The following is a 72,089-nucleotide window of genomic DNA, read 5'->3' as shown; positions in this document are numbered from 1 at the left end:
AACAGAACCTGGAGAGATTACCGAACACACAATAGAACCTGGAGAGATCACTGAACACACAACAGAACCTGAAGAGATCACTGAACATACATCATAACCTGGAGAGATTACTGAACACACAATAGAGCCTGAAGAGATCACTGGACACACAACAGAACCTGGAGAGATCACTGAACACACAATAGAACCTGAAGAGATCACTGGACACACAACAGAACCCGGAGAGATCACCAAATACACAATAAAAACAGGAATGTGCACCGAACACACAACAGAACCCGGAGAGTACACCCAACACACAACAGAACCTGGAAAGATCACTGGATACACAACAGAACCTGGAGAGATCACTGGATACACACTAGAACCTGAAGAGCTCACTGGACACACAATAGAACCTGAAGAGATCACTGGACACACAATATAACCTAGAGAGATCACTGAACACACGTTATAACCTGGAGAGATCACTGAACACACAGCAGAACCCGGAGAGTACACCCAACGCACAGCAGAAGCTGTAGGGTTTACTGTTCACTCAATATAACCTGGAGAGAATCCTGCATACTCAACAGGTGGACATGGTATAGTGTTCACTACTTCTGGATTTGATATTCAGTACACACCCTCATTGGAAATGTAAACCCTATATCCTTTGAATGAGCTTTACCTGAACCCGGTGTATCCCAAACCAATAAGCTGCTGAACATAGTTTCTTCATTAAAGGATACCAGTTTCAGTTTGCTTAACTATTCTAGTTTGTCTGTTGCATTAGCTGATAAACCAAGTATTCTTGAAACTAGTGAAGTGCACACTGAGGCAGCAGAACCAGAAACTATCTGCAAAAGGACTCCCATGGCGCACGGAAAAAACACTGCACACAACATGACATCAGCTTTTCTGATGACTCACCAGGAACGAATACTTGCCTAGAAAAAAAGGTTTTGTGTGGACAAGTCGTCTGATTCTCATGCACCATCATCAACCAACGAACATGGAGCACTACCACCACAGTGTTTCTGCCAGATAAAAAAAAATTTGGTATGGCTCTATGGAATTGAATGCAACCACAGTCAACAGAGATATGGGGAGGGGGGGGGGGGGGTCCTCCCTCGGAAAGAAAATGGGTTAAGTTTAGGGTTAGGATTAAGAAACTATGATAAGAGTAATTAATTTTATCAAAAAATAAAATAATTCCGCAAAAATATTTGCGTATGGGGGAAACCCTGGCAGAAACCCTGCACTCACACAAAAAATTTTCAGGGGTGGGTATTTAGAAAACAAGGATTTTCAAGAGTTAGTTTTTTTCACATTAATATTTTGTTCAATTGGTGATTTTATTATTGTATTATTATTAACAAAAGTAAAATAAAAAAATTTCACGTAATATTTTGTTTCAAAAAATTTATTAATACGTACTTACTTGTAAATGTTTGCTTAATATTTTCTGTTTACTAGCTTTCTCCTTTTTAAAAATAAATACGTGATTTGCAAAACTGAAATGTTTTAGAAGTGATGGTTCTTTCAGAATAAATATTTAAATTTACTTGATATACTGTTGGTCGTAAATGACGCATTTAATTTAATCATGAATAATTGTCGAAAATACAACTATTTAAGCAAATAACTGAAACACCTAATATGCTATAAATACTGCAAATATACAAAGAAATCGTAAATATGTTCAGCTTTCATTGTCATTAAAACAAATTCGACATCTTAACTACTGATCGAGAAAAACAGTTTTCCTTCATTATCTCGGGGTTTTAAAAATGAATTTTGATGCACTTACGTCCTTCTGGCTCTCACACGACGATATATATATATATATATATATATATACTCTTCAAAAAAAGAAACGCAAAAGGGTACAAATGGGTTGTAACTCCGATTTTATGTTTCCTACCGGTTCATGCTTTGTGAATATAAGGTCATTGCATGTCCCAAACACATTCCCACGGTTACATTCGATAAAACGCAGCTACTGTACAATAAAGTTCCAAAATGTGAATATTCGCAAAAACGCAGCCACGTGCAAACCATGTCACCACTGCACGTGCGTTGTCTGCACGTGCAACATGAACACCGACAGTATAAAAGTGCAGGGTGTTCGCTTGCCTGGCCTCTGTATCTGGCCGACAGTTGACAATCCAGGCATGCCACGTCTCAGTGAACCGCAGAGAAACAATGCCATTAGACGCAGGCGAATCCAGAACGGCCGTTGCCAGGGTTCCATGTGTCCCCAAGCACCATCTCCAGACTGTGGGACCGTTACCAGCAACATGGATCAACACGTGACCTCCCTAGATCCGGTCGACCATGGGTACTACCCCCGGGCAGGACCGCTACATCCGGGTACGCCACCTTCGGGAACGATTGACTACTGCCACCTCCACAGCCGCAGCAATACCAGGTTTGCGCAGGATATCCGACCAGACCGTACGGAACCGCCTACGTGAGGTAGGAATTCGTGCCAGATTCCAGTTCGAGGTGTCATCTTAACACCACAACACCGTCGACTCCGACTGCAGTGGTGCCAGATTCATCGACAATGGCCTCAACTGCGATGGAGACAGGTGTGGTTCAGTGACGAGTCCCGATTTCTGCTCCGACGTCATGATGGAAGATGTCGCGTGTATAGGCGTCGTGGTGAACGTTATGCGGCAAACTGCGTGCAGGAAGTGGACAGATTCGGCGGGGGTAGTGTCATGGTGTGGGCAGCCATCTCACACACTGGCAGAACTGACCTGGTCCACGTGCAGGGCAACCTGAATGCACAGGGCTACATTGACCAGATCCTCCGGCCACACATCGTTCCAGTTATGGCCAACGCCAACGCAGTGTTCCAACATGACAACGCCAGGCCTCACACAGCACGTCTAACAACGGCTTTCCTACAGAACAACAACATTAATGTCCTTTTGGCCATCGATATCACCGGATTTGAACCCAATTGAGCATCTATGGGGAGTTGGACCGACGCCTCCGACAGCGACAACCACAGCCCCAGACCCTGCCCGAGCTGGCAGCAGCCTTGCAGGCCGAGTGGGCCACCATCCCCCGGGACGTCATCCGTACTCTGGTTGCTTCAATGGGCAGGCGGTGCCAGGCAGTTGTCAACACACGCGGAGGCCACACCCGGTATTGACTCCAGATGACCTTGACCTTGGTGGTGTGTCCTATCACTTACTCACAATGGACTAGAGTGAATTGTGAACAATCCTGCAACATTTGGTAATTATCGGACTCACCATTCAATAATTAAATCAATTCTCCAAATGTTACGACAATGTGGTTTTGCGTTTCTTCTTTTGAAGAGTATATATATTATCGAATGCTGTTCTTTTAGACAACGTCATGGCTAGACCACTGTTTGGCCACTACAGCTGCACACAATGCAATAACTAACATGAATATACTACATGACATTGCGCCATGGGATCATCTGGCACTATAATTCACCATCAATATGGCCAAGAATCGCACACTGCCAAGAACGTCTGTAAATTGGTCAAAAGTTACTGATGATGACAAAAAAATGTATAGATCCGAGTCGGATATCTCTTGTCTCAAATCTATATTCCTAATGATGCAATTTCTTGTAAAACTCCAAACTGCAATATGTTACGCTTTATAATACCTTTCCAAAGAGCTATAAAACATAGGTTTAGCATCATTTAAAAAAAAAGAGTCATAGATGTGTTAACATCTAGTCATAAAATGTTTGTTATTACTTGAATGGTCGTAAGATCAAAAGCTTCACGGCAGACCTATTGGGTTCTTTTCCTGTCTAAGCCGAAGTCCCACGACCGGTATAAACAAAAGCCATGGTATGTGCAGTCCTGTCTGAACAAAATTGCATGTAAAAGATCCCTTACAACAATTCTGAAAATATAGAGACTTAAAATTACCAAACGTTTGATATCCAATAGTCGATGATTAATTAACTCATGTGTTCAAGTCGTGTCGATATTTTAACAAAGCAAACTTTTTTTCCATCTTGATGATATTGAATATAATGAATGTCTGTTGCTCAGTATGTTTTTTAAAGTATTCAAAAGTAGTGTAAAATCGAAATCACTTCTCCTTTCTAGCAAAGCTTTTTCAACAATATTAATTACCTTGTCTAGTTTGACGCGTTTCGTAGATAGTTTTAACACAAATCAGGTAACAAGTAATTTGTAATCACTGCAGACTTTATATACACATTCTCATTTTCCAGGGGCACGAGCGCGATCGTCCGTCAGTTGAGTTTGTGGAAGCCGTGCCCCTCGTTTGAATAAACCCAATTCTATTTGTTTTACAACAGTCGATGAATGATTTAACATGTTCAAGACTGACCAGAATTAGAACTGAAACATGATATACATGTTCTACAGCTACAAGGAACTACTTCTGCAAGTTGAACTAATTGAAACATGATATACACGTTCTACAGCTACAAGGAACTACTTCTGCAAGTTGAACTAATTGAAACATGATATACACGTTCTACAGCTACAAGGAACTACTTCTGCAAGTTGAACTAATTGAAACATGATATACACGTTCTACAGCTACAAGGAACTACTTCTGCAAGTTGAACTAATTGAAACATGATATACACGTTCTACAGCTACAAGGAACTACTTCTGCAAGTTGAACTAATTGAAACATGATATACACGTGATACAGCTACAAGGAACTACTTCTGCAAGTTGAACTAATTGAAACATGATATACACGTTCTACAGCTACAAGGAACTACTTCTGCAAGTTGAACTAATTGAAACATGATATACACGTGATACAGCTACAAGGAAAATTAGAATTGAAACATGATATACACGTGATACAGCTACAAGGAAAATTAGAATTGAAACATGATATACATGTGATACAGCTACAAGGAAAATTAGAATTGAAACATGATATACACGTTCTACAGCTACAAGGAACTACTTCTGCAAGTTGAACTAATTGAAACATGATATACATGTTCTACAGCTACAAGGAACTACTTCTGCAAGTTGAACTAATTGAAACATGATATACACGTTCTACAGCTACAAGGAACTACTTCTGCAAGTTGAACTAATTGAAACATGATATACACGTGATACAGCTACAAGGAACTACTTCTGCAAGTTGAACTAATTGAAACATGATATACACGTTCTACAGCTACAAGGAACTACTTCTGCAAGTTGAACTAATTGAAACATGATATACACGTTCTACAGCTACAAGGAACTACTTCTGCAAGTTGAACTAATTGAAACATGATATACACGTTCTACAGCTACAAGGAACTACTTCTGCAAGTTGAACTAATTGAAACATGATATACACGTGATACAGCTACAAGGAAAATTAGAATTGAAACATGATATACATGTGATACAGCTACAAGGAAAATTAGAATTGAAACATGATATACATGTGATACAGCTACAAGGAACTACTTCTGCAAGAGTAGTAAGGGGGCCTGTTTGGAGGCATGACCTACTTTCTCGTGACCTTGGCCTTGGTATGAGTCATAGCATGACCTACTGACCTACTTTCTCGTGACGTAACTGGCCTACTTTCTCGTGACCTACTTTATCCTGACCTACTGACCTACTAAGACCAGACCACCGAGTGTATAAAAAGTTGCGCCATTCCGAGCTGAACCAAAAACATTGCAGCTGTTAGATAACTGTATCGGACTGTCATTATTTGATTGTGAGGAAGATTCACCGAGAAAAAAAAAGTAAGTATGTATTATAGTTTATAAATTTAACTACTATAGGGATGAGTATGAATTGGTGGTAGAAAAATAATTATACAATAAATGTGTATTTAACGATGTAAAGGTGATGCGTTTATTTTTAAGCTCAGAAATATACGAAACACATTTTAATATAAATAAAAGTTTTACCAACGTTATTTGAAGACTGAACGCCATTTTTCGCATATCACATGAATGCTTTGTCGCACTCGACACAGCTACAAAATAATTGCGGTATACTGGAGAGAATGAAACAGTTAACAGACTCTACGATTCCTAATCAGCCGACGGTCGATTTAGCTATACCCAGGTTATTATTGGCCAAACATCATAACACAGTTTAAAGTTATTTTTTTTATTTAAAGTATTGTTAGCAATGAATTTATAATCGTCATACTATGATGCGAGCATCATGTCCCGTTAACATTCCCATATGGTAACTTAATTACCGTGACGAAAAGAACACATTTTAAAAAGATAACACCAGATGTCCCGCTCCTCGTCGTGGGTACAGACTCGGCATCGGGTCCGGGCCTTTGATGGTGGACAGTATCCACGGAAGGGGTGACTAAACCTTCATTGGATAAAGGCACTTTAAGTCAATGCGACTGACTGCCTAACACTAGATTTATCGTAACGCTCCAGAGGAACCACAATGAACGCGGGAAAGCGCTCCTCCCCCTGGGTGGATAATGACATCATTGTCACCTATCGAGATGTTAACATACACACGCTAACGACAGTGGACAATACTTTTACAAATAAGTGGCGTTCTTTAGTATAGACCATGAAATAACAGGTGCCGGAATACAGGTACACAGCTTTAACTAATTAAATATGTTTTATTGTTAAAGGGACATTCCCGAGTTTATTGCATTGTATGATGTTCCCGACTAATAAAATATTTCTACGATTAAACTTACATATTAAATACATTTTCTTGTTTGGAACATCAGTGTCTGTATATTCAATGTGTTTCTGGTCGTCTTAATATTTGTAAGAAGCCCAAACTGGATTTTGTCTTCAAATAATTTCGTACGTACGAAAAAATATGTTTTAGGAAATAAAATGAAATTTAATCTTGTACAAATACTAGAGCGATCTAAAACACGTTTAATATACAGCCACTAATATTTTATGCAAAAAAATATATTTGATATGTACTTATAGTCATCAAAACGTCTCTGTTAGTGTTAGTCGATAACATCTTTAAAATTGCAGCAAACTGAGGAATGTCCCTTTAAAGACCACCGCTCACCATTTCTCGTGACGTAAACAATGGAGCCAGCCACAAGACAATTAATTTGCGTATAATCATTATGACAAGCGAAAACACTGTCCTATTCATCTACATAATATGAAGCTATTTACCTCCAAACAAGGAATTACACTACCGTATCGTTTCGTTATGTAAATTAAATTAGAATTATTTCTACATACGTCTTGTGGTTTAATGGATAGAGCGTAAGCCCACGGCAAGGGCGAATCGAGTTCGTCTCTCAGTAGTGCAGTTTTTGTTTTTTTGTTTTTCTTAAAATAGTTTTTTCCTTCTTATATAAATCTATAGTTGTTTATTCTCTATTTGTTAGGTATACAAAACAAAATTTCACGAATATAGTAAGTAGGCCTCGACTGAATGTGAATTAAAAAAAAAATTGCGGTATTGAATTTCAAACAGTCACGCGTATTAACGTGTGTGTGTGCGCGCATGTGCGTGCGTGTGTGTGTGTGTGTGTGTGTGTGTGTGTGTGTGTGTACGTGTGTGTGTGTGTGTGTGTGAAACACCCCAGCCCATTGCTTTGAAGAAAGAACGCGTGACTGCAACTCAACGCTCCAACCTAACCTATGATCTTTTAACTGCATTTTAAACACAAGTATTTCCCTAGAGTACAAACCTTTTTACAGGGCTTTTTAATTACCAAATGGGTAAATACAGTGGTCGATCTAGGATCGATCCCCGTCGGTGGCCCATTAAGCTATAGCCAACTAGTGTATTATGTCTGGTATATCAAATGTCGTGGTATGTTCTGTCTTGTACACACAGCTCTTGCTACTATAAAGTAGCGGTAGAAATATCCAATCACAAATCTAGTCATAGAGTAAAAAAACGCAATGGTTTGGTTTTTCATATTTTTTTATTTCTAAATTACAATCACTGGTCTCTCTAGAGACAACTACACATGAAATGGACACACATTGGGTTACATCGAGAGGCCTTAAGGGCGACATGTAAATAATATGAGTGTTCATTTCTCTTCATCATTGTCATCCTCCTCATCGTCGGTATCGTCGTCGTCTTGTTCATCCAAATATTCGCCGATCCAGGAACGATACTGATTTAATTTAGAACGAATCTGTGGTCTCACATCTCTGTATGGATTCACAGACTGTAGAATTTTCCTGGTGTTGGGACCTTTGTCAAAGTAATGCATATATGTCAGAAAGCGAGAGTACGTGTCTTTAAATAACTTCCATTGCAATGTCTTCATGTTTCTTTCGATGGCATCTTGGGACATGTTTTTTTCTTCGTAGCGTTTCCTCTTGCCTTGGATATAGTCATGATTGATGTCGAATTCACGTTCCACCATGAGACGAATGCCTTCGTTTTCCAGGTCGGGCGACGGCTCTCCATTTCCCTCTTTGCACGTTTTCACGTGTCGCTGCAAGTTGCTTCCGTCTTTAAAGACCCGACCACACGTATCGCAAGACTGCATCCTCTTGACTTTTTTTCAGATAGGGTTCTACCTCATCATCTTCTTCGTCTTCACTTTCGTAGGAGGGTATGCCTGGTAGTTTTCTCTTGAATGCGTCCCTTTGCATAATTTGCACGTAGAGCTCTTTCTTCGACGGTGGTTGCACGTCTTCTGGAACATTCGCCGTTACGCTCGTGCTTTTATACCATTCGGACGGCCCCGTCTCTAAACCATTAGGCCGAAGACGCCAATGTTCGGGCGTGGTCGGTTTCAAGTCCACCAAGAGATGTCCGTAGGGCCTGTGGGTAGCTGTCTCAAACTGATGCATGAAATGACGAGTGTTTTCCAGATACATCTGCCGTGCAAAAGTCAGAACTTGCTGCTTGTCGATAGGGTTGTTGAACAGAGCTAGATAATGGCAGTTTCTTCTCTGTGTCGGGTCCTTGCTGTGATACAGATTCTGGTTGATAGCGATGACGGATAAGTTTCTGTGATGACTTCCTTCCGTGAACAGGTCGGTGATCCTTGGGTCTCTATTAGCCATACACATCAGGTCGTCCAACACGATGAGATTTCTGACTCTGGGATCCAAATAACGATCCTTTTCCAAATTCTCGGGTATGCCTTGAACAAATTTCACTCGAACGTTTGCCCCAATGATGTCGTAGAGGGGTTGCCATCGTTTGTAGAGCCAGATGATGCGCTGGGGAGCAGCCTAGATTTTACCATCCCTCAACAATTTGTATACCAAAAATGTCTTTCCACACGACGTGGGTCCCGACACGATCATGGTGAAGGGATGTAGCAATCTTAGGGGATGCTTCTGCTGCTGCTGCTGCTGCTGCTGTGGTGGTGGTGGTGGTGGTGGCGGCTGATGTGGTGGTGGTGTGCTGCTGTGGTGGTGGTGGTGGCTGATGTGGTGGTGGTGGTGGTGGTGGCTGCAGCTGTGGTGGTGGTGGTGGCTGCTGTGGTGGTGGTGGTGGTGGTGGTGGCTGGTGTGGTGGTGGTGGTGGCTGCTGATGTGGTGGTGGTGGCGGTTGCTGCTGTGGTGGTGGTGGTAGACCTTTAGCATGTTTTTGTTGAAAATGTCTTAACATGGCGTCTCTCCTCGAGAATGTGAAACCACATTCTGAACATGTGCTCTGTATGACGACTAAATGAAATGACGATATCTGACCAACATAGTTCCTTTTATACTTTATTTAGAAATGCTTCTGCAGTTTCGGGGCTTTCCAACCCGTACCACTTTGTTGTTGTTGTTGTTGTTGTTTCCGTTTCAGATCGGCTTTGGCTTGCTCTACCACCTGTTGTGTTGGGGAGACCATGACGATTTTGGGTGTCGGGGGCTTGTTCTGTTCCTCTTTTTCTTTTTTCCACGTGGGATCGTAGAGTTCTAGACATCGATCCACACTGTACATGATCTGACTTTGCCCACCACGTTGAATTTCGAAGTGAGGTTGACGTTTGCCTTCTGCTTGCAGTTTATAGAAACGGGTCCACTTGTCCACGTCGGGAACATACAATTTGTACTGGTCTGACATGTTGCTCCTCTGAAGGTTCTACCTCAAATGACGAGTTTTCCTAAACTATTTTTACTTATATACCTTATTACGCATAAAGATATGGTACAGCCATTTCTTAATCTGCGTTAGAGGAATTTTAAATTTATCCTCTGCTTTAACGGCTTGGTACAGTTTAACAGGACCTGCATAACTACCAGGATGTTTCGCGTCGTAGTAAACAGATTCCAGGTACCGTTCCCATGGAGACATGGTTCTCGACTGACCGATAGATCATAAAGACACGCTATTTATAAACAACAGATTCGCAATATACAAAACAAAATTTATTACTAAAAACAGCAGAAATACACAAAATATATAACAAAACATAGCAAAAACATACAGGTGTTTCAAATGCGTCTGAACACATTGTTCACATAGGGACATCTTGGAGAGAGTCTGTAATGTTCCATCACTGGGTCGTCCATTCTCTGCCATCGGTAGGCGCGTAGCCCGCAACAGTAACAGACGACGGCATCGTGATCTCCCGTGTAATAAAAACCCGCCTTGGCGAGTTCCCTCGGTTTCTGGCGTAACTGTATTGGCCACCACCCAAATGTCTGCATCCGCGTGTAGACGTGGCGCATTTCGGGACGATGGCAGAACAGGTAACGTCTCGAACAGCAGTCTTCTTCATCCCAGGCAGCGTCTGTTTGATCTGTAGGTTCATCCATCAATTCACCATCTTCATTTTCATCCATATTGTCACAGGCAGCATCCGTTTGATCCGTGAGATTTTCATCTTGTTTGGTAGCCACTCTTTTGAACATTTGCAGACCAAGACGTCGTCATCGTCGCTACTGCTGCTGCTACTAACACTGTTCGAATATCCCGATGCCATTTTCTTCGTTCCAGATAGAGTGCAACAAGACACAAGAATGTTATAATCATAAAACACGTCTGCTCCCTAGGACAGTCGTAAAACAAATGACGTTTATACCACAAACCACTTTTTATAGCCACTGATGGCAGTCGTTCGGGTTACAGAAGTTACACTGTAGGAATCCCATCTGATTTTGATGGTTGTCTTGCATGGCGCAGGGCACGATCGAGTTCAACTCTGGTACAAAGTCACACATGACTGCGAAACAGTCTTTGAGTTTTTCCCATTGGTCCAGATGAAGAAACATTCCTTTCTTCGATGGCTTGATCGCGTCAACGCACCACCACCACTGTCGAATGTCTACACCGACAATGTTGCTGTCCACGCTCACGTACACGTTGGACCCAATATGACGAAACAACTTCTCCTCTTTCCTTTCCTTTAAGATTGCAATGGTGTCGTCTATATGGCTCTTACTCGTACACAGTTCGACCAGTGTTTAAGGGTTAGTGCAATACCTCGCTTCGTGGGTAAAGTGGCATTTTCGTCGTCAAATTTCCTGATGTGAATGGCAATGTCCCCTTTCCACAGTTTGGCCACAACGTATACGTTACTTCCAAGTTCTATCTTGCATCTCGTATCGGTATTGCTTCCACTTGTCGAACAGGCCATGTCAAATGAATTCAGTTCTCGTTCGTAGAAAGTGAATGAAGTTACTAACGAAATACCCTGTGTTTTATACTCTCGAGTCTGGTCTAAGTAGGTCAGTTACGTCACGAGAAAGTAGGTCAGTTACGTCACGAGAAAGTAGGTCAGTTACGTCACGAGAAAGTAGGTCAGTAGGTCATGCTATGACTCATACCAAGGCCAAGGTCACGAGAAAGTAGGTCATGCATCTAAACAGGCCCCCTTACTACTTGCAAGTTAACTAATTGAAACATGATATACATGTGATACAGCTACAAGGAACTACTTCTGCAAGTTGAACTGTCACGGGGATTCTATAATACCCGTAACTGGATGAAACACGATTATCCAAATATCTCTCCTAACTGTATATCTATTAGATCTCTCTGTAACAGGCAGTTATACCCGCTTTGGCTCGTCTCTAGGTATGATCAGAGATACGATCTTATATAAAGTATATATTATTATAGCACGTTTAGTTCACTAGAAAACACAACAAAACACAATACACTTTGGAATCTGTATTAACCTACGCTGACAAATGTACTGCCGCAGTAGTTAATTAATAACAACAATAATAACAACCCAGAACTGATCACTTAATTAGTTAATCTCTAGGTGTCTAGTTTACACAATATGCTAATCACTTCACCGTGACACATCACCCACACGTGTGATAATTGAGAAACGCTAACACACACACGTACAATAATGGAGAAACGCTTCATGGGGAACTTAATTAATAAAGGAATTACAACACTATTCCTAACTGGTTAATTTTTAATTAACCCTTACTACTCATTCAATAACCTTGTAACACAGAATTAATACTGGTACCTATCACAATAAAGACAATAACCTACAGTTTACCTAGGTCCTCTAGGATGACTGGCTAAGCTTTATATAATTATTTAGGACAGTGAGCCTACAGATTACTGCGTCAGATGACCGGCAGCACCGTCTAAATAATATTGGTATAATACAGTATTAACATGTTTAAAGTCACATCAATCACATCAAGGTTATACACAGAGCAGAAATATATATTTACCAAAGTCCCGTCTGAACTAATATAGATCTTTCAGTGGACGACGACCGTTCCCCTCGGATACCTCCAAATGTTTCTCCTCGATATCTCTAACACCCTAGCTATTTATTCAAAACTCTCAGAGACAGCGAATATCGCCTAGGGGCATAAGGCGGTACCTCACGTATCATCTGAATTTCCACAGCGACCAAGACGGCATATCTTTTTCTTAGATCGCCAGACTCAATGACGCCAAGTCGCCAAATCACGGTTGTAAAAACCGCACTCGCGGAGGTATTACGTAACTACTGGCCACATGGCACCGCACCTGGGCTGGGTGTGTATTAGAAGTACAGCTCGATGACCGTCGCGCAAAGGTATCACGTAACAAGTTGCCCACCTGGGCTAAGTGCATTTGGAACTGCACACGGCCTTCTAAAACAATTAATATCGCCACAGGCGAAAAGAAATTAAGAGCATGTACCGTCACACACCCCCACCTCAAAAGGGATATTTCCTCTACTCTAGGAATAGGGAAATATACTACAATAAAACAAAATGGTGCGTTAACCGACGCATACGGGCATTTATAACACATGTAATAATAAGGTGACTACCAGTAATCACACTGAGTCTCTGAGTCCCTGGTATACAAAATAAATATATATAAAAACAAAACAGAAATCAAGAATGTCAACACATTATTATAACGTTCAACTTCGGGACAGGGCATCAGCGATTACATTGGATGTGCCCTTGATATGTTCAATGGTAATTGGGTATTCTTGCAGAAGAAGACTCCATCTAAAAACTCTCTGGTTGGAGGCTTTCATTAGGATGGTCCAGTCCGTCTTCGTCTTCTTGGAACAGCACAGCTCCAGCACCCACATCACTGGCACCCACAGCTAGCTTGAAAAGCCTTCGGTACTCTCGTGCTGTCATCACGGGAGACGAGGAGAGCATCTGCTTGAGACGGTTGAATGACTTCTCGCATTCATCTGGCCAATGGAACTTCGTTTCTTTCTTTTTTCAGTGTCGCACGTTTTCCAGGTTTTCTCCGATAGGCATGCTGTCGAATCGGTGTAGCGTTGGGTTCCACGCGCACATCCTGGCTTAAGGTATTGGTAACCGTTGGAAGGTCCTGACAAATGGAAACATTGTCTTGTATCAGCGTAGTAAACTTTTCTCGCTGGGGTTTCAAGTCTGCTAGAATATGGCTGTTGGTTAATTTTCTCTCGGCAGTCTTGACGTCATCACAGGAAATTGAGTGACCCTCAATTTGGACCGGTATAACTGGAACTATCGGCAGTCTGTCAAAATAACCTTTTAGCAAATTGATGTGACAATACCTACTTTTCCTAACCCTATCAGGAGTGTTTATCACATACCCTGTCTCACTAACCCGTTTGTGCACAATATAGGGCCCGAAATATCTGTTCTGCACAGAACCCCGTTTAATGGGAAGGTACAGCAGCACCTTATCCCCTGGTTTAAATTCCCGACTCCTAGCCTTCCTATCAAACACTGATTTTATTTTGCTCTGAGCATGGCTCGGTTGCTTCCTAGCTAGTTCGGTCGCCGGCAACCTCCTATCTCTAACTCTCTTATTCATTATTCTTGTCCATATCATAACCTGACAGCTGATCCTCCTTCTCACCCTCTGTTAACAATGTAGTGCGAGCTGCCAACAATTTTGGATTAGCCCCCTGCTCTAGAATTAACTCTTGTCTATTACAAGGTAAATCCCCTCTATCAAACACAACTGGTTCAATTCCCCTCTGCGGGAGATCAACAGGTTCCACCACATTTAATTCCTCAGTTGACGTATCTACCATTTTACTGATAACCTCATCCACTCCAATTTCATGGCTCACACACGTATCAGACAAATCACAAATATCCTCTGGGTCTCGTGCTAACCTACTGGTCATAGCCCTAGTCATTACACACGCAAGATATCTAATCTCATCAACCTCACACTCTTCTATTGGTAAAGTGCTGTCTTTAATTAACAATTGGTCACATTTCGGCTGACAACACTGACTAGTCAAATCATTTCCCAACAAAACTCCTATGTTTTCAACAGGCAAGTCCTTCACAACACCCATAATGACTGGTCCCGTCACAAACTTCGAACACAAGAAAACGTTATGTAACCGGACAACCATTTTTCTCCAGTAACCGAGGTTAAAGCCAAACTACGTCCTGTATCTGAATTCTTAATACCAGCTAAACACTCCGACGTGATCAGCGACTGACTACAACCAGTGTCTCGATAGATTGATATTGCCTTAGGACTCAATTCTTGTTTACATCACAAACCATACCAGTGGACACATACGGGTTTACTTTTTCTGCCATGGGACTAACCATTAACTCTCTCGCTAACGGAGCTGACCTCACTAAACCGACCACTTGCGCATTATCGCGTTTCCTTTTAAAACAGTCCCCAACAAGATGGTTATCCTTTTTACAGTAACTGCAATGTGGACGAAAAGTTCGTGCATTGACTGATAATGCAGGCCTATGCTTACTTTGCCCACCAGGTGCATTCCTTGCCTGACTAGCTGACCAACTAGATGACTCTCCCCGATAGTTACTTTCCCGGGAAAAACCTGGCTTAAATTTCTTCTTATCACCCTGTTGTATAGAGCTACCTTGTACTGCCTGAGCCTTGTGTATTAACACGTAGTCATCTGCCACTATGCCTGCCTCCTCTATCTTTTTGACATCACGATCCTCTAAATGAATACGTAAGATAACTGGAAATCCATTTTTAATGTCCTGTAAGATCAACAACTCCCATAACTCGGTATATGACTCTACCTGATGAGACACCAAACCCATTTATCAAACATCCCTGCCTTCTTAGTCAGAAACTCACTATAAGACTGACCCTGCGTTTTTCTCAACTCGCTATACGTAAACGATAATCCTCAGGTCGTAATTCATACGCCCTCAACACTGCCGCCTTAACTAGGTCGTACTGACTTGCTCGCTCATCACTCATTGAATTATAAGCTACACTAGCCTTCCCCTTAAACTTAGACACGGCTAACAATGTCCACTTAGACTGCGGCCAATTTAGCTGCTTAGCGGCCCGTTCAAAAAGTTGGAAGAACATATCTACCTCCTGGTCATCAAATACAGGCACTGATCTATAAGCCTCCGACATGTTAAAACCATTTCCTGCCTCACGTCTAACTTCTTCAGTATTCAACTTTAACTCATGTTCCACTTTTAATTTTGCTAACTGGAATTCTCTATCCATATCTCTCTCTTCTCTCTCTCTCTCTCTCTCTCTCTCTCTCTCTCTCTCTCTCTCTCTCTCTCTCTCTCTCTCTCTATCCTTCTCTCTATCTTCCCTATCTCTATATTCTCTAGCTCTATCTTCTTTTTCTCTATCCCTCTCTTCTCTTTCTCTCTCTCTCTCTCCCTCTCTTCTCTTTCTCTATCTCTCTCTTCTTTTTCTCTCTCTCTCTCTTCTCTCTCTCTCTCTCTCTCTCTCTCTCTCTCTCTCTCTCTCTCTCTCTCTCTCTCTCTCTCTATCCCTCTCTCGATCTCTGTCTTCTCTCTCTCTATCTAATGCACGTTCTTCTCTTTCGTACTCAAGCTTTTTAAAAGCTAATTGTTGTTCCACACTTAACTCATTTATCTCTATCTCTGGAACAATCTCACTGTCTTCCATAACAGGACTATCACCAAAAACGTCCTGGATAATAATTGTCCTCACCCGCGATTTCAACTAACTCGGCCTTACGTGCTCGCTTAATCTCCACTACACTGAGCGTAGGCCTATCCGGCAAATTCTTATCCATGTTTCGATATGACGCACTTATTATTAATTAATTTTCTAGTGAACAACGTTGCTACTTCTAGTTATTTGCAAAAATAATTTATAAAGCCCCCATTTACAAACAATACTTTTTTAAAATATGCATGTCCCGTTTCAGATCCGGGACGAGCGCCCCAATTTTCTACTCCTGTCACGGGGATTCTATAATACCCGTAACTGGATGAAACACGATTATCCAAATATCTCTCCTAACTGTATATCAATTAGATCTCTCTGTAACAGGCAGTTATACCCGCTTTGGCTCGTCTCTAGGTATGATCAGAGATACGATCTTATATAAAGTATATATTATTATAGCACGTTTAGTTCACTAGAAAACACAACAAAACACAATACACTTTGGAATCTGTATTAACCTACGCTGACAAATGTACTGCCGCAGTAGTTAATTAATAACAACAATAATAACAACCCAGAACTGATCACTTAATTAGTTAATCTCTAGGTGTCTAGTTTACACAATATGCTAATCACTTCACCGTGACACAACACCCACACGTGTGATAATTCAGAAACGCTAACACACACACGTCCTATAATGGAGAAACGCTTCCAGGGGAACTTAATTAATAAAGGAATTACAACACTATTCCTAACTGGTTAATTTTTAATTAACCCTAACTACTCATTCAATAACTTTGTAACACAGAATTAATACTAGTACCTATCACAATAAAGACAATAACCTACAGTTTACCTAGGTCCTCTAGAATGACTGGCTAAGCTTTATATAATTATTTAGGACAGTGAGCCTACATATTACTGCGTCAGATGACCGGCAGCACCGTCTAAATAATATTGGTATAATACAGTATTAACATGTTTAAAGTCACATCAATCACATCAAGGTTATACACAGAGCAGAAATATATATTTACCAAAGTCCCGTCTGAACTAATATAGATCGTTCAGTGGACGACGACCGTTCCCCTCGGATACCTCCAAATGTTTCTCCTCGATATCTCTAAAACCCTAGCTATTTATTCAACACTCTCAGAGACAGCGAATATCGCCTAGGGGCACAAGGCGGTACCTCACGTATCATCTGAATTTCCACAGCGACCAAGACGGCATATCTTTCTCTTAGATCGCCAGACTCAATGACGCCAAGTCGCCAAATCACGGTTGTAAAAACTGCACTCGTGGAGGTATTACGTAACTACTGGCCACATGGCTCCGCAACTGGGCTGGGTGTGTATTAGAAGTACAGCTCGATGACCGTCGCGCAAAGGTATCACGTAACAAGTTGCCCACCTGGGCTAAGTGCAGTTGGAACTGCACACGGCCTTCTAAAACAATTAATATCGCCACAGGCGAAAAGAAATTAAGAGCATGTACCGTCACATGAACTAATGCGGCCCATTTCTTTATTTGCGAGAAAATTAATTTATTAGTTTTGGAAAAAAATTATTCCTTCTTGCCTTTCCTCTACAACACCATTTTTTTTTAATAAGGTGATGTTTTCACTCTACTGAATATTTCAAACACGAAAGTGTACATATTATACACACTAATCAGGGCCGAAAGCATTATAGAAACTTAAATAAAATTCTCTTCTTAACTGTTTAAGGAGTTTTAGACTATTAACTACTCAGTTGCCCCCCCCCCCCCCCCCCCCCCCCCCCCCCCCCCCCCCCCCCCCCCCCCCCAACCCCCCCCCCCCCCCCCCCCCCCCCCCCCCCCCAAACAAAAAATCCTAGCTACGGCCCTGCTAATGGACAAAGAAAATTTCCAAAATAGTTTCAAAATAATATACAGAAAGCAAAAAAATGTCCAACTTTCCTGCGACAAGTACTCCTGCATACATGACATGAAAACATGCAAGTGACATTCACTTGTTCCACCCATGTAACGTCTACATGTATTTCATTTTTAGTGTTTGAATCAGGCATGACTGGAAGAATCATCTAATGGAAATCAAAGAATTGCACATCACTGGAAGAAAACAAACATCAAAAATATTCTGGAGACTACAGCTTTAAGTCTAGCTACTAAACATTCGAAAATGCATTAAGTAACTTAAGAATAGATCATGCTTAAACTGTATTTGCTGGCCCATAGCCAGCGTGTTAAGTGGAGTGATCGACTTTGAATCAAATGGATGGGGCGGTGCTGGCTGAATAAAAAAAAATATTATTGGCATTTATCCGCATTTTTCTTAATGAATTATACTTGTAAAACACTGGAAATTGCATGTCAGGATATCTACTTTTCACAATGTCCCTTGTGGATAACGCCCCTACCCCCTAGAATTATCGAAAACTCGTTACCAAAGAAGTCAAACGAGTTCAGTTAAAATTTTAAATACAAACTGAAAGTCCTATACATAGTAACTTGAAAATAATACGTTGTAAAATTATAGATAGTCAGGATATTTGCGGTTATAACTGTAACGAATTATTTTATTGGATAATAGGTTGCCCATTCTTATTTCATTTGAGCAGTTTAGTGCATATCTATGGTGTTTATATATTCAGCGTACACACATGTATACAGAGATTTTGCATCGTGAAAAACTGTACAATGCAGGAAATTGGTTTTTAGGATCCCGTACACATCCTTCCTAAATTCTGGTGTTCGTATATTCAGTGTATATACGTCGTGAAAACAAATTCATTTAAAAACTGTTAAATTTATCTACATTTGTCATGATGAATTTTACCGGCAGAATGCATGAAATTACATTTCAGGACATTTATTTTTCAAAATGTTCAGGGTTAGCTTGCCCCAGGACCCCCTACCCCATCCAATGTTCACTTATTTCCGTCGTGCCTGTGCAAATGCATTAAAACGAATATATTACTGATAACCAATTTATTTCACTACAAACTGACAAAACCCCAGTGAATGGCATATAGTAGGTCTATATATTATGTTAGTAACTTACTTGGACATATCAGGATAAAATGGTATACTATAGCTTCGTCTTTACAATAGACTAATTTTTACATGCGTATTTCGCATTATTTTTTTCGCTTGGACCAAAACTCTCTCCCCTCCCCCATCCCGTACATATTTAACGTAAATCCTTTTAACAACTAAACAGAAATAGTTCCACATAAAAACTAGGAGTTAACTGGTGGGTCAAGTAGATCGTTTATCATTTACGTATCACTTTATCTCAACGATGACTAGGGTATCCACAAGTACTCGAGTACTCGGGCACGGGCTGAGTCTAGCAATACTCGAGTCCGTTCACAGGAAGAGCACTCTCATTTAATTAAAAACAAATTACGTCATTCTGCCATATGCTTTCCGCCGGTTACATTACATGGCTATGAGACACATTCCCAGTCTGGAGCTCCTCGCGGTAAGACGTGTTTGTTTCGCTTGTGCACACTGCACGTGTTTTCGCGGCTCGACTTGGGGATCCTTCACTTTGTTGTTTTTATCAGCGAAGTGAAGTTTTCTACTGGGATGTATGCGACCATTGGAACTGATTGAACGCTGGAACGCTTCTCGTTTCGACAGTCTGCACCACCAGGTTGGATTCTTTTTTAGCGAGATTCCTCGCCTCCACGTCATTTCTCCGTCTGACTATGTTGACTTGTTTTTTCGTGACTCGTATGACGGCCATTCTGCAGAAAGCCACGGTTGTTCGCGTTTAGTCTCTACATGTCCGAGCCTGTCCTAACAGCACTGGAAGATTGACCGCCCCACTCTAAGAAGAAATAGGAAGCGGAGTCAGCCCCTACTACTCTTTTCTAGACTTTACTTTGTTTTATTGTGATACCATCTCGTATCCTCCGGAGTCGGGCCAGTCCGCACCACTATACCAACCCATGACGACTGGACTATATCCTAGTCTGATTCTCTCTCTCGTTCAGACGGATCCGACTTCTCAAGATCTGTATTTCAGCACAGCACTACACCTTCAACGTCTATTGACTGTCAATCTAGGGGTTTTCTTGACGGGATGCAACCCATCTCGTCCCTACAAGCTGTGCACCCTAACGGCCTTAACGAGGCCACTGACGTGGACATATATACCGGACTTTAAACTTTTAGACCTTCGTTCAAAAGTTTATGTCGAAATTACTTCTTCTTTTTAAAAAAAAATATTATTAAATAGTCCGATCCTCTCTTCTTTCTCTCATTTATTTTTGGACTGTCCTTCTAAAATGCTCCAAATTATATAAATATTCGACCGAGCAGTCAATTCTTTTTATTTTTGGCTTGCAACTTTTTTTCTTTTTTTTTTAAATTCTATTAACTTTTTTACTAATTGCTATTTTCAAAATTCTGCCCATTTTCAACAATACCCCCCCCCCCCCCCCCCCCCCCCCCCCCCCCCGCCATCCCGAGTCAGGCCACCGATCTTATCTAATTTCTTTTTGACCACCCGATCTATTTAGCGACCAAATTTAATGAGTAGAATTTTCTTTATTTAATTATATTAATTAGAGCTGCGCATCAAAATTTTAAAGGCCCACTATTTAATTTTTGGATGTAAATTTCAAAATTGTCCGCTTAATTTTTTGTTCTGTCCCGGAACAAGCCCCTAGCTATCCAGAGACAGGCCCCGGGACGAGACATGCTCGAAACTCTAGTGGTATATGAGCATGTAAAAATTATTCGCACTCGCTATGAGACATGGAGGGAAAACAAAAGTCGAATTTGTGGAATGCAATACAATGGCATTATTTGGCATCCATGTTCAGCGCTGGAATTAAGATGGCATAATGCTATTTTACTTTATTTCTTAGTCTCATTATCATCTATTGTACGTGTCGGGTACATTAATTTATTACATAGGCTCAAAACAAAACATTTTATGAAACAAAATATGATGTTTGTGACGTACATGTATTTGCTGAACATGATTTGCTATTTTGACCTCTGAAAGTATTTTGGTGGTTGGGAGGGGTCAAACTAAAGCTATCATGAAATGTAACACCTCATTGGAAAGGTATTTTCAATCTGAATACAGTGCCAGTTGTCTCAGTTTAATATTTCAATATTAATTTTTTATTTTATTTATCTATTGTGGGATAAAACAAACATTCGGAGTCTGATTAAAAATATACATTTTTGCAATAATGATTGGGATATTATATTTTGAGTTTACAAGTTTTCGTCGAATCTATATGATTTTAAAGTTATATACAGTATTTGTCGTTCGTCTCAAGTTCGCTGTACATTCACTTATTAGTTTGGTTGTAGTAATACATGCAATCTTTCATTTTCATTGGCTGGTGGATTGCACACAGGACGCCAGCTGAAGGCGGGAAAAGATTCCCTGAAAATGGTCGAGTTTCTCCAATAGTTTCAATCCTCCCGCCACCCCTGTTCGGCAGTAATACTGCATTACTATAATGTGCCTTGTTTCTAAAGGGGTATATCTGCCACTCCTTCAGAGAAAACAATTAGTATTGAATGTTTGTGATAATATCAAATGCGTAATATCCTCGGAAGTGAGTTTATACTTCCGTCCTCAAGCATTACAAGTATCTACAATTTGAAATTCTGTCACATAAATAAAATTGACTACCTTACAAAAGTTATCCATTGTCTGTGTTATTTGATTTGAGCAAACTGAGTTGCCTGCATGCTTACTATTAAACATTATTTACTATTAACAATATTGGAAGCAAAAATGTAAAATTATAATTGATTAAAATCTGCGAGTAAACATAATATCTAGTTCTCAAAACATGTTACTATAATTAGAAGTTCAACTGTTTTAATACACTATTATGTAGTTCGGTAAACAGTTTATCGAAATGGACCAACAATGTTCACAAGATATTAATAATTTGGATACACACATTTAAAAAGAATTTAAACTGAATAATTTAAAATAAGTAAAATGATTTTTATTATATGCGTTTCTTTTGTTGTTGATGATATTGTGCTATAACTGACGAACATAAGGACTGGGCTGAGATATTATACTATATCTAATACGTCCTCTGTATTCAAGGTGAAATACGTACTTATTTTGTAGAAGTGAAATATACACTGTGTGATGCATATTGGGTTTCCACATAAACCTGTCTGCTATACTTTGCACACGTGTCGGCCTACAACTCGTATATAGGTCATTATCAAACACTGACGCAACAACATTGAGAAAGACGTTAATATCAGAATTCATTTCAACTTTTGAGATATTTCTATTTTGTTATGTAATAAAGAAAATAATCTGCAGATTATAATAATATTGTTAATACTCAAATCGATAAAAAAAAAATAAGAAAAGAAAACAAAGAAGTAAAAGTAATTAAGCATCAAAGGATGGTGTGCACCAAAACATTTATCATCAATAAAGTATGGTGCGCATTCCAAAAGTATTTGCAATCAGTTTGCAATGGATGGTCCGCTTCCAAAGCATTATAGAACACAACTGTTCGACAATGAATCGGCCTTTTAAAACATTTTCAATATAATTACAATCTACTCATGAATAAATTAAAATTAAATGTTTTTATTTATTTAAATTTATTGAAGATATATTGTTGTAGGGATAGTGAAAGTCAGGTTTTTTTTAGAGTATGCCTTTCTTTCTAGGTAGGGTCGGGTTCCCTGTAACACACCATGTTTTGTTTAGGCATTGGGCACAATACTTTGTATGTTTGATTTAAATATGACCTTACTCAGGCAAGTGGGTAAGATGTGCGAAGGAGGTGAGGGTACACACTATAGTGGAGCACAGCACATTTTATTTTGGGTTATATAATATATTAGGAGAATTTTTTTTTGGACAGCCCACGTCCCCGACCCCCGGCTCCCATCCACCCCCATCCGTCCGGTTCCTACGGGACTGCTACTTCTGTCGATCGTTACAAATGAAACAACAAACAAAAAATGGCTGTTGTGAAATCAGTAAACACAACCGGTCAAATGCAAAAAGAAGTGGCTTGAATTAGAGACAATGTCATATATTCAGTTTGACAGATTCAGGAAACAGCACAAGCATTGCAGGCGACCATTTTGATATATTATTTTTAATGTTTTCCATTTCTGTTGAAAACTATTAATGATTACACACATTATTAAAATATGCAACATTGCACACCGGTGTTCACATTTTACAGATTACACCCCAGAAGCAGACTATATAAATTATATAGTTATAGCATGACAAACAACGTGATTGTTCATTAGTAGTAAACTATATGGAGAAATTGCTTGAAAATTAATATTATTAAAGTGCTCAGCTTACCGTCAGAGCAAGGGGGTGCAAGGTAGGACGAGGTGGAGATCGTTTTATGTGATTTCATTAGCACTGATTAATTCGGTGTGTATTTAGCATATCAAACCGACAGATTTGAATGTTTCCATTCTGTAGATGAACCTCTGTAGGCTTTGAGAAGAGACGAGTAAGTAATGAATTCTCAAACATTATAATGTTTGACATGTTTTTGTTTATTCATGTTTCGTATTCTTGCCATTCACTATTATATCATTGTGCATATCACATACATGTATCATCATTGTTAACAATCATGGAAAGGTCTGTTCGCGGACTCGTCATCGCAAATTGTAACTTGATAATTAAAGTCATTAATCGATGCCAATGTAGTGAGGAATTTAAAACAGAACTTTACTATTTTTAAGCAATGAAAATAATATCTTGAGGCAAATATTTTCTTATGTATTAACATAATAAATGTATCATTGCTGTCAGCTCACGTAAATATTTTGTCACGACATTGACCCAGATGTGTTCAACATACGTCAGGTTAAAAATAGAGTGACATACTACCGTGTGAGAAACCATTTCTCTCGTTTCTTTGTCACATTGTTTTCACATCGCCGTTTACCTGCTTAGTTTGCTTCTGTTTTATGTAACCCACAAAAGCGAGCTTGAGTAGTGGTAGTTGATATACAACATAATATATAGAATAACTGGATACTGTCTTAAGATAACGACTTTATCCTGCGAAGGTTAGAATATCGAATTCTGCCAGCAGGATAAAGCTGATATCTTAAGACAGTAACCAGTTATTTTATTTACCCTGCACTCCTAGGTAATACGAAACAAAATGAAATGAATGGCTTTATTTCACAACTTTTACCGTTGTTTTCGTGATATATTTTTAGAGTTGTACAGTTTCAGACGAAGATCTGATCTCTGCATAAACAACAGTTACAGTTACTGTCTCTGGTTACCATATTATAACAGCATGTACAAATATTAAATACAAGCTCAAATGCACTTTTAAAAAACTCGTGTGTGTTCGCTATGAACAGAGATCGTCAAAAGCATACGCTCGATTCGTCGCATGTGCCGCCATTGATCGGCAAAGCACAAACGACAGCCTGTTGTCAGTTTCAGGACACGTTTGTTTGCGGATTTGAAATTGTAGGTTTCGTCTCAAAAAATTAAATGAAAAATCTTGCGCTGTACGAAGAACGTTCGGTTGAGGATACGGTACTAGAGTCTTTCGTTAAAACCTGTTTGATCTTGACAACGTATTATCGACAATCGTACCTTCCTATTTCAGAATTAATATTTTATAAAGTGTTAGTAGAACTTTCAAAGTTTGGTTTGTATACTAGTAACACATTGTATAATATTTTAAAATAAAATATACTAAAGTAGACAATGAACGTTTTCACTTCTTAATTTTACGTGTGTTAAAATCGACAAATTCAAATAAATATTCTTTCGTTTGGAAAGGGCAAAGTTAGTTTATTTTGTTTAACGACATCATTGTTAGAGCATATTGATTTAAGAGTAAACGGGTGTATGTGCAGGGGGAGGGTATCTGGGGTCAAAACCCGTACCTGCCCAAGCTAAAACAAACTGAAATATATTTTCTGGGGGAGCATGGCCCCATGTAAACTTCGCTCAACACAGTCTATAACCCCCAACCCCGCTGAAATCCTTGTACACGCGCCTTGGAAACCCGCTACATTTTTTTTTTAGCAAGGGATCGTTTATATGTACCATCCCACAGACAGGATATCACATACCATGGCCTTTTATATACTAGTCATGGCACACTGGCTGGAACGAGCCCGCCGATGGAGATCGATCCTAGACCGACTGCACATTAAAACCCCCCACCTTTTTAGGTCTAAGTAATGAATAGAAATAACATATAGTCTTGATAACTGTTACGTAAATGGAACACAACACCCTCGTCCTCTACCCCTAGAGCGTTACGTAATTAATAACACCCCCTTACATGTAACGCGTATGCCAACCGCTGGCCACTGTCAAAATGTCACGGCAAATCCCCCACCGACCCCTGGAAAGATGTTGTACCATACCTCTATGGATATAAATATGTTTTGGAGATATGAGACGACCCCTTAATCAAGACAGTTAAATTTGTTCAAAATCACGCCTGCGCAAATCACGTAACGTCCTAGTTCTACTGGCGTCCCGCTAAATGAAGAAAAACAAAGCTGGCCATTGCGTTTTAGTTGACCTAGATAATGTAGATAAGCGAGCATTGCGAAACTATAGCGATATGGTGGACCTTTTATGTACCAAACAGAACTGGATCAACTATTCTAAATACTTAAATAATAAAAATATTCCAGGGACTGCAGCTTAACAAAAACATGAATCAACAACGCATTAATAATCACAGTGGACAAAACCGTTCAACTTCATAGAGATTCTCTCTTTGTATGTAGTAGTAGAGGCGGGTCAAAGTTCAAATGACTTTCAAATTGAAGATACGCATTTCTTACAGAAATGATAGACACATTCGGGCAAAATGAGCTGGCCTGAAACCTTTTTACCATATAGTTCCATCGTTCAACCTACAATATTATTTGCAATCCATGTACAAGTGCATAGTGATTCGTTTGCAACCCTATTCAGCTGTTTTGGCAGTATTAATATTGTATTGCTAAAGCCCCGGTCACACTGTCAAGGATCGTCTGGCCGGATCCACGACGGATGAAAACCTCACGGATGACCCCGGATGGTGGTCTATCCGCGGTCCCCTACGGATGCACCACGATTTAACTACGGTTTCCGACGGATAAACCAAGGATTATTAAAGATAGGTGTTAGTTGACAACGGGGAGCGCTACGGGTCGCTACGGATCGCTAAGGATTGGTACAGTTTAGTACGGACCACAACGGATTGTCACGAATGATGCCGGATCGTATCCGTGGCTAACCTGGCGTCCTGATCCTTGACAGTGTGACCGGGGCTTAAGGCCGAGGATTACTACGATTAAGTACGGATTATTACGGATTAGAACGGATTATTACGTTCTTCTACGGATCATTAAGGATGTACTACGGTTGTTCGATCCGTGATGAATTTTTGGACATGTTCATTTGGACATACGAGTACTACTACGATTGATCTGGGATTTAATACGGACAGCTACGGACCTCTACGGACCACATGGGATTGTCACGAATGATGCCGGATCGTATCCGTGGCTAACCAGGCGTCCTGAACCTTGACAGCGTGACCGGGTCTTAATACGAATAAATGTTGCTATCCAGATTCGGGCATTTTCGTTGAATTCGGGCAAAATTCGGCCTGAGCCCCTACAAAATTGAGAGTCCGTACGACTATGTCTGCGGCTTATGTGCGTGGACGAAGTTTGTAAATAAATGTATCAATTTCTCGATTTTATGGGCTCTTATGACTTTGGGATTGATTGTAGATTATGCTAAATGTGTAATATTTGTGATTTTTGTCTTATAAACGACACGAAGGTGTTTTTTGTGTGTCTTTTGTCCGGTAAACATCTGACATGCGTGGGCTGTACCATTGCTGCTGATGCAAGGTGTGGATGAGTTGTGTGTTCTGTGCATTTCGTGGGCCTATACCACAAACAGCTAGCAGTCTGAGTAGGGTTTTTTTCCTTTATTATTTTAGTTTGGATCGACGTTTTGGAAATAACAAAAACAATACTTTTTTCTGTGAATTTAAATAAAATTATTTCAAAAATTAAAAAAATAGCGAAATAATTTTTTTCTTTTTAGACAAATTTCGATTTTTGAGCAATTTTCCACGGTCATTTTCATAACCATAACAACCACAAACTTCAATTAAAATTACTATGTTGTAGACATATCTTACAATTTAAGGAGGTTGTGTTTTGAAGATTTTGACGAAAACGCGATATCTCAAATTTTGTGTGAAATTCATGAAACTCAACCCTCCTAAATTGACATTTAGTCTTTTAATTTAAATTAAATTATTTCAAAAATTGGAGCGAATTTTTTCTTTTTAGAAGTAAAGTTATTGCTGAAAACGTAGGTGCCGATTGCCGTGACGCGAACGATAGTGAAGTGTGTGCAAGAGTCAGGTGAACTATAATTATTTCAGTTTGCATGTCAGTCTGAAAGAAAGAACAAACTAATTGTAAACTGAAATAAACAAAATAAAACATTATGTACAGATTAAAATGCCCCTGTTACACAATAAAATATTGAACTAATATTTGGTTTAAATAATACAAAATCTCTACTATTAAAAATACGCTGCAGTGTTACAACACTAGGGTCTATCACATCAATTCTATGCATTTAAAATAAATATATACATCTCGGAGAACAGATTCTTAGAGAAGGCCCAAGATCCTGTATATATATATATATATAGCCTGTAGTAGTAGAATGATCAAAATCCTGTAAATGTATATAGCCTTTAGTATTAGAATAATCAAAATCCTGTAAATGTATATAGCCTCTAGTATTAGAATGATCAAAATCCTGTAAATGCATGCAGCCTGTAGTACTGGAATGATCAAAATCCTGTAAATAGATATAGCCTGTTGTATTAGAATGATCAAAATCCTGTAATGAGTTGCTAATGACTTGACCATAAATCTGACGATTTCATACACTTAACAATAACATATAATCTGCTGATTCCATACACTTAACATATACGTTCAGTTTAAATGAGTTAACAGAACGACGTTACAGTTGAAGTGTTAACCGGGTTTCCGTTTTGTTTACGATAGTTAATGTTAACCAACTTGTCAAAGTGCGAGCGACGATTGTTCGCATCTATAAAATGGGGTTAGTAATAAAGATGGGCACAACGATCCGCAAACTCACTCGAGCATTGCAGGTGACAAGGGCTGCAGGCGTTCATATCGCACGAGTTTCACAGCCAGTGACCCTACAAACGTTACTTTTACCGGACGGTAAACACGGACACTCGGTGGTAGCCATGGCTCTCTCTGCATCGGGGATCATTTTAACTAGCATGCTAGCTGGTCTGGTCACTGCACGTGAGTAACGATAACAGAGTATATATAATTTAATTTAAAATACTACATCTGTAGTGAATACAACTAGACGTAATATCATTTAGAACTTCAACGAGCACAACGAGCTCGTGTCGACTACCATTTATCATTTACTTCATACCCTTAATTCTCTCTCTCTCTCTCTCTCTCTCTCTCTCTCTCTCTCTCTCTCTCTCTCTCTCTCCTCTCTCTCTCTCTCTCTCTCTCTCTCTCTCTCTCTCTCTCTCTCTCTCTCTCTCTATATATATATATATATATATATATATACACGTGTGTGTGTGTCAGAGAGACAGAGTGAGAGAGAGAGAGAGAGAGAGAGAGAGAAAGAGAGCGAGCGAGCGAGCGAGAGAGAGAGAGAGAGAGAGAGAGAGAGAGAGAGAGAGAGAGAGAGAGAGAGAGAGAGCGAGAGAGAGATGGAGAGAGATGGAGAGAGAGAGAGAGAGAGAGAGAGAGAGAGAGAGAGAGAGAGAGAGAGTTTGTTTTACTGTCCGATGTGATCATTACTGGAATAGCCGAGAGCTAATAATAGAAACAGTTGACATAATAATCGTTAAAAAAAGAAAGAAGTGTTTTATTTAACGACGCACTCAACACATTTTATTTACGGTTATATGGCGTCAGACATATGGTTAAGGACCACACAGATTTTGAGAGGAAACCCGCTGTCGCCACTACATGGGCTACTCTTCCGATTAGCAGCAAGGGATCTTTTATTTGCGCTTCCCACAGGCAGGATAGCACAAACCATGGTCTTTGTTGAACCAGTTATGGATCACTGGTCGGTGCAAGTGGTTTACACCTACCCATTGAGCCTTGCTTTGGAGTCGGTGTCTGGATTAAAAATCCCATGCCTCGACTGGGATCCGAACCCAGTACCTACCAGCCTGTAGACCGATGGCCTGCCAAGACGCCACCGAGGCCGGTAATCGTTAAAGAGTCAGGATTTGTAATGTTCTTTAATACGGGAAAGAACCTGTTTTCTACAGCTACACACTATTCGGTAATGTTTCTGAACGTTTAACATCATAATCATGAAAATGGTATTCGTTTGCGTCTTGTTATTTGTATGTTTGTTATTTGTTTGTTTGTTTATTTGTTGTTGTTATTTACTTTCTAATAATAAACACCAAATCATCACATCTTTACATATATTCTTTATTTTAAATATTTGTCTGTCTAGCTTAAACAAATAAACCACGTATAGGTAAACAATGTTTCTATATAGTGCAGTGTATGTTATGATCCATACTAATCAACAAAAGAAACGCAAGATATATATATTTTAAATAAAATGTATCATTTTTTGTTGATGTGAAATAGGACTGACAATTTTGATGTTGTTATTTCAAGCACACAGCCATTTAAAAGAGCAATTCTGTTTTATTAATATTATGTATATATATGACACAATGGGTATTATGCATAGAGTACATGGATTTGTTTGTGTCTTTTGTCGAACATGTATATTATAACAGCCACACAAGAACCTGACTAAAGTAGATTGATTGTTACATACAGGTAAAACAAATTAGTATAAGTAATCAATGGTATTACTTAAAGGGAATTTTAAAGGGACTGTCCTGCGTTTGTACCCATAGCCAGATGTGTTCGACTAATAACGTCCTTTTGGCAACTGCAATTACATATTAAATACATTTTGTAATTTAGAATACCAGTGTCTGTATATCCAATGCATTTGTGGTCGTGTACTAATGTTTGTAACAGTGGTTTTTCGACTTGTTTTATATATACTCCGTCAAAAAAGAAACGCATAGGCGAAATATTCATGGAATTATCTCTTTAATACAAAGTGGCATAATTTCGTTATTTATGATCGTATTACAGTCAAATCTGACATGAGTATGTGACAATGTTCTTGCTATGGACTGACGGCAGTGGGGGCGTTTTCGTCTCCAAACTGCGTCGCACGAGGACGCTGAAATCAGTACCTTATGTGGCCAGCAGCAGCAGCAATCACTGCGCGACATCTCCTTGGCATAGACTGAATGAGTCTCTGAATCCGGGCACGTGGAATCCTAGCCCATTCGTCCTGCAGTGCATGTGACAGTTGCGGAAGTGTCTGAGGCTGCGGGTCACGCTGACATACACGTCTGTCCAGTTCGTCCCATAGATGTTCAATGGGGTTGAGATCTGGCGATCTTGATGGCCATTGCAGCACATTGATGTTCTCATTCTGTAGGAAATCCATTGTTACACGTGCCGTATGCGGCCTGGCATTGTCTTGCTGAAAGAGTTCTCTCTGTCGATCCAAAATGGGAAGCATGTGACGGCGAAGAATTTCATCCCGGTAGCGTACAGCTGTCAGGTTGCCTTGTACGAACACGAGTTCACTTCTGCCGGTGTATGAGATGGCTCCCCACATCGTGACACTCCCTACACCGAATATGTCAACTTGGGCGACGCAGTTGTTGGCAAAACGTTCAATGCGGCGTCTGTAAACACGTTGTCGTCCATCACGTCGCTGTAGAATTAAACGTGACTCGTCGCTGAACCATACTCGCCGCCAGTTTCCCTAGTTCCACCCCTGTACATTCGTGCACCAGCGAACACGTAAATGTCAATGCTGACGTCGCAGGACGAGGCCAAGATATGGTCTCCTAGCCCATAAACCAGCTTCTCGAAGTCTGTTCCGAATGGTTTATGCAGATACCCTTCTCAAACCAGGTATGCCTCCAGCAGTGTTCGTTGCTGTGGCAGTTCGGTGACGCAAGTGCAGAACCCGGATGTAGTGATCTTGTGCTGCAGTTGTTATGCGAGGTCTTCCACTTCTGGGCCGATCTTCAGCTGATTGAAACTGCTGGTACCTGTCCCAGAGACGTGAAATGGTGCTCTGATGGACGTTCATGTGGCGTGCGACTGCTGACTGCGATTCACCTAACTGGAGGCGGCCTATTGCAATGTTTCGATTCGGCAGGTTTAGTCTTGGCATCTTGTAACTCGTCTACGTCGAAATGGAAATGAGGCATAATTGCGAGCATTGCAGCTTTAAATACTCATCACTACCGCAATCTTTTCCCCGACTTTCACGTGCATTCGCCAGAATCTGACCATTTCATGCCGATTTTCTACAACTGTCGCACAACGTGCCACAACGTGCGTTAAATTTGTTTTAGGATGCATTTGGGCATGCTGTCCCATTTCAGGAACATTAACAAACATGGTCATTCTGCAACATTGTACAAACCCCCCCCCCCCCCCCCCGATATTTTGTAAAATCAAACACTTTTCTTCTTTTCCTATCACCTATGCGTTACTTTTTTGACAGAGTATATGTTTTTCATACGTACGAAATTATTAGGAGGTAAAATCCGGTTTGACCCCTACAAAGATTAGGACAACAAACACTTTGTTTAAACAGACGTTGATATACTGAACAAGAAAATGTATTTAGTATGCAATTTAGTCACCAAACAGACTTTATTAGCCGCAAACATCTTACAATGGCGCTAGTCCCTTTAAACTAATTGTTGTTGTTATTTTAATCTGTAATTCAACGGCGCGGTACTGCCATAAGCGTTTACCGACGGCCATGGTTGAATAAACGTCACTGATGATCGTTACCACCTGTGAACTGTGCTTGTATACCTGTCATGTCTATCTGGCGGTGATCGGACACCTAGAATAATACTGCCGTTTTGTAAATCACCGACAACATCCCATAGAACTGAGAACTTTTCTTTAACGACACCACTAGAGCACATTGATTTATTAATCATCGGCTATTGGATGTCAAACATTCGGTAATTGCGACGTATAGTCTTACTTAGAGAGGAAACCCGCTATATTTTTCAATTAGTAGCAAGGGATCTTTTATATGCACCATCCCACAAACAGGATAACGCATACCACGGCCTTTGATATACCAGTTGTGGTGCACTGACTGGAATGAGAAATAGCCCAATGAGCCCACCGACGGGTATCGATCCCAAACCAGCCGCGCATCAAGCGAACTCTTTACCACTGGGCTATGTCCTGCCACTCACATAGAACTGAGATGCAAAAAATATCGAATAAATGGGGAGAATTTATTATCAAATTATTCTTTTTTAAAATCTATGGTCAGTGTATCTTGTGACCGTTATACTAGGTTCAACAATTCATATATATATATATATATATATATATATATATATATATATATATATATATATATAGAATACTGGTGGTTATCATTAAAGGCTTGAAAGGTGCTCAATACTTTAAGAGAGAGTAGAGCATGCAATAAATATATATATTGCACTTTTGTCCTACGCTATGTGTGTATTGTGTGTTGTGTGTGTGTGTTTGTGTGTATGTGTTGTGTGTGTGTGTTGTATGTGTGTATGTGTGTGTGTTATGTGTGTGTGTGTGTGTGTGTGTGTGTGTGTGTTGTGTGTGTGTGTGTGTTATGTGCAGCTGCTTCTGTGAGTGTGCCTCTCTCTCTCTCTCATATTAAACGAGTTCCCGTGTGAGACCGTTTATATTAGTGTGTTTTCAATCGTACATCATGAGCGAAAGTTGTAATATAAACGGAATCACACAGGAATTAGTATAGTATTTTATTTATTGTACCGTACACCAATGAAAAAAACAGAGAACATAATGACTTCCAAAATAACTAAACATGTGAAGACATGAAAATGCACACATTAAAGACCGAGGGTGGGGGATTGACGTCATATTGTGACCACTTTCATTTAGCTATTTATCAACGAAACTTTGCATTCGTACGCAACACATCTATCAATGAAGTTTACAAAAACAATGTTATAAACATATTCAAAGCTTAAAAAAATATTAAAGGGACATTCCTGAGTTTGTTGCATTGTAAGAAGTTTTCGACTTCTAAAATATTTCTACGATTAAACATGCATATTAAATATATTTTCTTGTTTACAATATCAGTGTCTGTATATTCAATGTGTTTCTGGTCGTCTTAATATTTGTACGAAGCCCAAACTGAATTTTGTCTTCAAATAATTTCGTACGTACGAATATGCAATATTTTAGGAAATAAAATGAAATTTAACCTCGTACAAATATTAAAACGATCAGAAACACGTTTAATATACAGCCACTAATATTTTATGCAGAAAAAGATATTTGATATGTAATTACAATCGTTAAAAAGTCTCTGTTAATCAATAACATCTTAAAAATTGCAGCAAACTTAGGAATGTCCCTTTAAAATATACTTTATGTTAAATAATGTTGCTAACATTAATTATAAAAATTGACAGCAAGTATTTTTCCAATATAAAAATACGAATCGACAGAACGATGGGCTCACGTTTTGCGTGATACAGTCGATCGCATGATCAGAGGTCATGACGTCTCAAAAGACGTATTCCACAATGTGAAGAGCCGATAAATATCACATGGGTATCTCTTCCACCGCGGTGTAATAAATATTAAATATCACATACTTTTATTACATTGGATATAATACTTACTACATACATACATACATACATACATACACACACACGTATCGTGGCAAGTCTGCAAGTTGCGGGCGATTCGATGTCATAGGTTCGAGTCCCAGCAACGGCATGGGATCATTTGTGAGGCCAGAAAGAATTTAATTATCTACGTAATATCTATGTATGTAATAGTCAACCTCGACATACATACAATATATATATATATATATATATATATATATATATATATATATATATATATATATATATATATATATAATATATATATATATTGCACTTTTGTCCTACGCTATTACTCCGAGTTTCACGCCCTTCGACGATCTTCAGATAGCTGACACTGGTGAAAAGATTGCAGGGTTTTTATTTTTATGTAGTGCGGTTGCGTGGTTTGAGCTTACTGGTGTGACGGCATTTTGAGATGAGCTCAGTCCTTTTGTTGAGATTGTGTTTTTGTCTTTTGTTTGTAGGATGGCGAGCTTTTCCTCAATGCACAGGTTACATTGGCCGGAGTTTCGTTTGTGCGTGTTCGACTGTTTGATAATTTGCCAGCTTATTTCATAATTTGTTCGCTGTTTTTGTAGTTCCCAGACATGTTTAGATAGCTCGGTTTCTTTCGAGTATTTTTCGTGTTTGAACGATTTCGTGTGATTGTTGTATCGTTGTTTGAAATTACCGCCAGATAGACCGATGTATGTTTTTGACGTTGCGCCAGTTGTTACGCTTGCTTTGTATACTATCGAACTTGCTTGGCATTGTCCGTTGAGTGGGCAGTTTTCTTTATTTCTGCAGTTGCAATTTTTTTTTGGTCAGCGTAACACTGATATTGTAAACAAGAAAATATATTTAATATGCATGTTTAATCGTAGAAATATTTTAGAAGTCGAAAACTTCTTACAATGCAACAAACTCAGGAATGTCCCTTTAATATTTTTTTAAGCTTTGAATATGTTTATAACATTGTTTTTGTAAACTTCATTGATAGATGTGTTGCGTACGAATGCAAAGTTTCGTTGATAAATAGCTAAATGAAAGTGGTCACAATATGACGTCAATCCCCCACCCCCGGTCTTTAATGTGTGCATTTTCATGTCTTCACATGTTTAGTTATTTTGGAAGTCATTATGTTCTCTGTTTTTTTCATTGGTGTACGGTACAATAAATAAAATACTATACTAATTCCTGTGTGATTCCGTTTATATTACAACTTTCGCTCATGATGTACGATTGAAAACACACTAATATAAACGGTCTCACACGGGAACTCGTTTAATATGAGAGAGAGAGAGAGAGAGAGAGAGAGAGAGAGAGAGAGAGAGAGAGAGAGAGAGAGAGAGAGAGAGAGAGAGAGAGAGAGGCACACTCACAGAAGCAGCTGCACATAACACATACACACACACACACACATAACACACACACATACACACACACATACAACACACACACAACACATACACACAAACACACACACACAACACACAATACACACACAACACACAAACACATACACACACAACAAACACACGCACACAACACACACACACACACAAACACACACACGCACAGACACACAAACACACGCAAACACGCACACAGAAATACACACACACACGCACACACGCAAACACACACACACAAACACGCACACACAAACACACACACAACATACACACAACACACACACACACACACGCACAGACACAAACACACACGCAAACACGCACACAGAAATACACACACACAAACACACACGCACACGCAAACACACACACAAACACGCACACACAAACACACACACAACACACACACACACACACGCACAGACACAAACACACACGCAAACACGCACACAAAAATACACACACACAAACACACACGCAAACACACACACACAAACACGCACACACAAACACACACACAACATACACACAACACACACACACACAAACAAACACACAAACACGTACACAGAAACACACACAGAGAAACACACACACAAACACGCACACACAAACACGCACACACAAACACGCACACACAAGCAAACACACACAAACGCGCGCCCACATAACACACCGCTACAATGTCCTTGGCTATTCTAGGGTATAATAAATTTACGACTACCTTACGGAAAATTAACAACCTCTTCTTTAAATTCAATGGCATCCCCACCCACTAAAAGTGCTGGATCTGCGCCGTGTATAATATTAAATGTGCCTTGTTTCTTATACAGAGGCTGTGATGGAGGCGGCGGTGCTAATGACTGTGTACGAGGACGAGATCGAGACGAGCGACCACACGGAGGTTGTCCTGCACTGTACCCTCAAGTACCCGGAGGCCACTCAGGAGGAGTGTCAGCAGATCACGTGGACGCACGAGATCAACAGGACGACGCACGAGGAGGAGGCGGTGCGGTCGTGCGACCTCTACCGGGTGAACACCCAGCTGGTGCAGCACACGTCACACCTAGAAATCCTATCTTTGAGTGGCAGGGTTAAAGGGTGGTACAGGTGCAAGGCGGAGTGCGGAGGACATTTCTACACGGTTGGCTGCAAAGTGGGGCATCCACTAGACATAAGTAAATTGGATACATTATCTTTAATTAAACTCTTATATTTCTGTTATTTCGTCGTAGCAGTTTCATAAATAGAGGATTCGGCACGAGTGTCTTTTAATATGTAAAATATCAACTGAGTCTCTGCCTTGATAAATACCTATTAACCACGAGTAGCGAATTCTATTTATCTTATAGGCTATAACACTTCAAAAATAACACTTTCATTCGATATTTACAGTCCGTCCCATCCTCCTATAAAACTGTTGTTGTTTTTGTAAATAATTTCGGTTTGGTTTGATGCAAGACGAAAAGTAAAAGTGTTATGGCATTAACGAACCCCCCCCCCCCCTCCCCAAAAAAAAAACCCACACAAAAAAACAAACAAAAAACCCAACAAGAAAACAAACAAAACAACAACAACAACCCCCCCCCCGAAACTCCCCCCCCCAAGAAACAACAACAAAAAACAACAAAAAACAACAACAAACAAACAAACACGAAAACCCCCCAGATAATTTGTGTGTGCAAATAAAACAATATTCGGTTAAGAAATAAATGAAACTGTAATACATACCATAGTAAGAAAACGATGCTTACGACGTTATGGCCGTGGTGTAGTCTTGATACGAGATAACTCTATTTGATTAATTTCACAACAAGAAAACAACCAGAGTGGCCTCAGATTTCAGTTAATTTCCCATTTGGTTGCATTAGTGTGGGCCAGTTTTTAGAGGGAAAATGGACTGATAGGCCTCAGATTACAGTTATCCGGAAATTTGTCCGCGCAAGTAGTCTGCTGTTTGACTGTGATTATTTCATGGCAGACAGCTATGAAGTGGCAACTATTTGACTGATGTGACAGGGGAGAGCATGTAGTTTGTAAACATGTGTAACTTGTTGACATTGAAGACTTGTTTGTGGTAATTCCGATCCATGCAAAATTAGTGCTTTTTGTGTAAAATGAGTGTACTCCGGCCAGGTTAAGAGGGTGTGTTTGTTTAAACCAATATGCTGGGACAAAGAGCTGGACAACAGGGTATGTGTCCCCCAGACAGGCAAAGGTACATACAAAAATCCACGGGCCTGCTGATATTAATAAAAAATGTTATAGCCACTAAGGCTATATAGAAATTAATTGTGGTCTGTGGCCAGAATTATCTCAGTTAAAGAATACACACACACACACACACACACACACACACACACACACACACACATATATATATATACACACACACACACACACACACACACGTGGTATGTTCTTGCGCAAAATAAACGAGTGCAATAAATAGGAAGCGAAAACAACGTACATGTGAGGTTCTGTATTTATTACATAACTTCTTTTACTTTTTACAAATCGGTTTTTAATTTAAAGGGACATTCCTGAGTTTGCTGTATTGTAAGATGTTTCCGACTAATACAATATGTCTACGATTATACTTACATATTAAATATATTTTCTTGTTTAGAATATCAGTGTCTGTATATTCAATGTGTTTCTGGTCGTCTTAATATTTGTAAGAAGCCCAAACTGGAATTTGTCTTCAAATAATTTCGTACGTACGAAAAACAATATTTTAGGAAATAAAGTAAAATTTAACCTAGTACAAATATTAGAACGATCAGAAACACGTTTAATATACAGCCATTAATAATGTATGGATAAAATATTTTTGATATGTAATTACAATTGTTAAAAAGTCTCTGTTAGTCGATAACATCTTTAAAATTGCAGCAAACTCGGGAATGTCCCTTTAATTTAATAAATACAAATTCTTAAATCTATGATCAATCCTTCTTTCATAGATTTACTTAACGTTAAGAATCGTACTCTGCGGCAATCTTGTGTATTGCTTCATTATACGATGTGACGTCATTTGTAAATCATATATGACGTCAGTAAACAAAAGGCACTAACTCCAGTAAAATAAAAAGGGAATTCTCCATTTACAAGTTCCTGTCCAGATCGAACATATGTGTGATACAAGATAAATATATTACACGGTTTAAAAATGTCTTTATCACTATAGTAAGATTGAATACTGTTAGGTATGTAATAAACTAAATATCACATGGGTTTATGGACATGGATATCATGAGTAAGTTATAGAGTGTTTTTCGGTATCGTCAATATTAGGAATAAAAATTATATTATGCGAGCCTCTGGTGAGCATAATACATTATTTTTGTTCCTAATATATGATATTGACGATACCGAAACACACGAGGGTAATAATCTCTTTATCACATAATCTCAGGCTTAATACAACGTGTTTTTGTAAACTGTATACGCACCTTTAATTCCAGTCCGCCATTACTAGATATTCAAATGAGGTAAGAATATGTGGCGCGGTATCTTTTTGTTTAATGGAAATGACATCAAACTCGAATGACGTCATTTTGGATGTCCTTACATCAAAATAAACTAGTGCTTAACGTTTTCAGTATTCTGAACGCTGGTCAGCTTTCAGTGTAAAATTGCTATTGAAATGTTTTTTATTCGATGACGATGAATGCATACGTCAAACATAGTGCAGTGACCTCGATTAATTTGCAAAGTTATCAAATTCTTAAAGTATGTGATCTAGATATTATATAATAAAAGTGTTTATTTGTATTTAAAATTGATTCTAATCCACGTACAGTACATTTTTTTTTAGTTTAGCAGTAATTTTGAATACTAAATTGCAATTACCGTACCATATTATATATCATATTGTAACATATTGTTTTTACTATACGACACTACACTACACTATAATACACGCATCACACCACTATTGCAGCCAATATAATTCCATAGAAATAGTACCTCTTTTCTTTAATGTGTTGGAATCAGAACTGACTTGACTGTTAGATTATACAATGTTGAAGGTTTAGCAGGGGTAACTACCTGTTTTATAATGCAGAGAGGTAAACATTTGTTTGTCGGTTTAATAACTAGGGTAATGTTTGTATGCTCGGCTGTGTAAAAGAAAAACCACACATTGGTGAGATCCCTATATAACACAACACTACTTTATAATGCTGTAAAAAGAGATATTCCTGAATATTTAAGAGTACAACAAGCACAAGAAATTGAATGTGAGTTTTACACAATCTCGTTGTTTGCAGATTCGTCGTTCTTGTGTTCAATGAGAAGTTTTCCAGCGACGACCATGATCATAACGGACACTTCCAGCTTATATGGAGCAACTGGAGACAACAAACTGATGCTCATCGTGACTGTTGCCGCTGTGGTCGTTGTTGCCATCCTGTTGACGACCGTGTTGAGGTGGTTCATCAGAAGACGATATCTCCGCAGACGACGCCTGCTGGCTCTACAAGACATCACACAGTCGCTGCGAGATACAGAGATAGCTGCGTCAAGTCGACCTCCAGGAATACGTCTTCCAGATGATCCTCAACTAACGCCCTGCCCAGAAGTGTATCCTGGCACTAGGAGCACAAACAACAGGTTTCAGCCCATGTCCGCTAATCCTGTCCTCTTCCAGAGGATGCCTGATGGGTCTAACTATGTGTTTGTTCCACTCCTGTCGTTGCCGTCGTATGAATCTGCTCTGAAGGAATCGTCGGAAACGCTAGTAAAACCCAACAGCGAGAGAAATCCCATTTTGATTCCTGGACTCTTCAGCATTCCGATAGGAGATGACAGCTACAGTAGTTATTCCAGTGGTGTGTCCACGCCACTCAGTGTGAGCAGTCCCCCTAGCTACAGGAGTGTAGAGAGTCTGAGACTCGACCCCAGAGATGAGGATTTAGACAATGGAGCTTCCTCTAGTGCACACATCAAATGAATACAGGCGATTTTCTACCTCGAGTATTCCAAAACTGGTTTTATCAGCCGCACAATAATACCTGGTGTATTATTTAAATTGGTATTGACAATGGAAATGGCATTTTAAGAGATAACTTCACTGATTAAAACGGAACGGTGTATGATGTAGTAAGACGTACAGTGCGACAAGAATGTAAAGTAGTGATTCGTTTGGAAAACGTACAAACGACACATTTGCATCTAGCAATGGAAAGGAATGTTATATTATTTATCGCACTAGATTACCAAGTGTATTGGTTTAAACTGACAATGGCATTTTGAGATAAAGGTGTTTAATGATAAAACAAAAAGAATAGTATATGATACTTTATAAGTACAGTATATCAATAATGTGAAGTACTGATTCGTCCGGAAAACTCACAGATCTGGAGCGAGAAATAGAAAGGAATGTTAGTTTAACAACATTCAATCACCAACTATCTAGAGTTATTTGAGGGTGAGCAATATTAATACAGTAACCTATATGTATTCCCCCTTTTAGTGCAGTAAAACTATGGCTGAACCTACACCAACACCAACTTTGAGGGTCTGGATCTCCGAACAGGTTTATTTTAGACCACATAAATGCATTATAAATAGATAGAAATGTGATAGAAAGAATCAGAATATCTTGTTAAAAATATACTCTATTAGCTTAGATTTACTAGACTATTTACTTTTATCAGCTGGAGTTATATCCCCATAGATATAACAGCTGGGAAGAAAAAAAAACCCAATCAGATTATCTGTATTGGAAATGATCATAGGATCTTGTACATATACAAACACTTGTACTAAATGATGAAGGTTACAAATAAAACATAACTGTAGCATAGGTGGGACAAGCATACTAAAGGCGCCATCCTGACTTTGTAGCCGAATAAAAGATTTTCGGCAAATAAAATAGTTTTACATTATTAATAGTACAATTTACTGACATTTTCTTGCTTAGCATACGAAAATCGTTATAACCAATTATGTAAATACTTTTCTGGACATCGTAATATCGTTATAATCAATTATATAAATACGTTTCTGGACATCGTAATGTTTTATAGCATCTCAATATCGATTTTTGTCTAAAATAATTTCATACATACGAATTATTTCTTCCAACGGGCAAAAGATGTGTGTTTAGTTTGTTAAGGTGAATAAACGAAAGTCTTACTAAGGCTGAAAACTCAGCATATTTCCTTTAATTGTGGATCTTATTTATGTGTCAATCTGGAGATAGGATTTACTTCTTTTCAAACCTCTAAACCATTACACCACTGTCATTCTTCCGCCACAGGGTGAGGCATGAAATATAGTCCGTCGGTAAGAATTTCTCTGCCACTGATATGGATGCAATTGAGTAAACACATGAAGTTGCAGCATGGTACATGCTCTATGCTAGTCACTGATATGTGATATTAACTACAGAAGACATTCACTAATTTGTGATATTTTTTTTAACTTGCTTAATATTATGATACAAAATGACAGAAATATTTAAACTAGAGTATATCCTCCGAATGTTTTGGTTAGGAAACATGACATGTATTTATATAACAAACATCGATACAACTTCTGTTGCCATGACAACGCACATTAATATAACTTGAGCAACCATATTAACAACGATACGATGTTGGTTGTCTTGGTGTGTTAGTCTGTAGTAGTAAATAACGTTCAATATTAATTTTGTCTCTGCTGTACAAGATAAGCGTCGAATTGATCAGCGACGTACAACGAGAGGAAGGGTACTTTTCTTTAACGCTACCTTAGCACAGTTTACACTTCCGATCCGAGTGGTTTGTGTATAAAGTCTAGTCGAGGTCGACTTTGGGTCATACAGAGCAAACTCCTTCAGCCTGAATAAAATAACAGTAAAGACGGTCAGGGAGTAGTCGATCGTCGCATGAATGAGTGAATAAATGAGTGAATGAGTGAATGAATGAATGAGTGAATGAAGTTAAAGTAAAGTTTGTTTTATTTAACGATGCCACTAGAGCACATTGATTTTTTTTATCTTATCATCGGCTATTGGACGTCGAATGAGTGAATAAATGAATGAGTGAATGAATGAATGCTTAACGACATCCCAGCTACATCGGCTTTTATGTATTAAACAAAGGTAAATACTATGTGAATCAGTTGATAATCAACATCAATATAAAAATTCAAAAGTGTACTTAAAATATTGTGTGAAGAGTTGTGCAAAAAATATCAATATCACTGGTGGGTAAAATTAAGTATTTCTGAGATATTTTAAGGAGTTGAGGATAGAATGGAAATGAGTTTTTTACGTAACATTTCTCCTACCAGGCACAATCCCAGTCTGACACCGAAGTCGGCCATTGTCTGGTCTGTGTCAGTTACAATCACAAGATCGACCCGAGCTAACCATGACATGTGGTTATTGCGACACGTGGACAAATTATACACACATGCATAACTATAATTAAGTTCACGCTCTCACGCAAAATGGAGACAGATATGAAAGCAAAATCCAGTTTCAACCTGTGCTGATATTCTGCACGTCATTTCACAATGTAGTGTGATTTGCAAAAATATATTTCATATAATGTTTGCATTATGTAAACAGTAAAATGTGTTCACATTTATCTGATATGTTAACGGAGTTTTCACGTTTATATGATGAATGTTGAAAACAATGGTAGTGTATAGCCTAAACAATAGCCAGAATGCCTGATACGATCCGTGATCACTCATATCACTAGCAAGGAATAAGTTCCAGGTGACCATCACTATCACTAGCCATTTTCACTTCGATTTAAAAATAACACACATTCATCTTAACGTTTTGTTAAGGTAATTCTGTTAAAAATTTATTATTATTCTTATTTAGATATCAAAACGGGATTTATGTTGTCTCAGATTTCAGAAACCACTGTCACTTTTAATATTTGTTACAAAATAAAACAATATTTTAATCAGATATTTGTGTCCATATTGTATATATGTAATTTGTTACTTTTTAACATTTTAACACACACAACGCACACTAATAACACACGTGTTATACTGATTTAAAGACACGATTCACTACTCCTAGATGCCATGGCATTCAGTGAAAAAAGAACGATCGAAATTGATGACAAAATTAATTAGCCCCAACCCCAAAAAAACCCCAAAACGAAACCCAACGAAACAAAAAAACCACTTAATTACCATAATTGCGATTTCATCTTAATATTTGTACCAGATGTCGCAAATTCATCTTGAGAAAAATAATAGATAGAAAAGAAACCGTTACATTTATCGTAAAGAAACCGCCAATCGACAGTGTTAGAAATAACCATCAAAGACCAACTCATGTCACTGAATGTAATAATAGTTTTCAATTATACATACATATTGTACAGACACCAGTAAACAATACGGCATATTTGACTGTAACACATTTTTTTCTAGTTCACTATTTGTTCCAGCAAACTCTGTATACACATGTATAATATACATGATATTTTTAATGTTTTGAGAAATAATATGAAAAAAAAAATGCAAACGAAACAAGGCTGCAGTAATTTATTACACAAAGAAGGTTAATTATATATATAGATATATAGAAATATATTATATAGATATATAGATATATTATCATAGGAAATAACTTCGTTTTCTTACAGAAAACTGCGTCTGCAGATGTCGCCACTATATCCCAGGTTCGTAGGAACCAACACTTGAGGACCACACGATTTACTGTAATTGTTCTTCAGATAAATAGAAGTCACATTTGTCACCCCACTAAAATAGTCTCCTGACGAGTCTGTACCTAATATGTTCGTAACAAGGGTTACTTCAGTATCTAATATTAGATGTGTCTAATAGCCGTCCCCAATTTAACGATAATCGCATCAAAATGAAAAAATAGGAAATGTTTTGTTTAATGACGCACTCAACACATTTTATTTTACGGTTATATGGTGTCAGACCGCTTCGAAATGAAGCGATCGTGCATGTGCATCGCTTGAGGAACATAACGATGATTTCAGAATTTCAACTTGAAATCCATCGGTTGCGTGATTGCTTGTTGGTGTCATCGGATGATGCATGGCCACCCAACGAAGTGGGGGACGGACAATGGGACATAACAATGAAGAATGAAACGATAAGCGTGTACAGAACAGATAGTCTGGTCAGGATGCATCTTGTATAATGTCGTGCTGAAGTATCTCACAGATATAAATCGTCATCGTAGTCAGAAATCTCATAGCCCTGAAATGAAAATGAAAATAGTTCAAGAGCTAGGGGGTGTTTATTTAATCGAAAAGGTCCAAACAGTATGAGGATATTTTTTAATATCCTGATATATGTAGTTTATGGAATGGGGTTTATTAGTTGCAAAATTTAAACTAATTTGATGTGTTTAATAAACTGTTGAAATCTGCGCCATGCAGGAATTAGGGGTAGGGATAACTAAAATGTCTGTAGTTCAGTCAATATACCAGATAGAGCAATAAATGGCCCATTATATCAATGCTACTGGGGTCACTGAAATGCTCTTGGCATACCTAGAAATATACAACAAGAAACTGTTTTTAAAACGTGATGAATCACATTTTATAGAAGTAAGAGAGAAGCCTCACCGAAGAAAATGGCCCAATTTTAAGCATTGATAAAACAAAGTGGTGACCTTTTGACCTGTGTTGACCTGTACATCCATGATTACTTCTTGTTATCACCTTCAATTTGAGTGGTCATATATAATCATACCGTTAAAACTTTCAGATTTATATGGCATTATGTTTCCCATACCCTTAAATATAAGACCTTCCGATAAACTGTCATATGAAAATCATGCCATAATATATTTTATATCGGAACCAGTGAAGTTGTTTTCCTCGTCCATGTACACAGCAGTATACAAAAATGGTTTGAAAGATTTGGGGCCCAGATTTTAGACGCCGGTTCAAAATGGTGACCTTTTGGCATCTGCTGACCTAATTAAAATATTTACGTATATTTACGTTGTACGTATAGATAGTAGAGACCATTAGCGTTAATATAAGGGGTAATATATTGCTCTATCTAGAATACCGACTGAAATAAAGACATTTTAGTTATCCCTACACATAATTCCTCCATGGCACCTAATTCCTCCATGGCGCAGATTTCAACACTGTTATTAAAAACATCAAAATATTTTTTTTTAATCGGAATAGATTTGGCAACTAAGAAACCTCATTCCATAAACTACATATACCAGGGTATTAAAAAATACCCTCGGACCTTTTGGAACTTTTCGGTTAAATACCCCATCCCCCTCAGCTCTTGGACTTTTAACATACAAATTAGTCTCTATATTACTGACTTCTCCAAGTGTATTTATTAATATGTAAATACGCTATCGTTATCGTCCACATACCGTAGAAATATAGAACTAAACATGCACAGATCCATATAGAAACAAACATACATACACCATACATACATACAGACAGATAGACAGACATCAATAAATACATACTTATATACATACATGTAGTGACCGTTGTTGAATCATTCTGCAGTAACAGGGTCAATTGGCGTCCCCTAACTTTAGTACTGAATAACTCCGTAAAACAGAAATGTTCAGGTAATATTTTGTGTCATCTTTCAATACAAAAGATAGGTGTATCCATGGAGTATAAACAACAATACTGTGAATAGGCATGCATTTATCAAATGATTAAAACCACAGTTCTTTGGGGCCGGGTATCTAGCCTAAAATACCAAATGAACTTCAAGTTCCATCACATGGTAACTGTCCTGCTGCAACTAAGTGTGTTAACATGTTTTCTGTTTAAATCACATGATATTACCAGATACCTGCTCTCTCAAAGAAAATAAGCACCGTCAGATTGATAACCATGTGTGTGCATCTTAACCAAGAAGTCTGCTATATGGTTGTTATAACATATATATTTGAACTATACATTTGATAGAGTGGTCATAGTGCAGTGCACACCACACTCTGTGCCTTCAGTATTTAGTAATAGTTTTCCCAGAAATATTCTTTTTTGAAGTTCCTGGAAGGCAAACCTGTGCATGAGCAAGAATATATTCTGTCGCTTAATCACACGAAGAATCCTATTGCACATTGAACATTTCGTTTGAAGGTAAAATAGCATAAGTGTTCAGGACACGTATTCCGAAGTGACAATACTATTTCATAAATGGCTTGGTCACACGTCATACCAACTTTGTCTTACTCAACTTTCTTTGATATCCTAGACAGTAATTCAGTGATGTTGTCACAACCTCAGGATAAGTAGGCAATTTGAGGAATATTAGCTCAAATGCTTTGACTGTTGCTTAGGAATTAAAATAAAATAAAAACTGATTAATACACACTATGTCGAAGGTGTAAATTCCAAATCAGGACCACTTATAATCTATGTGAGAGCTATCTTCATTAAAAAAAGTTTTACAGTTAAAGTTTGTTTTATTTAACGACACCACTAGAACACATTAATCATGGGCTATTGGATGTCAAACATTTGGTAATTCCGACTCGTAGTCATTAGAGGAAACCCGCTACATGTTTTCTAATGCAGCAAGGGATCTTTTATATACACTTTTCAACATAATGGATCCACCGAGGTGGTTCGATCCTACGACGCAAACACGTCAAGCGAACACTCAACCGACTGGGCTCAATCCCGCCCCCTATCTTCATTAAATGCTATAAACTATCCAGGTAGTAAAATATGTGGCATCGGACTACCAGAGTAGAAGAGGGCGTGACAAAGTGAGTGGCAAGTGGAATAACCAATTTCAATACCCATATCACATTTGTCATCAGGTGTGTGTAACATGGAAATGTTCCCCCCATATTTTATTTTTTCATGAAAATCTAAGTTATTGTTTTCCTATTCAATAACTGGCTGAAAAATTAAATCATTTGAATTTGCTGATCAATAGCTACGCTATTGTGGTTACACTAAAACAAAGCTTCAGATATTTTAGATGATTAACTAAATATGAAATTTATTTCGGTTTGGGTTTGTTATTATGTATACCTAAAGAAAAGAGATATTAAGTTTAAAATCAACAAAATCATAGGTTTTGTCAATATTGATGAATATGAGAATGGTGTTCCCAACTGGAATGAAAAATGAGTTTAAAAATAAAATGTGTCACAATATATTCATCATACTATATTTAATAAACATTATTTATTTTTAATAATTGTATTTATGTCATATATATTATAGCTATGCATCTTTATGCTCACGTACAGACCAATAGATAAACAATTATTAAATTATAAAATTTTAATATTATCACAACCTGGAAATAAGAAAATGGCCACTGTAGAAATATGCAGTAGAAGAATAGGTTCCACGGCATTTTCCATGGCAGGTATGAGGTTAATATGTAAGAGAACAGCTTAATTTGTCAGTATTACAAAACAAATATATTAATTAAGAAAAGTAGAATTAAAAAGTTAAAACTTTCACGGCAAATGCCGTGGATAATTGACAAAACCACGGCAATTTCCACGACATTGCTGATTGGCGTGATCAATTGCCAGGGTTGTTATTATAATATTTATTTTTATCAGAGAAAACCTGCATTAAACAAAGAGGGTTAAAATGATATTAAAATGTTTTAAGTGTAAAGACTGCATAATGCATGGAAACTTGCTAATGATAATGCATGCAAAATATAGGAGGGGTTGTGTTGTGATATGTCACATGACCTGTAGGGGTGCTTTTGTGTTGATCCTCTTATCACATTTTATTCTGCATGAGATAAACTGACTGCATGCAAATCTGCTATAACATGTTATTTAAAATTTCATATTTATAGCTAAAAAACAAAACAAACGAGCATAATATTACATTTTTAACATATTAATAGCGACCAACTTGAAAAACGGCCGCATTTGGTAGTACACAATATTTTTAATTACTTTTAATTTTAAAATGCTCCCTGTAATATATGCTATGTGTGTGCTAAGTTTCATCGTAATATAAAAATAAATAATATTTTTTTTAGTCTAAAAATAATTACTATTCAGTTTATTATGTAAAAACATGCCTTCAGTTACTATGATAACTTTTTTTCGCAATAGAAATTGACTTGTAGACCAATCAATCCTTCGTGCAGAATATCTAAGCTATTTAAAAATACCAAAATAAAAAGTATAGCAGGAGTGTTCACCTTGAACCTGTTTTAGAGCACGTTTTCACGTGTGGCTCCCTGACTAAGAGGAGAATGCCCTTGTTTATATTCACACAAGTTGTCGCACTAATAAAATGTAAAATCATCTTCATAGAACAATTATCTACATCCGATTACGGTGAATATCTTGACACTTGACAGACCCTCACAGTTTGGGTGTCTGAACAATCTAAGATATCAAACAAAATGTGAATATTAGTTTTACAAAGTAATGTAAATATATTGGGATTCACATTAGTAGGTTAAATCATATGGGAAACAAAATAAATGGAAGTTCAAGAAAGGCTACATATCGTGACGGAGATGACGCTGAGATGGGACACCATGCTGATTTCAATAAATTTTAAATTGTAATCGGCCAGATAGATCACTGCTGCCATTATGATTATTTGCTAATCATACTAATCTACCTAGCTGATGAAGACAAAGAGAGACAAAAAGTAATAATATTTTAATTTTAATTGGACCTGAAATCTGCCAGTTACTGCAGAATGACTCTGTTACCCTTTATACTAATCACTTAAAGCAATATAAACGGTTTTCTTGCAACAGTTTTGAAATCCTGTCATGGACAGAACTCTCTGGCAAAATCGGAGGTTGTGCCCACGACAGGCGTACTTTGACAGTTCTCTGATGGAAGCATGCCAAAAATTACCCATATCCACAGTTTTGAAATTAAAAAGTTAAGACCAGACATTAGACCATGAAGAGTAATACGTAATTATAGCAATAAGATGTTATATTTTGATAAATGCCCCCATTTTGAGAAGTATCACCTCAACTCATTGTGTTCAGTGGGTCTCTGTGACCTAGAATACACTTGCAAACTTAGTTTCGTTCAGTGGGTCTCGGTGACCTAGAATACACTTGCAAACTTAGTTTCGTTCAGTGGGTCTCGGTGACCTAGAATACGCTTGCAAACTTCGCAAATTCCCCTTATTACTTTATTGGACTAGTAATATTCGTAGTATTCTTAAGTTTAGTTTTGCAACTACAAAAATGCATGATTTGCTTCACCGCAGCAATTTGTAGTAACTGTGGACATTCTGAATAGCACCCCAGCACGCCAAAGTTAAGGTTACAACATGAGTGTAAAAACTGTATTTGTTAAAATAAGGTAATATTGTCAATATATCATCGTTACTATTTTTGTTGTTGACAACTTACAATATGTCCTTTCTTGAAGTGCGAGTCGGATGCTTCGGGCCGTTCCAGCTGTACTTTGGGAACAACTGAAAAATATGGCTAACTTTGAGATAGGTAAAAAAAAAAAGTAAAACAGAAGAAGAAAGATAAAAAGTGGCTCCAGTTAGTACATTCACATTCGTGTAGTAGTCGTACAGACCTCGCACAGCAATGCAGACTCGCAAGGGCGATGTCATGTTGATTAAGACAGTTTAAAAGAGCTGTCAATTAGGCCTCCCAAATTTTTATTCTAGTCTTTTTCAAATTTTATTATTTTTCAAAACTTAGTTGTACGTGAACCAAACATGAGTCATTTTACATTCTAGAGTTTGAAATACTAGTAAATAACGTTTCTAATAAACAAACCTCTTCTCTCCCGTACATTCGCTGACTCCCCCACCCCCTCCCCCTTACACACAAAACGACCTACAAACAGACGCAAATAAATAAATAAGTTGGTTACCTTTCTTAATTGGCGGTCTTATGGGTACTGTTGCAGCGGCCCTGTAATGGGAGAATAACTGGTAGTATGGTTAAAATATGCTTAATGGTTGAAATGATTTCCAACAGTCAAACTTTTTTAATAATACAAATATTATTACAGTTTCCAAATCGTATCATGGCAGTTCTAGACACGCACCAATATATTTGTGTCAAGGCGATGGTATCACGTATCAGCCATTGTGAGAAGATTGTGCCATGACAACGTGGCTTCAATAATGACTACATGTTTTGTTTGTCAACATTTAGCGTTAAAACGATAAAAATGTAGGTGAAATTTGTTTTCACACAATGATACATTTATTGCAAACATATTTCTGAATGTTCGAACACTACATCTCTGTTTTTAAAAATATACTGACGGTCAAAAGAAAGTATATCGAGATATGTTTATGTGAAATCGAACATTTTACCACTAGTGCAGTTTGTGAACAGTCATGTACAAATCTGATGGTGATTATTGTGTATACAGTGTTCATATCTCGCCAAATGTTTATACTTTTGAAATACAGCACTTGTGTTTTGTGTCGTTTTTACTACTGGTACAACCTGATCGGTATACGTTTTTTTGATCGTCAGTATATATAAATGTGTTTAATGAACATTGCAAATCAATGAAGAAGTAGAAAATGAAAGTATTACGCACGAGAGGATGGTTTTCATGAGGAGCAAGGCGACGAGAAGCAGGCCAGTGGCCAACAAGCCGACGAGGACCCGCATGGCCCACAGCTCAGCCGAGTCGCTCGAACTACCTGTTGAAGGAAGGAAGGAAATGGTTTATTTAAAGACGCACTCAACATATTTTATTTATGGTTATATGGCGTCAGAATAATGGTTAAGGACCACACATATATTGAGAGAGGAAACTCCCACAGACAGGATAGTGCATACCACGGCCTTTGTTACACCAGTTGTGGAGCACTGGCTGGAACGAGAAATAGCCCAGTGGATTCACCCCGTCGGCCCTAGACCGACCGCGCATCAAACGAACGCTTTACCAATGGGCAACGTATCGCTCCCTGAACTACCTGTTGAAAACAAACCAATCTCCTGCAACTTTTAGCACCAGTTCTTACAATAGTCACATAGTTGTCTTCCTCACAGATTACGGGTACATAAAACTGTGTTGGACACATAGAGAACGTAACTCTTGGTATTCACGATATGTTTGACATCCAATAGCCGATGATCAATAAATCAATGTACACTAGTGGTGTTGTGTCGTTAAACAAAAACTTTAAACTTTTTTACGATATGTTATTTCCAGTATACTCCACTTTTTCTATGGAAGCAAATAAGGGCGCTAAAAACTGAAAACGTAAACTAGGATGTAGATCAATCATGAGTTTTACATTAAAAATAGGTCTATTACTACAATATGTATAGTCGGTATTATATTTGAATAAATATTAAAAGCCTATTTAGATAAAACATTATTTTTAACAAAATAGAAATAACCAAAGCTATTTAAAAAACAAAAGATAAGTTTGTCCCACCTTAGGCCAAACAAAATAAAGTTCTGGTATCTGGTCAGCGCGCACATCGATTTTGACCCTCGAGCGTCAACATTTTAAAATTTCTTGCGGTATGACGTCAATTTTTGCCGGTTTTTTCTTTCTTTTTGCTAGGACATAAAACCGCATTTGGAGCCAAAATGGTCTGTATGCTGGTTTGGACCATTAGGGCAATTCCATGACTCGAGGGACATGAGGGTAAACAATTAATTTCATCATTTCATTATACAAAGGGTCAAAATGTATTCACATGACATTCAGTTTGCAGAAAAACTAAAAAATCGTGTTAACATGTATGTTTTTCCTAATGGTTTTGACATAAACACATATTACATAATTTCAAAGCTAAAAACTACCCCAAAACCGGAATATTAAGCTTCTCAGTTTATGAGGTCAGGACCGTTACTTCAAAGAGTAAGGGCATTTAAAATATTCTATGAAGGTGGGAAACCAGACATTTGATTTAAAGCAGTGTGCACGGTCAGTGTAACATCTGTCACAAAACAAAATCAGAATTATTTAATTGAGAAGAAAACCTCAAAGGCTATATGAACATGACCTTTGTAATTCTCTTAGTACTAGTCAAGGTTAACTTTATAAATATGTTAGTCAGTCTTAAAATCAAGTGATTTGAATTTGAGAGAGAAAAGGAAACTGTAATATTTTTCACATGTAACGTCCATCACATATATGGGCGGATTCAGTAACGTCCATCATATTGCAGTGAGTTAGAAAAAAAGTCTTTATTATTATTTTAGTCATTCAACACCTTTAGAACGATTCTAGGGCATTTCCCCCAGGATATTTCCCTCTTACTACACCCCCCCCCCCCCGGACAATTCCCACTGGTAAATTTCCCCCAGTAAATCTCCCCCACCCAGTTTTGATATACGATGCATTTCCAATTTAAGAAAACAATATATAAATCCCTACTATTGCTATACGCAGCAGCAATCACCTTTATATGTATGTTTATGTATTGCTTGCTTGTGTTTTGTTTTTCCTGTACATGTATTGTATTTGTAATCTTGTTTATACAGATGAGCTATACAGCTCAATTTTAGTAAAGAATTGAATTGAAATTGCTATATACTAATACAGTAATAGAGAACCTTTGAAGTAGAAAAATTACTTTCTAAACCTCTTAATGTAAATGCCAGTTAAGGAATTACACTGAATTACACTGAACAAGATTAGATTAGCACTTTTGATATTATCTATTAAAAGCCAATGTTTGAAGTTGTTAATCCTTTTAGTTTGATTAGCAAGTAAGGAACTACATGATAGAAACAATCAAGGATGCTAAATTGTAAAATCGACCTAAGTATTAGTGTGAACTTACAAAATTACATTATGTTCTTGATACACACACCATGGAGCACGTTAAGTCCACCAGCGGTAAAGCGAAACTAATTCATGAGGGTTATATTAATATATTAATGTAAAGCAGAAATATCTTGCAGACATTTTTACCACTAATAATAGGGGGGCATGACCTAGGGGAGGAGGGGAATACCAGAGGGGAACTGACCGGAAAAAAATTACCGGGGGAGGAATGACGGTGTGTGTGTGTGTGTGTGCCCTGATACCCTGTAGAACAAAGGGTGTTTTACTAATGAGTTTTAGTAGATGGCAGCAACAGCATATTTTACACACAATTCTTTAATGTTTCATCTTTGTTCATTTCTAACTATTGTCAAGAAAAATCTATTTTAATTTCAGCAGACAACATACTAAAAATAAAGGTGTATATTCAAGTTTTATTGCAGTTCTGAAAACAATTGTCCAGACCCACGAAAATGATAGTGTACGGTATCACAAACACCACATATACTAACATGCCAATCCAAAATGTGACTGGCGCGTTGTTGAATACATGTATAACGACGAACTCTTTCCTGAAGTGGTAAAGCAGATTCGTGATGGGAATCAGAGTAAATGTCGCCTTTATGCATATAGATGGTACCACATGGAAATGACCATCGAAAGAGGACCCGACTTTCTGTGTTAGAGAGAAAACGCTGCCACCACCATTTGTGACCAAGATAAGGGTAGACTGAGGTGTGTGTGTGTGTGGGTGGGGGTGGGGTGGGGTGGGGGTGGGGGTGGGGGTGGGGGGGGGGGGTGAGTTTCCCCCATTTTGGTTAACCGTAGATTTTGATTCAAGGTCATAGTTACTTAATCGTAAATATGACTGAATCCATACCACATAATTCTAGCTACTACTGTGAACTGTATGAAATATTTCCATGCAATGGTAATCTACAAAATATATATCCGGATATGACATTGGTAGATTTGTAACTCAGTACAGGTGGGGTTTTGTTTTCAGAGGGGCGGATCTAGGGTTTTGTAAAGGGGTCACAACATTACAAAAATGGCAATTTTAATTTGTCAAAGGCAATAAGCCGAGCTCCCAAAATGTGCAAAATTTGTAAGGGAGTTCGAATATATGTTCCTTGAGAACTTTTGAATTAAACATACCCAGAGACGCGTTTTTAGCGCAGTATATTGGTGTATATTGTGGGCGATAATAACAAAGGGCACTTAAATTGGCGAGGCGGGCGGCGGGGCGGCATTGTCCCTGGAACCCCCGCCCACACACACACTGCATCCGCCAATGTGTAGATCCTTTTGTAACCATATTAAGGGTACGTGTTTGTCTTCAACATGACAGTTTTTTTTATGCATTTTACCTTTAAAATAATTGCAGGGTGTTGCATGATAGAAATAACTAAGATACATTGATGGATATTGATAAAGTTTGTGAAAGTTTAATCCAAATTCATCAAAATCCACAACATGATCGTCACCATGCATTAAAATGTTTTTATCATCACTGCAGATGATGATGTACTTCTTTTTATGAAGACAGAACTTCACTTTATATCGGTGGACAAAATGTAACATCCGTCACGTAACATCCGTCACACACAATTATATAATAATTTTCAGTATACTCATGTTTCAGAGATGAATAATGGTAATTGCTAGTTTCATGTAGCCAGGTAACCTTTACTTTAAGGGCAAACATTGATTTGTGCAATTTAAGGGTTTCACACAATTTGGAAATGAAGTTAGTTGGTTTTTACCCATGTCCTTTTAAAGTAACGTCCGTTACGCACATATTTTTTTATTACCCACCAAACCATTGATTTTCCTAGGCACTTTTGTATGTGGCACCAAATAGACATGGACATTGGCAAGTCTCATACACAAGACCAAGTTACTGGGGTTACCTCTCTAGCAATCAGGCAATTTGGAATGACCTCCAACCTCTCTGAATGTAAAGTCCGTCAATGTAGAATTGCCAATTAGCTTTCTTTAATTTCTCTCTAAAACAGGTAATGTTGTTCTGAATAAGTGGCATGGCTTGTTTTAAAAATACTTTTGGCCAAAGTTGAAGTGATAAAAATTGCCTTGTCTATATGGAAAATGAAAATGAAAATATTTAGGGTGCTAAAGCAAGGAAGGGGACACCATGGCCATTAAGGATAAACGAAGGCAGATGAGGACGTAAAAAACCTAATTATACCCACCTTTTCTTTGCAATCCATGAAAAAATAGCCGCATCGCCTCAATCAATAATGGGACTTTTATTTTTTACCTTTTGCAAGCAATAATTTAAGCACCATGCAGCAAATAATTGTAAAAACAGTTCCTTTTTTATTGATTGCTTCAAGACATAAATTCAATCAAGCAAATTGTAGCTATATACTTTGTTCTTATGGTATTTTGTGCTTCTACACTTGAAAATACTAAATAACGCGACTCGATAGTTACGTTGTTTTCGTTCATTGAGCGGGGTAGGCCGATTGTAAGCACGTGTGCAATTTTGATTGTATCAGTTATGTAGAATTGTTTGCATTGTTGGTTCAAGTAACAATTAAAAGATTTCTTCGGTTAATAATTATAATAAAATTACAAATCAGTTTTAAACTATACTAATACAAATATTATTAAGTACCGCGAATCACCATAGACCCATGCTACTTAATAGAGGGTACACTTTTCTTATACGGTGACTGTGACTGGGAAACATGAGATCGTGTTAGAAATGTTGAAAAACTGTGCCAATGAGGCAATGTCTGTTTCTACTAAACAAGACATTAAACCAACCATCTCAAATACAAGCTATAGGATAAACAAGACATTTAAGAAATCATGGAGGTACTTTTAAGTATGCTGTAAGCTAAGCACATGTTAAAAAGATAGCTGAGTAAGGGACCGTAACAAAAGTATATTGAAGCCAGAGAGACTAAGTCACTTAGTCTTGATTCTGACCCCCCACCCCCCTCAAAAAGACTAAATGGGCAGTTGACTTTGGCTTCATCCAAATTGACGTTACAGAACAAGGTTTGGAAAAGACCAAAGGAAGACAGTAGTAATATAAAAGATACAAAGAGTATTTATTCATGAATGCACATAGTGAAACAATGTTTTTAAACAGTGATATGAGGCCAACCAAGGCACTCTGAAAGGCTTTTTAACTATTAAACTATACATCCAATGACAATATGCCCATTGGTATCTTTCATCAGACGCCAATGACATAAGCTCCAAGTTGGCCTATTTCTCAAGTCATATTTTCCAGCAATTTAAGATAATTTATGCTTCTTTTCTCTTCTTTTTTGCTGTTGCAATTGCCGTTTTTCGGCTCTATTCCAGCGCTTGATGTGCAAGGTAGAGATTTTTTAAACAACTTGTATTGTTGTTAATATCTTGATGCAGAGTTGAGTTGTTCCTGTCAAGTCTCTTTTTGTTAATTAGAAGTTACAATATATCGTGAAATGTTTTTAATGCGGTTTATTGGGAGAAAAATATCACACCCACCCGCAACACGACGCCACACGCAAATTTCGATAAGTGAAAAAAGAGAAGTGACTCTTATTAAAGAAAATCATCCTAAACACGCTCAAGATGTATAACAACAATTGTTTGTTTGTTTTTTTTTTTGTTTGTTTCATTACTTTATTATTTATTAGTGTTACACATGATTGCCAAACCACTTGTCATACTAAGAGAGCCAACTCTTTACGATCGTTACAACGGCAAGACCTGTGTGGTACCAACATGGCCGTTATAACGAGAGTTGACTGTAATACATACCTAGCCACCTTGATATCCTGGTTTGCATGGGCAGTAGGTCGACAATAAATACCTTGGCCAGTGTTTTGAAGCCTTTTGGGTTGTGTTTGTATGATGATTTTCAAGTTCAAAGCAAATGAAGCCAAAAGTGACAAAATGACTAAATGAAGATGTTGAAATCGTAAACCCCCTCCCCCCCAGACTAAGTGACTTAGTCTCTCTGGCTTCAATATACTTTTGTTACGGTCCCTAAGGGGAACAAACTCTTTTTGATCATAAGTAATTGCTCTGGCGAAGTCAGAACATGTGCACACGAACGACCTATCTGAACTTCTCGTTCTGTCCCTACCTGTTGTAAACTTCAAATTAAACTGAAACATTCAACAAGTGTACACTTGCAAGTACATATACATGACAAGACTGTTAAATATGACATTGGTTTTGTAGTGTCTACCGAACACGGCGTACTAAACATCTACATCTACATGTGTGTTCTCAGATAAACTGAACTCTACCCGAAGCTGCGTCGTTTTCGTCCTGGATGTTGACGATGATGGTGCCGCTCGCAGTTCGCTGTACAGTGCCGCTGTCGACGGCGGCCACGACGATCTCGTAGTGCGTGATGCCGGTGTCGGCGTCCAGCCCCTTGGCGGTCATCAGCGCACCAGACGAGGAAATCATCAGGAACATGTCCTTCGCATCTTTTACTTTGGCTGTCAGGAAAACAAAACTCTTCTTGACACTTCAGTATATATTAGTTACGATATAGACAATACTAGTTAGCTGTTATATACGATTTATCTTCGAAGTTGTATTAATAATATATAACGAGAGAAAGCGAGTTCGATACGTCCATAAACATCGAGTTATAAGCTAAATTGTATATATATGTATATATTAATAGCAAAGAAATTTAAACATCTTTTCCAGCTAAAACCTATTTGCATTAGCACAGTCAAGCTAAAACTCGTAGTTTCGTTTTGACATGAATATCATCACCATGGAGCAGCCATGTAGATGCTTTTTAAATCGATTTCCAATATATCAGTCCAGTCAATCTAAGCCCAGAAATAGCCAATCCCATCATAAATTGTAACAAGGTTTCTCATTGAATTTATTATCAGAAAGATCTCTAGATTAACATGCTAAAAGATTAGAAAAATATATGTAGGTGAAGTTATTTTTTTTAGCATAAGTCCAAGATGGCTGCCATAAACCTTTATTTGACCATACCTTGATTTCAAATGTATATTTAGTACTGACTTTAAATGCTAACGTATGGTTTTCAAGATCAACAGACAACCAAACATATTATAAATTATCTGGGCTGTACCTTTGCCTAAAAATGCAAATAGCTGTAAAATACATATATTTGTAACCAAATTTCACGTATTATATCTGCTACGCCCTCGATCATTACACCCGTCACTCAACGGCCATAATAACCATGCTCTAACTAGACGAATTTCTCGTAAAAGAAAGTGGAACTATAACATAATAAGCTTTCAAATGAGCTATAATGTAGACGTATGTTACAAACCGAATGACTTTGGGGGGCATTAAACCGAAACAAAGTGGCCCTCGCCGCTCTAGTATAATAACTCGGCTGTATTTAGAAGATGAAGATGACTCTTAGGTTATTCAAAAAAAAAAAAAAAGTTTGTTTTATTTAACGACGCCGCTAGAGCACATTGATTTTTTATCTTATCATCGGCTATTGGACGTCAAACATATGGTCATTCTGACACTGTTTTTAGAGGAAACCCGCTGTCGCCACATAGGCTACTCTTTTTACGACAGGCAGCAAGGGATCTTTTATTTGCGCTTCCCACAGGCAGGATAGCACAAACCATGGCCTTTGTTGAACCAGTTATGGATCACTGGTCGGTGCAAGTGGTTTACACCTACCCATTGAGCCTTGCGGAGCACTCACTCAGGGTTTGGAGTCGGTATCTGGATTAAAAATCCCATGCCTCGACTGGGATCAAATGCTGCTTAATTATACATACTGTCTTTAAAATGCTCCTTAATGCTCTCGATTGTGTACTGTATTACCCCGTCGGCCCCTCTGTCCCGATCCGTGGCCGAGAACACGGTCACTTCCGTAGCAGGGAGAACAGTTTCACGGAGAACGACGGGCGGGAACGACTCGTTCACAAACGCTGGGGACTCCCACACAGGTGTGAATTCGTTCTTTGGAACGATCTGTGAACACACAGACAAACAATCTTAGAGGACAGATAAACATCGGTGAAAATTAACTAACAATTTATGAAACATAGATAGCAAACTGTGTAAAGTAGATAACAATTTGCTTAAAATAGACAATCTATAAAACATTTTAAAGCAATTTGTGAGAAAAGATAAAATCTGTGTCAATAGTTAACCTTGTGAGTAAATACGGTATAAACAACGGATTTTAAAATTGGGCAATTTATATAAAGCCGTTTTGTGAGATAGTTGCTGTGTGAGGCCTGGCGTTGTCATGTATGGCACTGCGTTGTGGCCATAACTGGAACGATGTGTGGCCATAGCCCTTTCATTCAACGTGGACCAGGTCAGTTCTTTTTTAATCCAAAACAATATATATCGCATGTCGTACCACTGGGTGTTTGACACCTTTCTGGCACATTCATACCTCACGTAGGCGGTTCCGTACCGGTCTGGTCGATGGCATTGGCCGATAGCATTGTTTCTCTGCGGTTCACTGAGACGTTAAACTGTTACAGAGGCCAGGCAAGCGAACAACTGTCGGTGTTCATATACGTGCAGACAACGCACGTGCAGTGGTGACATGGTTTGCACGTGGCTGCGGTTTTTTGCGAATATTCACATTTTGGAACTTTTACAGTAGCTGCGTTTTATCGAATGTAACCGTGGGAATGTGTTTGGGACATGCAATGACCTTATATTCACAAAGCATGAACCGGTAGGAAACATAAAATCGGAGTTATAACCCATTTGTACCCTTTTGCGTTTCTTTTTTTGAAGAGTATATATGGTGCTGGGGTCTTTCATTCATTCACTTTTTTTAAATTTAATATATAACAGTGGTAAATGGCAGTTTTTACCACATGATTATGTCTTTTATTCAAGCTGTATATATGTATTGCGTAATTTTTTGGTTTTATGACGTATATTAATTCTGGAGATAACATTTCTTGTAGTTTACTCAAAAATGGCCGTTTTCCCCACAAACGTCGAAAATAATACGCTGGGGCAGTGCTCTCGTCTCAAGTTCAAATTGCCAGAATATGCGTTGACCATATCAATCACCTCAACCCCGTTCCGTGCAGTTGTTGACATATTTCAAAAAAACTTTTTTATTGACATCCAACAGCCGATGATTAAAAAAATCAATGTGCTCTAGTGGTGTTGTTAAACTAAACAAACTTGTGGTAGACATTTTTTTCACGCCTGCGGTATGTTACCCCAAACGCTTAAAAAAAAACCCCCAAAAACCTATACATTTCCATTGGGTGTTTTAACAGATGACTTCGGAATTCCGAACTGCGCATGCTCAGAGTTCCGGAAACGGAGCTAGTCCAGCGTCAGTACATCCAAGAAATGTCTTATTTACGTTGAAAGTACATTGCCTTTCGAAAAGATTGTTTTGTAAATAAGACATGTATGTTGGTTAAATACTTGCGGGATGTACTTTGAATTTAATAAACCTATATGGATGAAATATGGATAACGTTTGTCTTTACCAGAATATTGCTAAATTTATTGATTAGTTTTTAAATTGTTGTTTGAAAATGGCTAATTTAGTGATTCAGATGCCAAAAAAGGCGTTTAAAGTAATCCAATTTTAAAATTTTCACGAGCATACCCCCAGAATTCCTCCCCCTTGACGTCTCAGGCGCTACGTCTTGCCTAATGCACACCCACCCACCCAACCACCCACGGGCATGCTCCCCGGATTATCTTGAATTAGAGATGTTTATAAACGCGTCTTCGGTTTAATTTAGTGTTGTATATTGTTGATGGCCCCCCTCCCCCCGATCGTCCAATGATTAGAGTTCAACGTACCGTGACTATTACCAAAACTGCCGTTGACAGAGCGCTGCCAGTGTCGGGCGAATCTTCCACCGATATTGTTAACGTGAATACGTCAACGCCGTCAGCCATTACGTCGTAGTCAATCTTTGACGCATCAGCAAACAGCTTCGTCCCGTCCATACTGAATTTGGGATCTACGTCGTCACCGTCGGTGATGTTAAGTTTGATTTTAGCATTATTGCCGTCGTCCTTGTCAACCACGTCGAAGTTAATGAGAAGTAAATCTGTAAGGAAACATGAAAGGCTGATATGGACTAGATGCGGCTTGTAGTTTGGTCATATACAACATAGAGGATTATTTCACTGCGGCAGTTTAGTCATATATAGTTAACTTTGACAGCCACTACAGAAATCATAAAAGTGATATCCGGTGAAAAGTCATATTTTTACTGTTTTAGCTACAGTGAAAATATAGAAATCGTATTTACTTTTTTTGTAAAAGTTCATGATTAAGTTATCTCCCTTTGTCTCGTTTCTTCGTATTTAAGTTTGATGATTACCAATGAATCTGATCGTATTTAAAAAATAATAAAATGTAATTTAAACAACTGCACCTATAAAAAAAGGATATGAAATGCAATCACGATAAAATATCTAAAACGAATTGAATACGAAGCTAAATAATGATGACACAATGTCCTTGCCATTGAATGTAAATTAAAATTTAACGGCGTTATATTATTTTTATTATTTTTTTTTTTTTTTTTTTTTTGGGGGGGGGGGGGGGGTAGTATCGCTTTGTCAGGTATGTTTGCACAGCAGTATTATTAAATAAATGTTAATTTAATAATTAAATAAAGATAATTTTTATTCAAATTTATTTTAAAAAGTCTATGGTCAAGTAAATATTCTGGAAAAGTTCCATCGCCGCATCGGAAGAAATATATCATGGCGTTACGTGTTTTCGATAGGATAAGCGAAATATATTAACAAAAAACGAAAGATATTGTAATATTTTTTTAGGAAAGATGTATAATATTATGATAAATAGACCCTTTCAGGTGGGGCTTTTTCGAATACGATTTTTATGTCAACTCGTGATGTGTAAAAACCATATTTTCACGAACTGCGAAGTAATGAGGCACACATTGTAATGGTTGACATTAAAATCATATTTGAAAACCCCCCACGAAATAGCTTTTATATACAAAACATCACTGCTGCTACCCCCCCAGTACAGTGCAACTACTATCTATTCTTTGTCACCTCCACTCCGGAATACAGTACAATGTATTAAATACTGTAAGTTTATGTGGCCTGTTGTACCCGGACTACTTTTCATAGGCCTAGATGCTATTTTATGTTTGTTTTTTGTTTTTCCAAATACGATATTTATGTGACAAACCAGTTGTTTTGCCATTCTATTTAGTGCACTCGTTATAGTGTGTAAGATTTGTACCACTCGACTGCTATGCGGTCTCGTGATATAATATTCTTGCGCACAATAAACTGGTGCAATACATAACATGGCAAAACAACTGGTATGTGGTTCTGTCCATGTACTACATATTACTATGTGTATTTTCTGTCTATGTACTACATATTACTATGTGTATTTTCTGTCTATGTACTACATATTACTATGTGTATTTTTTGTCCATGTACTACATATTACTATGTGTATTTTCTGTCCATGTACTACATATTACTATGTATTTTCTGTCTATGTACTACATATTACTATGTGTATTTTCTGGCTATATACTACATATTACTATGTGTATTTTCTGGCTATATACTACATATTACTATGTGTATTTTCTGGCTATATACTACATACTACTGTATATTTTCTGTCTATGTACTACATATTACTATGTGTATTTTCTGGCTATATACTACATATTACTATGTGTATTTTCTGTCCATGTACTACATATTACTATGTGTATTTTCTGTCCATGTACTACATATTACTATGTATTTTCTGTCTATGTACTACATATTACTATGTGTATTTTCTGGCTATATACTACATATTACTATGTGTATTTTCTGGCTATATACTACATATTACTATGTGTATTTTCTGGCTATATACTACATACTACTGTATATTTTCTGTCTATGTACTACATATTACTATGTGTATTTTCTGTCCATGTACTACATATTACTATGTGTATTTTCTGGCTATGTACTACATATTACTATGTCTATTTTCTGTCCATGTACTACATATTACTATGTGTATTTTCTGTCTATGTACTACATACTATGTGTATTTTCTGTCTATGTACTACATATTACTATCAGGGTTTATATAAAATATAAACCAGTTTTATACAAGCATGATGCATGGCCAACTGCTTGCTACACCTATGGTCATACAAGCCCAGTTACATGTATTCACATGTATATATCTATAGGCAAGCCCATGTACACTGTTACCAGTGCTAGAGATAAAAATAGACTGCTAGGAGCTGCAGGTAACCCAGCTGGGTGCTCATCCAGAGATAGTCGTCAAGTATGCATGCTTGTAAGCTTACAGTGCAAGTTCATTGGCTAATCTAGTCACACGATCTTCTGGTCCCTGGGAGCTAGTGCCAGGCTCTTGTTGTTGCATTGTTCTTGTAGCTACTGTAGATCAAGACATTCACAACTCTCTGATTACAGTATTTTGTTAATTCTGAGAACTTTAACATTTCAAAATCTTGCCAATTTTAACATGGATAGGGCAATCAAAAGAACGCGTTCTAGACCCAAAAAACCCTATGTTTCGTGCAATCCTGAAAACTGGACTACTGGACATTTAAAAAATGAATTGGAAAAGCTAGGAATTAGAATACCAGTTGGACTTTCAAAAATTACATTGAGGAAACTCTTCCAGCAGAACCGAAACAAAGAGTGTAATGTGCCAGGGACACCAGAAGATGATGTTGAAAGAAGTATTCCTACAGAGATAGATTCTCAACAGGAGGTGGAATGTGTTCCAGTACATGAAGACACTATACCACGATCTACACAGAAAGAGCCTGAGAGAAGTGTGTTTAAGCCAAGTGACTTGAACAACATGGCAGCACCTCTGATTTTACAGACAATGTTGTCACTTCAACAGCAGATTCAACAGTTACAAACAGCTGTAAATGGCAGAACACCAGAAGCAGCAAGTGGATCAGCTCTCGTGGCTGGGAATCATAACTTGCAGTCAGCGCTGAACAGTCTGGCAGAAAGTGGAACAAACAAAACATATGGGGTTCCCCCGGACCTCTTGCCACATATGGACATAGTATCACCAAGCCTGAGGAGGCTGATTATCGAAGGTAAGGATGTAAACTTATCTATGCTGTTAATTCCGGGATACGAGTTGGAAAGCCCCAAAACAGGAAACTTACACAATAGAATAGCTGATCGACGATTATCCGATACTCTGTCCCTTTCAGAATTTCTCACTGCATTCGGAAAATATAAACGAATCATGTGTGATGCCTTTCCCCAACGCCAAAAGGAAATGGATTTGTATGAAGGTATCATAATTAACATACACAATAGCCATGGGAATGCATTCTATGACTACCATAAACTTTTTTCGGTTAAATGTGCTGAAGCCTTGAGACAAAATAATACAAAAGTAGACTGGTCACTGATGAACATGAGATTGTATGGGTTGGTAACAGCAGGAAGAAGGGCAAGAACCTGTGAACTTTGCTCTAGTGTAACGCATGCTACCAATCAGTGTGACAGACTAAATTCTGGCGTTCAATACAGTAGCTACATGGGCATGAATAGGAACAGCAAATTCAACAAAGAGGGTAGAGACAAACAAGGTAGAACAAGGATTTCAGTGAATGGGAAAGAAGTGTGCAATAACTTTAATGAAGGGAAATGTACACGTCATGAATGCCCATTTCTACACGTGTTCAAAATGTATGGTGACAAAAGCTACCCACAGTGCAGCCACTTGTCTAGCAAAGTCAGATTGACTGCCATCTGTTTCAAGCCCTATCAATGTTGACAGATTGCAATATGAGTTACAACATCATCCCAACAAAGAATTTGTTACACAACTGTGCAATGGCTGTAAACATGGATTTGACACATTAGTTTCTCGCTTTCCTACGTGTGTATTAGAGTGTAAAAATCTTTTGACTGCCACACAACAACCAGATATTGTAAGTGACCTAATATCAAAAGAATGTAGTAAAGGGTTTCTTTTAGGTCCATTCGATTCTCCTCCATTCAATGTATTTCGGGTTAGTCCAATTGGAGTGGCTACTGGAAAGTACACAAATAAGAAAAGGCTAATTGTAGATCTGTCTGCTCCTCATGACAACCCATTCCATATCAGCATTAATGAAACAATTGACAAAGAACTATGTTCACTTTCATATGTTAAAGTAGATGATCCTATAAGTTATTCAAAACTTTGGAAGGAATTCTTTGCTATGCAAAACAGACATTAGTGATGCATTTAAATTATTTCCCATTAGAAAAGACCAGTGGCACCTATTTGGGATTAGATGGAAGGGCTTGTTTTACTTTTACCACAGGTTAGCATTTGGATGTCGTTCTAGTCCAGCTTTATTCGACAAACTATCACAGGCTATATGTTGGATTGCCAATAACAACTATGGAATAGAAGTAATATTTCATTTATTAGATGATTTTCTAACTATTGACAGACCAAACGGGGAAGGGGAGAGAACCATGGCACTACTGACCACAATATTTCATCGTCTTAACATTCCTCTAGCCAAACACAAGACAGAAGGTCCTGTTACTGTTCTTGAATATCTAGGAATAATACTGGATACAAACAAAATGGAAGCTCGTTTACCTCAGGAGAAAATTTGTAGAATTATGACATTTTTGGATACCATCGTAGGTAAACGTAGTTGTAGTAAACGAGAATTATTACAACTCTTAGGACATTTGAATTTTGCTTCAAGAATAATTTTGCCAGGAAGATCATTTGTGTCATATCTAATTGGGCTCTCGACTCAAGTTACTAAACTGCACCACCATGTACATTTAAATAAGGAATCTCAGAGGGATATCACCATGTGGAGAGAATTCTTAGAGCATTGGAATGGTATATCCATGTTTTATGACCGTCACTGTACACAAGCCATAGACATTGAGTTGTACACTGATGCATCTTCCACTATAGGCTTTGGTGGATATTTTAAGTAAAAGTGGTTTTCATCAATGTGGACAGCTGAGTTAAAGACGGTGCTCACAGGGAATAAAGCAGCATCCATGTCATTCATGGAACTCTATCCTATAGTGGTGGCAGTTATTCTCTGGGGCAAATTCTGGGAGAAAAAGAAAGTACTCTTTTATTCTGATAACAATGGAACAGTACATATCATCAATAAAGGCCGATCTAAATCACCAGTGATCATGCGACTGATGCGTAGACTTACTCTGTGTTCTATGCAAAACAATTTTTGTGTCTATGCAAAACATGTTCCCGGTAAACAGAATACCCTAGCTGATTTCTTGTCTCGTTCACAGATATCCAGATTCCTTCATGCAGCACCCAGAGCAGAGAGATAACCGCAGCCATGCCCTCCACCCTCAGTGGTAATGTTACCCAAAGGGAAACTGTTCACATGTTGTGGGAGAACTCAGTAGCACCTAAAACCAGGGATGCATACAACACAGGTTTTGAAAGTTTCAAACGATTTCATCTGTTAAATGGTGTTACATGGAACCACACACTTATGCCACCGATATCATAAGATATTTTAATTTATTATGTAGCACACTGCTTCACAAATCTAAAATTACAAATAAGCACAATAAAAATGTATCTCTGCGGCATTAGGTATCATTATATGTGGAAGGGACACAACCCTTTCTTAAAAGAAGGACTTCCGCTAGCACATCTTACAGCAACGTTACAGGCAGTAAAGAAATTACAGGGGAAACCATCTCAGTTAAGACTTCCGATCACAAGAAAAATACTGGAACAAATGTGTCAAGCATTAACTCCAACTTTGTTTGACAACTACACCTTTTCATTGTTGCGTGCAGTGTTCACATTAGCTTTCTATGGGTTCTTGAGATGTGGGGAATTTACTACAACAGGAAATTCTTCTTTTGACCCTACAACTGACCTGTGTGTGGAAGATCTACAGTTTCATCATGAGAGCAGTAGTGTGTTGGTTAGTCTTAAGAGATCGAAAACAGACCCATGCAGAAAGGGTGTGACTGTGCAAGTGTTCCAAAACAAGGGAGTGACCTGTCCTTATCATACCTTTAAAACTTATCACAATGTGCGATCACTTTTACCATTCCATAACAGATCTACAGACCCACTGTTTATCACAACAACAGGAGAAGCTCTCTCTAGAAGGGTATTTTTGGGATATTTAAATGAGGTGTTCCAGTTCCTAGGAATAGATTCATCTGGATACAGTGGCCATTCTTTTCGGATTGGTGCGGCAACCTCGGCTGCTAAAGCCAGAATGGAGGACCACTTGATCAAAACCTTAGGTCAATGGTCTTCTGACTGTTATCAACGATACATCAGAACTCCTGTTGATGTACTCAAACAGGCTCAATACTCCATGTCAAGGATATAGTCTTAGTGATTCAGGACTAGGTGGACCTACGTACAGACTAAGCTGCAAGTCACACCAAATTACTCAAAACTGAACATTGCATTAAACTGACAAATTTATAAACCACAATGCACCGACTCTACATAACTGTTATAAAGTTATACATGTAGGTATGTCACATATTTCCTATAACTATAACTTGGGGGGAATTCAGCAGACATTTTCAATTTCTCCTTCATTTGGGCATCTTTTGCCCCAAGTGGTCTGTATAAGATAACATAGATATTAATTCTATGGATATATATGTAACTTCTTAAACATAGATATTTCACAAATAGTAATGCCCATAAAGCTCCCGCCAAATGGGCAGTAATTACAATGCATATGGATGAAGCCCATGAAGCTCCCGCTGAATGTGTTTACAATGCATCCTCAGTTATCAGCCTTACTACTCGTACACTATACTGCTCAACAGGGAGTCGGTGAATTATCTGGTGTCATCAAGGACAATACCACCCCATGAAGCTCCCGCCTAATGGGTAGCTCCCTAAAGTCGACAGGGAGTCGGTTTTGTTCTTAACATCATAAAGGAGTTCACCACTCCATGAAGCTCCCGCCTAATGGGTAGCTCCCTGTCCTGGTATAATACAATAATTATAGTAGCTGCTGAATCATCCCCCAAGTCCCAAGAAAGTAGTTTGTATAGTATATTGTTGTTTATTGTATTGTTTGACCATTATGATATATATGTATGTATTGCATATTAATAGTGATGATGTTTAAAGTAAACTTATCTGTATGTCATTATAAATGATAGTTGATATATGTATGAATCAGAATAGAGTTTATTATTTACAACTACATGTGTTTGTTGTGTATAAATGTGTATGTTTTGGCTATGTACTACATACTACTGTGTATTTTCTGTCTATGTACTACATATTACTATGTGTATTTTCTGGCTATGTACTACATATTACCATGTGTATTTTCTGTCTATGTACTACATATTACTATGTATATTTTCTGGCTATGTACTACATACAACTGTGTATTTTCTGGCTATGTACTACATACAACTGTGTATTTTCTGTCCATGTACTACATATTACTATGTATATTTTCTGGCTATGTACTACATACTACTGTGTATTTTCTGTCTATGTACTACATACTACTATGTGTATTTTCTGGCTATGTACTACATACTACTGTGTATTTTCTGTCTATATACTATATACTACTGTGTATTTTCTGTCTATATACTACATACTACTGTGTATTTGTACTACATACTACTGTGTATTTTCTATGTACTACATACTACTATGTGTATTTTCTGTCTATGTACTACATACAACTGTGTATTTTCTGTATATGTACTACATACTACTGTGAATTTTCTGTCTATGTACTACATACAACTGTGTATTTTCTATGTACTACATACTACTATGTGTATTTTCTGTCTATGTACTGAAGGAGGAGGATTATCTACATACAACTGTGTATTTTCTGTATATGTACTACATACAACTGTGTATTTTCTGTCTATGTACTACATACTACTGTGTATTTTCTGTCTATGTACTACATACTACTGTGTATTTTCTGTCTATGTACTACTTACTACTGTGTATTTTCTGTCTATGTACTACATACTACTGTGTATTTTCTGTCTATGTACTACATACTACTGTGTATTTTCTGTCTATGTACTACTTACTACTGTGTATTTTCTGTCTATGTACTACATACTACTATGTGTATTTTCTGTCTATGTACTACATACTACTGTGTATTTTCTGTCTATGTACTACATACTACTGTGTATTTTCTGTCTATGTACTACATACTACTGTGTATTTTCTGTCTATATACTACATACTACTGTGTATTTTCTGTCTATGTACTACATACTACTATGTGTATTTTCTGTCTATGTACTACATACTACTATGTGTATTTTCTGTCTATGTACTACATACTACTGTGTATTTTCTGTCTATGTACTACATACTACTATGTGTATTTTCTGTCTATATACTACATACTACTATGTGTATTTTCTGTCTATGTACTACATACTACTATGTGTATTTTCTGTCTATGTACTACATACTACTGTGTATTTTCTGTCTATGTACTACATACTACTGTGTATTTTCTGTCTATGTACTACATACTACTGTGTATTTTCTGTCTATGTACTACATACTACTGTGTATTTTCTGTCTATGTACTACATACTACTGTGTATTTTCTGTCTATGTACTACTTACTACTCTGTGTATTTTCTGTGACCTCCACTCTGTACACAGACTGTTCCACTGTCGGCACGTTGTCATTGATGTCTTTAATCGTGAAGGTCAACTGGGCACTGACAGACGATCCCGCCCCGTCGTCCACCGTCAGCTGGACCTGATGAAGGAGGAGGATTATCTATAGTAACATTTTAATACTCTACAGCATGAACATCTTTCTTTGGAGTGATTCAGAACAGTCCAACTTATTCAAATTGAACAACAGAGTTCAAAATGTGTACAGAACCAGTTTATTATGCTGTCTACTGATTCTGAGTATAACTCACACAGAACCTATACACAACAAGGTCTACACACAGTACAACTCGCACACTGTAGAACCTATACACAACAAGGTCTACACACAGTACAACTCACACACTGTAGAACCTATACACAACAAGGTCTACACACAGTACAACTCACACACTGTAGAACCTACACACAACAAGGTCTACACACAGGACAACTAACACATTGAAGAACCTATACACAACAAGGTCTACACACAGTACAACTCACACACTGAAGAACCTACACACAACAAGGTCTACACACAGTACAACTCACACACTGTAGAACCTATACACAACAAGGTCTACACACAGTACAACTCACACACTGTAGAACCTATACACAACAAGGTCTACACACAGTACAACTCACACACTGTAGAACCTACACACAACAAGGAACCCACACACTGTAGAACCTACACACAACAAGGTCTACACACAGGACAACTAACACATTGAAGAACCTATACACAACAAGGTCTACACACAGTACAACTCGCACACTGAAGAACCTATACACAACAAGGTCTACACACAGTACAACTCACACACTAAAGAACCTATACACAACAAGGTCTACACACAGTACAACTCACACACTAAAGAACCTATACACAACAAGGTCTACACACAGTACAACTCACACGCTGAAGAACCTACACACAACAGGGTCTACACACAGTACAACTCACACACTGAAGAACCTATACACAACAAGGTCTACACACAGTACAACTCGCACACTGAAGAACCTATACACAACAAGGTCTACACACAGTACAACTCACACACTGTAGAACCTATACACAACAAGGTCTACACACAGTACAACTCGCACACTGAAGAACCTATACACAACAAGGTCTACACACAGTACAACTCACACACTGAAACACCTATACACAACAAGGTCTACACACAATACAACTCACACACTAAAGAACATATACACAACAAGGTCTACACACAGTACAACTCACACACTAAAGAACCTATACACAACAAGGTCTACACACAGTACAACTCACACACTGAAGAACCTACACACAACAGGGTCTACACACAGTACAACTCACACGCTGAAGAACCTATACACAACAAGGTCTACACACAGTACAACTCGCACACTGAAGAACCTATACACAACAAGGTCTACACACAGTACAACTCACACACTGTAGAACCTATACACAACAAGGTCTACACACAGTACAACTCGCACACTGAAACACCTATACACAACAAGGTCTACACACAGTACAACTCACACACTGAAACACCTATACACAACAAGGTCTACACACAATACAACTCACACACTAAAGAACCTATACACAACAAGGTCTACACACAGTACAACTCACACACTGAAGAACCTATACACAACAAGGTCTACACACAATACAACTCACACACTAAAGAACCTATACACAACACGGTATACACACAGGACAACTAACACACTGAAGAACCTACACACAACAAGGTCTACACACAGTACAACTCACACACTAAAGAACCTATACACAACAAGGTCTACACACAGTACAACTCACACACTGAAGAACCTACACACAACAGGGCCTACAAACCATAGAACCCACACACTATAGAATCTGCACCCAGTCAAACATATGACCTATACACTACAAAACCTGCATATCACAACAATACAGTACAACCCACACTTTATGAAACCTACATACAGTAAAGTACAATCTTCACACTGTGCTCAACTCTACGGTATTACCTACAAGCGCGTGCACGTATTGTATAAGACGTATAGTAGACGATGCTCCTATACTATATATACTCGCGGAAAAAAGTTCCTGTGCACCAAATAATTGCATATAGAGTATAATTTACTTGAAATCTGGTCATAACAAAATCAGTAAATGAACGTGTAACCACTTCCTTCCATATCCCAGAAGTCCCCAGTCAATTGCACGAACTATTTATGCTTTGTGATCATAAGTTGTATTACTAGCATTCTTGGTCACGTGCTCCTCTTTGACATCATTTTTCTTATCATTAGACTCTAAAACTATTGTA

General features: G+C 38.1%; 2 protein-coding genes across 2 annotated transcripts; one reads left to right on the top strand and one right to left on the bottom strand.

Moving 5' to 3' along the window:
• The first annotated feature begins 28,387 nt into the window (after positions 1–28,387).
• LOC121382286 lies at positions 28,388–43,345 on the top strand. The gene is made up of 3 exons (XM_041511855.1): positions 28,388–28,568; positions 36,261–36,605; positions 39,702–43,345. Exons 1-3 carry the CDS (start codon positions 28,508–28,510, stop codon positions 40,382–40,384), a joined length of 1,089 nt encoding a protein of 362 aa, XP_041367789.1. The 5' UTR covers positions 28,388–28,507; the 3' UTR covers positions 40,385–43,345.
• Positions 43,346–43,941: 596 nt separating this feature from the next.
• Positions 43,942–61,020, bottom strand: LOC121381945 (protocadherin Fat 4-like). Its single transcript, XM_041511373.1, has 7 exons — positions 60,900–61,020; positions 58,877–59,072; positions 57,383–57,580; positions 50,912–51,017; positions 50,228–50,268; positions 49,747–49,811; positions 43,942–44,625 (listed from the first exon to the last, which is right to left on the bottom strand). Exons 1-7 carry the CDS (start codon positions 60,996–60,998, stop codon positions 44,584–44,586), a joined length of 747 nt encoding a protein of 248 aa, XP_041367307.1. The 5' UTR covers positions 60,999–61,020; the 3' UTR covers positions 43,942–44,583.
• Between the last annotated feature and the right edge of the window lie 11,069 nt (positions 61,021–72,089).

The sequence above is a fragment of the Gigantopelta aegis genome, chromosome 9 (assembly GCF_016097555.1).
Source record: "Gigantopelta aegis isolate Gae_Host chromosome 9, Gae_host_genome, whole genome shotgun sequence".
In the NCBI taxonomy this organism is placed as follows: Eukaryota; Metazoa; Mollusca; class Gastropoda; order Neomphalida; family Peltospiridae; genus Gigantopelta; species Gigantopelta aegis.
This window is presented reverse-complemented; position numbering and strand designations above follow the sequence as displayed.

Bases quoted from the DNA above. Each gene is read 5' to 3' on its own strand.
- LOC121382286 (XM_041511855.1), top strand. From the start codon at position 28,508: ATGGCTCTCTCTGCATCGGGGATCATTTTAACTAGCATGCTAGCTGGT. The intron at 28,569-36,260 runs GTGAGTAACGAT...TTTCTTATACAG, and splicing joins AGCTGGTCTGGTCACTGCAC to AGGCTGTGATGGAGGCGGCG. The intron at 36,606-39,701 runs GTAAATTGGATA...CGTTGTTTGCAG, and splicing joins GGGGCATCCACTAGACATAA to ATTCGTCGTTCTTGTGTTCA.
- LOC121381945 (XM_041511373.1), bottom strand. From the start codon at position 60,998: ATGGCTGACGGCGTTGACGTATTCACGTTAACAATATCGGTGGAAGAT. The intron at 50,269-50,911 runs GTGCGTAATACT...CTCCCATTACAG, and splicing joins CTCATGAAAACCATCCTCTC to GGCCGCTGCAACAGTACCCA. The intron at 44,626-49,746 runs GTAAGTTGTCAA...TTTTCATTTCAG, and splicing joins ACTTCAAGAAAGGACATATT to GGCTATGAGATTTCTGACTA.